General features: G+C 33.2%; 10 protein-coding genes across 13 annotated transcripts in view; 9 read left to right on the forward strand and 1 right to left on the reverse strand.

Moving 5' to 3' along the window:
• Positions 1–1,508: 1,508 nt before the first annotated feature.
• LOC114752155 (heavy metal-associated isoprenylated plant protein 39-like) lies at positions 1,509–13,748 on the reverse strand. Of its 2 annotated transcripts, none has more exons than XM_028940882.1 (3): positions 13,674–13,748; positions 2,449–2,509; positions 1,509–2,170 (listed from the first exon to the last, which is right to left on the reverse strand). In XM_028940882.1, the coding sequence occupies exons 2-3, from the start codon at positions 2,471–2,473 to the stop codon at positions 1,893–1,895; spliced, it is 303 nt and encodes a 100-aa protein (XP_028796715.1). In that variant the 5' UTR covers positions 2,474–2,509; positions 13,674–13,748; the 3' UTR covers positions 1,509–1,892. The 2 variants fall into 2 exon arrangements, with proteins under 2 accessions (XP_028796715.1, XP_028796714.1); XM_028940881.1 differs by lacking the exon at positions 13,674–13,748 and adding an exon at positions 2,651–2,726 and having other exon boundaries at positions 2,449–2,524.
• LOC114752156 (heavy metal-associated isoprenylated plant protein 12-like) lies at positions 10,902–12,088 on the forward strand. Its single transcript, XM_028940883.1, has 3 exons — positions 10,902–10,970; positions 11,469–11,544; positions 11,677–12,088. Exons 1-3 carry the CDS (start codon positions 10,962–10,964, stop codon positions 11,910–11,912), a joined length of 321 nt encoding a protein of 106 aa, XP_028796716.1. The 5' UTR covers positions 10,902–10,961; the 3' UTR covers positions 11,913–12,088.
• On the forward strand, positions 13,678–14,586 carry LOC114752154 (heavy metal-associated isoprenylated plant protein 39-like). The gene is made up of 3 exons (XM_028940879.1): positions 13,678–13,758; positions 13,902–13,977; positions 14,126–14,586. Exons 1-3 carry the CDS (start codon positions 13,753–13,755, stop codon positions 14,422–14,424), a joined length of 381 nt encoding a protein of 126 aa, XP_028796712.1. The 5' UTR covers positions 13,678–13,752; the 3' UTR covers positions 14,425–14,586.
• Positions 14,587–16,776: 2,190 nt separating this feature from the next.
• Positions 16,777–17,628, forward strand: LOC114752153 (heavy metal-associated isoprenylated plant protein 39-like). Its single transcript, XM_028940878.1, has 3 exons — positions 16,777–16,875; positions 17,019–17,094; positions 17,243–17,628. Exons 1-3 carry the CDS (start codon positions 16,870–16,872, stop codon positions 17,542–17,544), a joined length of 384 nt encoding a protein of 127 aa, XP_028796711.1. The 5' UTR covers positions 16,777–16,869; the 3' UTR covers positions 17,545–17,628.
• A 1,379-nt stretch (positions 17,629–19,007) lies between these two features.
• On the forward strand, positions 19,008–20,005 carry LOC114752149 (heavy metal-associated isoprenylated plant protein 12-like). Its single transcript, XM_028940873.1, has 3 exons — positions 19,008–19,108; positions 19,273–19,348; positions 19,476–20,005. Exons 1-3 carry the CDS (start codon positions 19,103–19,105, stop codon positions 19,817–19,819), a joined length of 426 nt encoding a protein of 141 aa, XP_028796706.1. The 5' UTR covers positions 19,008–19,102; the 3' UTR covers positions 19,820–20,005.
• Positions 20,006–29,065: 9,060 nt separating this feature from the next.
• LOC114752165 (heavy metal-associated isoprenylated plant protein 39-like) lies at positions 29,066–29,839 on the forward strand. The gene is made up of 3 exons (XM_028940892.1): positions 29,066–29,191; positions 29,335–29,410; positions 29,559–29,839. The coding sequence occupies exons 1-3, from the start codon at positions 29,186–29,188 to the stop codon at positions 29,837–29,839; spliced, it is 363 nt and encodes a 120-aa protein (XP_028796725.1). The 5' UTR covers positions 29,066–29,185.
• Positions 29,840–37,130: 7,291 nt separating this feature from the next.
• Positions 37,131–42,857, forward strand: LOC114752150 (heavy metal-associated isoprenylated plant protein 12-like). Of its 2 annotated transcripts, XM_028940875.1 has the most exons (4): positions 37,131–37,141; positions 38,327–38,331; positions 42,188–42,264; positions 42,393–42,857. In XM_028940875.1, the coding sequence occupies exons 3-4, from the start codon at positions 42,225–42,227 to the stop codon at positions 42,719–42,721; spliced, it is 369 nt and encodes a 122-aa protein (XP_028796708.1). In that variant the 5' UTR covers positions 37,131–37,141; positions 38,327–38,331; positions 42,188–42,224; the 3' UTR covers positions 42,722–42,857. The 2 variants fall into 2 exon arrangements, with proteins under 2 accessions (XP_028796708.1, XP_028796707.1); XM_028940874.1 differs by lacking the exons at positions 37,131–37,141; positions 38,327–38,331 and adding an exon at positions 41,929–42,021 and having other exon boundaries at positions 42,189–42,264; positions 42,393–42,856.
• LOC114752152 (heavy metal-associated isoprenylated plant protein 39-like) lies at positions 39,831–41,531 on the forward strand. 2 transcript variants are annotated; one of them, XM_028940877.1, is made up of 4 exons: positions 39,831–39,940; positions 40,084–40,159; positions 40,308–40,511; positions 41,413–41,531. In XM_028940877.1, exons 1-4 carry the CDS (start codon positions 39,920–39,922, stop codon positions 41,460–41,462), a joined length of 351 nt encoding a protein of 116 aa, XP_028796710.1. In that variant the 5' UTR covers positions 39,831–39,919; the 3' UTR covers positions 41,463–41,531. The 2 variants fall into 2 exon arrangements, with proteins under 2 accessions (XP_028796710.1, XP_028796709.1); XM_028940876.1 differs by lacking the exon at positions 41,413–41,531 and having other exon boundaries at positions 40,308–40,718.
• Positions 42,858–50,687: 7,830 nt separating the features above from the next.
• LOC114752177 (crocetin glucosyltransferase, chloroplastic-like) lies at positions 50,688–52,376 on the forward strand. Its single transcript, XM_028940903.1, has 2 exons — positions 50,688–51,639; positions 51,868–52,376. Exons 1-2 carry the CDS (start codon positions 50,692–50,694, stop codon positions 52,333–52,335), a joined length of 1,416 nt encoding a protein of 471 aa, XP_028796736.1. The 5' UTR covers positions 50,688–50,691; the 3' UTR covers positions 52,336–52,376.
• Positions 52,377–69,180: 16,804 nt separating this feature from the next.
• Positions 69,181–70,889, forward strand: part of LOC114752147 (UDP-glycosyltransferase 75C1-like) — a 1,758-nt gene continuing 49 nt past the window's right edge. The window contains exon 1 of the mRNA XM_028940872.1: positions 69,181–70,889. This exon is cut by the window's right edge and continues 49 nt beyond it. Within this exon, the coding sequence (XP_028796705.1) occupies positions 69,259–70,743 (1,485 nt within the window). The 5' untranslated portion in view covers positions 69,181–69,258 and the 3' untranslated portion in view covers positions 70,744–70,889.

The following is a 70,889-nucleotide window of genomic DNA, read 5'->3' on the forward strand; positions in this document are numbered from 1 at the left end:
AAATCACATATTTATAAGAAGAGATGGAAGTTCCTGGCAACGCGTGAAAAATGCTGCGGCTGGTAATTGACTAATTCCCTCGGATAATTTGAATGACTGACTCGAGTGGGCCAAACACAATATTCTTTTACAGTATACGAAGGAAATATATGAAAAATTTTATCTTAATTTGTAAAAAAATATTTCTAAAAAGTACTTACAGGATTACCGAAACACCCCTGAAACTAGATAATAAGACTAGTAATCAGTACCAGCGTGTATCGGATAAGTTTGAATGAGGTCCGTTGGAAAAGAATGAGGTCCACAAAACCTATACAAAGGCCTCAAGCCCAAAAAAAAACATCAAGAATAAATCAGGAGATATTTCCGACAACTGGTTTGTTTTTTTGGGCCAAATTTCAAACAACTATTTTGATAAAAGCATCCCAATACATATATACATATATATATATATATATTTGACCTTATTTTAATTTTAACTATTAAAATTTAAAATTGATAGTATTTTTTTAGAAAAATCGGTATAAATCTCCTATTACAAATTTAATTGGCAAATGACGTTATAACTAGTATTAGAGGGGCGTGGTATTAGAAGCCTCAACTTTTTCCCGCAGTTTTTTAAAATCATAATGATTAAGGCACAAAATGATATATATTTATGTTATGAGTAGTTTAAATATCAGGAAAACAAATCGAACCCAAAGCATTTGATGAAAATGTGTTTAAATAGTCTATACTGTACCGGTTTTCATTATAAATCTTTTAGCCGAGTATGTTCTTTCTTAAAACAAAACGAAAGCTAAATCTATTTTACTTGTTACCTATTTTGAAATAAAAAAAATAACTACTTTTTAAGGAGTAATACTACCCCGGTCTTTAATATAAGAGACCCTGATTTTTTGTATTTATTTATTTTTTTTAAAATAGTTATTATAATAATAATAATAGTTCTAATCAATATACTTGATTAGTAAAGATATTTTTTAAAAAAAATACATATTTATTATAAATAATTATTAACTGGCTTTTATATTAATAATCAGAATAATATTAAATTAGTCGTCAAATCGTATATTTGTAAGGAGAGGGGGAAGTCCTTGGCACCGCGTGAAAAATCTACGGCTGGTAATTGACTAATTCCCTCGTATAAGTTGAACGAGTGACTCGAGTTGTCCAAAAACAACGTTCCTCTATACTGTTATTCAATATTTTCAAATCAGTTCATAAACTCATTGATGCTTGCACTTTTATAAAGTTAAACTAGATAAATTATTCATTTTAAAACTTCTAATTACGATTTCACAAGTTCATATTTTGCATTAAGTCCATTATATTTATTATGTTATTTTCTGATCACGTACAACTATGTATACTATTTTTAAAATATCAATATTTGATACTCACGTGTAAAAAAAATTAAGAAATGACTGTGTGTAATTAAAAAACTCAACATAATAAATTTAAACAATTTAACCCAAGTATTTTCCCCCGTAAAATTATCAGAGAGCTTTACAGGAAAGAAAAGAAAATACACTTTCTTCCACAAATTCATGTACATCCAAGACCAGATATGGCCGAGGTCCATTGCTGGATCCTTTTGCATCCTGCCATATTCATTATACAACAAGGCAATAACCAAACATCCCTAACCTAAAAAGAGCATAAGTCACTATTCCCCTGACTTTTCTCATATACCTATTTTACATATCATAAAATTATTTTTAAAATTATGATTTAGTTTTATCAAAACAAACCTCAACCATAATTCATAAAACAAAACAACCTCCCACAGCTGGTTAAAAAAAAAAATCCCACAAAAAGGTAGCCCTTTGCTGAAAGAGCATGCACTCTTTTCTCGTACCCTTTAAATGTCAAGTGAAAGAAAAGGGTGTTTATAAGATGACACAGCCAACAGGATTTTGCTCCACAGGTGTGACATAGCAATAAGGGTAAGGAGGATTATAAGGATACCAGACCCAGGGCACCTCCTCTGGTTTCTTGGGTTCTTCTTTCTTAGGTTCTTCTTTCTTGGGTTCGTCTTTGACTGGTTCTACCGACAATATGTCTGCGTGAGACAACTTCCTCAACTTCCCCGCCACGATCACTGGGTCTATGCCCCCCACCACCGTCATCTTGTTTTCATTCATGTCCACTGATACTGAATCCACCCCTGCGTATTCCATTGATTAACGCTACTCTGTTTTTCCAACTTTGTGTCATAGAATCGTTATATTCCAAGTCATAATTTGCGTTTAATCTCTATTATATGAACTAAAAGATCATTTTAAGTGTGTTTTGATGGAATCTAACATGAATCTCTAAGCAGTTAAAATCATAATTTTGGTTTTGGTTTTATAAATTTGCTGTATCAGTTAAGAACAGAGGACATAGAAGAAGAAGAAGAAGAAGAAGAAGAAGAATATACGTGTGTGTGTGTGTGTGAGATACCTTGAATGCCAGAGACAGTCCTCATGGCTTTCTGTTTCAATTTTTCATCGTGTAATTCCACCTTCAACACTATTTTCTGTCACCCAGCGATTCAAACAAACGTTAGGACTCAGAAGTGCAGAACAGAGACAGAAAGGAAGGTTGATGGGGCATGCAAAAACACAGCAAAAAACTCTCATAATCGGAGATGAATGATTCTAACCTGCATGCTTGATGGAGTGCTGAAGAAGACAGATAAGGAGGAGGAAGATGATTTAGAATTATAAAGTTGGGAAGAAGTGGTGAAATGAGGCTACGATTTGCGCGAGATTTTATAGGAAGTCATGCGCTCATAGCATCACCTTTTTTTCTTTCCGCCAGAATCTCATGTATGATTTATCGGCCACAAAAAGTCTCATATAGCAGCGCTGTACTTAATATAACAACCAATTTATAATTTAATTTACCTCTAACTATAAAATTTTAATCTATTTTATCTTTTATATTTATCTTTTTTTAAGTAGTTTTTGTAATAGTTACATATATAAAAGATTTTATCAAATGATAGTTCTAACTAATACACATAATTAGTAAGGATATTTTAGAAAGACAAAATATATTTATTATAAATAACTAACTTAATTAATTTTTTTAATCTAACTAGTTGTTATATTAAGTACCAAAGGTAGTATGATTTAGATAAAATATTTTGAAAATTTGCTATTAAAATACAACAACAAGCCTTATCCCATTAGGTGGAGTCGGCTACATAAATCGTAGGATACCATTGTGCTTTATTAACAACCAAATCTTTAGATATGTTGTTGATCAGAAAATCTTGTTTATTGACTCTATTGGGTATTTTTCTTAGTCTTCCTCTATCCTTTTTTTATAGGACTTCATACTATCCAATCTACCCTCCTTATTAGCAGGGCTTTCAATAGCCTACTATACACATGATACATCCATCTCAACATCTTCATTTTTGGTGCCCCAATTTTATGCTCGTGTTTTTCTTTTATCACTCAGCATTTACTACCGTACAATATAGTTGGTTTTATAGCAGTCTAATAAAATTTTCTCTTAAGCTTCTCTGGTGCCTTCTTATTGTAAATAACCCCTGTAGCCTTTCTTCATTTTAACCAACCAGCTTATATTTTTTAAAAACATCTCTATCAATTTCACCATTATTATATATAATGGATACTAGATATTTGCACTTTGATACTTGAGGAACGATTTGATATTCTATTTTCACCTCTAAATCACCATTGCCTTGCTTCCTTCAAAATTGCCATGCATATATTATAAAATTTGTAAAAATAAATTTAAATTATTAAAATTTGACCAAAACAGCTCATAACAGTATTAAACAAAATAGAAACATTTTAAGTTATGATCATTTTAATAATAAATTTTCATGATATTAAATACAAATAATTTATTTTAAAAAAGATGGAGAGAAGTTCTAAAAGTTTCTGTTAAAAAAAACTGTAAGAAGAAAAGGAGGTAGCGGAATAATGGTACTAAATTATAACAAAAATAAATAAAATCAAACTATTAATTTTTAGGCATAATAATTGAAAATAATAATAATATATAAAAAGCAGATAGAAAGTCAGGCAAAAAGAGGCGAACAGCACTGAGCGGGGGCTGGAGGGCAGCATCGCAGACCCGGACTGGACGGGTCAACACCTCAATAATGAAAGACTTTTTGGTGCGGATTATTAGACGGGGCGTTGAAGGACTTTGAATTTTCCAACACGGCAACTTAACACACACACATATATATATATATATATATATATATATTTTTTCAAAGCTGTTTGTTTCGTTGTTAGGTTTAGAGTTTTTTTTTTACCAGATGTTAGGTTTAGAGTTTACACTTGGTTTTTTTTGGGTGAAATTAGACTTAATATTTTTTAGTATGATACTCCTCTACTCCTACTCATAAATTACTTTCAACATGTTTCATATGGATTAAGAAAAATTTTAAATTTTATTAATTTTTATTTAAAATTTAATAAATTTTCAGCTTAATTCTTATTTAACATATATTATACTTCATATAAATAAAATCAAAAAAACAGTAAACAAAGGAAAAAATTATAAATTCATACAAAAAATTTCTCTCAGTGTTTTATAAATAAAACTAAAAAGTTTTTTTTTTCCTCTAATAAGATTAGAGGAGCGTATATATCACTTGAACGAGAAAGGCTCGATTTACACTCTTTCTAATATTTTCTTATAAATAATTAGAACGCATGTCCTTTCAGATTCGATTTTTATTTTACTGTTTCTCGTCATCAAATAACCGGCAAAAATGGAGCAGCCACAAGCATCTCCTGCAGCCGCAGTGACTGTAGAAGATTCGAGATGAAGCTCAAAAAACGACTTAAAACCCCCGCCCCCAAGTTCGAATTGCTAGATTTTACTCAGAACAACAAAAATTGCAAAAGACTAGCACGGCAAAAAAGTGCTTAAAAAATTATTTAAATCCAACTAATTAAAATTAAATCTATCCTTACCATGTTTAACAGGAGAATTTCTATGAAATTTATATATAAAGTCACTACACATTACTAAATTCAAAAATTTAGTATGAGTTTAAGAATGAGTTGATGATTTTATAAGCTGAAAATGTAAACACGGTAAACTCGGCAAGTATACTTATAAGTTCAACTCAATTTATAGCTAGCACGAATTTAAGAGCGAGTCAATATGATTTTGTAAGCTAAAATGTAAAAATATTAAACTCAAAGAAATCTCTACGGGATTATTTCTTCGCAAAATTGTGCTTAATTTTATATGTGGCAATTCTGCCAAGATCTCTTCATTGGTTGGGGGAAGAATCCGCACGAATCAGAATTTTTGGGGAACATATCAAGAAAGAATTGGATTTGGTTAGACAATATATAGTTGATAAACAGAGATAAGTTTTCAAGCAAGGTACGGAATATATCGTCAAATATTCAATATGATTCCATAAGAATTCATGCAAAAAGTCAGTATGCATAACTAAATCCAAAATTTTAGTACGAGTTTAAAAACAAGTTGACGATTCTGTAAGTTGAAAATGTAAACGCGATAAACTCGTTAAGTATACTCATAAGTTCAACTGAAATTATAAAAGTAAGTCAACACAATTCTATAAGCTAAAGATGTAAAAATATTAAAATCAAAGAATTAACTCACGAGTGTGATGATAATAAGTGAGACTGTGACGCCACATGGTGGCGTGGGAAAATGCATGCCTTGTAGTGTGAATTGTTGTAATTTTTTCAAGTTTCCATTTTAGAACCATACTCCTCGTATTCTTATTATCTAGCATTTTCTAGTAAAAGGAATGGACAATAATTTTTAACATAAGTTAAGAAATGAGTTGTTAATCATGTTTTTTCAATATAGTTGCTATTTAGAATTTTATGCAAAATGTTCACTATACTTTTTGCACAATGCAAGTCATAATTTAAAATATGAACAATTTTTTTAATTCTTAGATAAAATTAATAATTGAATCACACCTTTTTATTTTTTTCCTTAATTTTAAGTAGGTTATTCTAAATGTCCTGCAATAAAAATTGAGAGCAGTGGCCAATGACTTTTTACCATGCACGTCATTTTACACTGTGTCTAAATATAATAATTTATTTTAATTATCTGAAAAAGACCAGTTCGTGGAAGCCAAGTGGAAGATCACAGGAAAGACACGTTGACAGTCTTCAAGTGCGACGACGTCACTGTAGACTTCGCCAGACCTTGTGTTAGTAATAACCACATGTTCCTAATCCTAATCTTAAACTCAACCTTATATTTAAAGAAATCTTAAGGGAGTTGTTTGATGTTATTGATTAGATGACAAGTTTTCGATCAGATTTTTTTTTTTAATCCCGTCCCTTCTTTGTTCCGTCGTCACTCATACAGCCCGCAAAACTAAAATCCAGACACATGAAATAAAATAATAACTTGAGATTTGACAATTCATTTGAAATCAAAGTTAAGATTAAAAAGTTTTAGAAGGAAAGATAAAAAATATTATGAGAAAATATAATTAAGAATTTTATCCGTTTAGGTTAGATTTATGGTGCCCACCGAGTTACATTATAAATGAGTGATTCGTGTCATCAAAACATATCCAACCCATATTACCAACCTATGTACATGTGTGGTTACTCAAAGTTGAAGATCTAGCCCAGTGAAAAAGAGACCCCACCTGGCACGTTCTAGAAAGCTTAATAAGTAGTTAGACAAGTTTGTATGTGAACACAAAAAAAAAAAAAAAACAATGAGATAAGTTGTTTCTAAATCAAAAATTAAAGGAAGTTTAAGTAAAGTTGACAGCAGCTGCAGGGAGAAGGATGATCGTCGATCGTGCAAAACGTGGAAGGAAAAAGTTTCTTCGCTTTTTGTTCTTTAATGTTCTCTAGTAGTCAGTATAATAGTTATATATGCAAGAGTTTTATTAAAAAATAATTATAGTTAATATACATGATTAATAAAAATATTTTCAGAAAATAAAACATATTTATTATAAATATATAACTTAATTAATTTTTTAATCTATTCAAATTAGTTAACTCGTTGTTATATTAAGGATCGGAGGTAGTATGATTTAGATATAATATTTTGAAAAACTGCTATGAAAATATTTTGTAAAAATAAATTTAAATTATTAATTTGATCAAAACAATTCATAACAGTATTATACAAAATAGAAACATTTTAATTTATAATCATTTTAATAATAAATTTTCAAGATATTAAATCTGAATAATTTATTTTTAAAAAGATGGAGGGAAATTCTGAAAGTTTCTATTAAAAAAATTTTAAGAAGAAAAGGAGGTAGCGGAATAAGGGGATCTATTAAATTATAAAAAACAAACAAAATTAAACTAAGTAAACTTTAGGCATAATAATTTAAAATAATTATGCCAATCAGGGGAAAGGAAGTGAACGGCAATAGTCGGAGCTGGAGACTCGCATCGCGGACCCGGACAGGACTGGTCAACACCTAAGTCAATGAAAGACTTTTCTGTGTAGGTGTAGATTATTAAACGGGTTGTTGAAAGACTTTGAATTTTCTAACACGCCAACTCATGTGTGTGCGCTTGTGTATATATTTTAGTTTTTTCCCAAAACTTTTTGTGCGGTTGTTGGGTTTAAACTTTTGTTTTGGGTGAAATTAGACTTAATATTTTTTTAGTATAGTATATCCTACTTTCGGTTTTTAATATACGACTTTATTTGACTTTATTTTAATCTTAAATATAAGACTCCAATCCACTTTGTTTCTCATATTTATACTTTTTTTTTCCCAAGATAGTTCTCTTAATAATAGTAGTTATAGTCAATATACTTAGTTAGTAAGGATATTTTAGGAAAGACAACACATATTTATTACAAATAACTAACTTAACTTCTTTTTTTAATTTCTTCGAATTAGTCAACTAACTCTTATAATTAGGATCGGAGGTAGTATATCGTTTGAATGAGGAAGATTCGATTTACACTCTTCCTAATATTTTCTTATAAATAATTAAAACGTATGTCTTTTTATTTTTAGTTTTGATATATACATTTTTTCTTAGCATGATAATAGTTTACATTCGATTTTTATTTTACTGTTTCTCGTCATCAAAGAACTGGCGAAAATCGAGAAACCATAAGCATTTCCTGCAGCCACGGTGACTGTAGAAGATTCGAGAAGAAGCTCCAAAAACGACTTAAAAGTTAAAACTCCCGACCCCCGAATTCGTATTGCTAAATTTTACTCAGAACAACAAAAATTGCAAAAGACTAGGACAACAAAAACGTGTTTAAAAAATTATTTTATACGACATTTAGTGAGGTTTGTTCAAATTTTTCAACGTGGATATGACACTTGAGCCATATTTTATTGTCTTTCATATTAAATTTTCTTTTTTCATGATATCCTTATTTATTAGGTATTTTTATCCCCACGTATTAAATTTTAATTATTAAATGACAGAGTTATTTTTTAAAAAATTAATATAAATTTTTTACATATTAAATACAAAAAATCGACTAACTTTTTTTTTAAAGTTTATGAATTGAATAAAAAAATTATAAATAAGATAAGATGAACTATGGAGTAAATGAGATCAAGATTGTTAAACTCATGAATTTAAGTAAACTTGTAATCAAGATGTGAGCTCAGATCATAAACTTGTAAAAATTTATTTTTATTAATAAATTTGTATTGAATTTGGGAGAAAACTTACCTCCAGTTCTTTATATCTTTTATATCCGGTTTTTCAATAAATAACTGCTATTTGCATCTTTTATACACGTCAATGTTAACGGCGTTAGTCTCCGACGCTCTGTACTTGTTCACAAATCGAAGAACCGTGTTTTCACTCTCTCCCTCAGACTAACCAAATCGCCGACAAAATCCCATAATCCTTTTAATTCATCTTCATCTTTTAAGAACTGGAGCGAAACCAAAGAGACCAAGAATGCCATTGATCATGATTCTCTGTTTATTGGCAGTAACAGGACATTCCAATTGAACAAACTCCTCATCAAGAAATAGAAATTGCTGGGGGGTATAAACTCCTAGATGAGTTATTAATTAAATATTAAACTAGTTTTTATCAGAGAATAAAACAGAAAAACCGCAATGATTCCTATTCTCTTGTGGGGGTTTTTCTTTCTTTTATTTTTCTCCTACAGAAACCTAGCTAAAATGAAAAGAACCATACTCCTCACGTTTCCTTCTTCTTCTTCTTCTTTCTTTCTTTCCTTTGGATATTTACAGTAAGTAGTAAGAGAAGACCCTGGGATTTTCATTTTTATCCGTGGCAACTGTGAAAATCATATAGGGAGATGGACGGGAAGGATTGAAACGGTGTTAACGTTGATGTGTATAAAAGATACAGATGGCAATTATTTATTGAAAAACTGGATGTATAGGATATAATGAACTGGAGGTAAGTATTCTCCTTAAATTTATATAATTAAATAATTAAGATATAAAAAACAACAACAATTTTATTTAAATATATTTTAAATCCAACTAATTGAAATTAAATTCGTCAACATTTACAACTTATCATATTTAACAAAGAAATCTCTGTGAAATTCAAATATAAAGTTACTATGCATAATCAAATAAAAAAATTTAGTACAATTTAAGAACGAGTTAATATGATTTTGTAAGCTGAAAACATAAAAGTAGTAAATTAGGTAAATAAATTCAAACCGAGTTTATAGCTAACACGAATTTAAAAATAAATTAACACGATTTTATACGTTGAAAACATAAAAACATTAAATTTAGATATTCAACTTACGAGCTTAACAATAATGAATGAGAATATGAGACAGTGACTCCCACGGAATGAACAATAATTTTTAAGATAAGTTAATAAATGAGTTGTTAATCATGTTTTCAATTATTTGAAAAAGTCTAAAAGAGGGGGAATAGTTCCTTATCACATATACAAAAGAAAAAACAAGACAAAGCACAACGAACGAGTTCGTGGAAGCCAAGCGGAAGATTGTAGTTGGGACAGGTTGACAGTCTTCAAATTCGATGACGTCACTGAAGACTTCGTCAGCCCTTGTATTAGTAACCCAATGTTCGCAGTCATAATCTCGAACGCAACCTTAAAGAAATCTTAAGAGAGTTGTTTGATGTTATTAATCAGATGACAAGTTTTCGATCAGATTTTTTTTTCTTATCCTGTCCCTTATTTGTTCCATCATGCAGCCCCCAAAACTAGAATCAAGACACATGAAATCAATAATAACTTGAGATCCTACAATTCATTTGAAATCAAAGTTAAGATTAAAAAGTTTTAGAACGAAAGATAAAAAATATTTTGAGAAAACATAATTAAGAATTTTAAATTGTCCTTTCTAACATATCTAACCCATATTACCACCCTATATATGTGTGGTTACTCAAAGCTCAAGATCTAGCCAAATTAAACAGAGACAACATCTCGCACGTTCTAGAAAGCTCAATAAGTAGTTAGACAAGTTGATATGAACACACACAAAAAAAAAAAAAGCACAATGAGATAAGGTGTTTCTAAATGAAAGATTAAAGGAAGTTTACCGTAAAGTTGACAGCAGCTGCAGGGAGAAGGATGATCATCGATCGTGCAAAATATGGAAGGAAAAAGTTTCTTTACTTTCTGTTCTTTCGTGTTCTTTGACCTGCTAAAGGAAGTAGAAAGCCTATTTTATTTCCTTTTGTGGTTTTCTTTATTTGACCAGGTAAAAAAAAAAAGAAGAAGAAGAAGGAAAAAGTTTGCGCGTCGTAAAATGTGGGCGGAGTAATTTTACATATTTTGTTGAATGACTATTGAAGAACTGGCCAACTGGGCAAGCGTGGTGTAATAATAAAGCATGCATTGATGTTTAGCTATAAATTGAACTTCCCAGGCTTCACTTCTTCCATCTCAGCCTTCAGCCCTGCAACATCTCCTCAATTCTTCCAATCCGTCCTTCTCTAATCTTCCACACCAATTCTCGCTACTCATCCTTCACTCTTCTCCCCGCAAGAAATGGCCAAGGTTTGGACTGATCACCCTTGCCAGTGCATATATCAATTTCAACTTATTGATTGATATGTCTTAGTGAAATTTGAAGAACAGTTCTCATAGGGGAGACATTTATTGGCAAACGGACCAGTGCAACTCTTATTTAGCTAGCTTTGTGCAACAGTCATTTAGCTCTAACTTTCAAAATGAAACTCAATTGCACGTAGCTACATAGCTGTAGTTATGGATCTTCTTGGCAAAAATTTTTACAAATAAGAACTTTAATTTTCACCATGTTTCCTTGTATTTTTTTCATTTATTATAGATTTATATATCTCTCAGGAAAAATATTGGTCTTCTGTTTCGTTATTAGTTATTACAATTGGCTCGCTTGTGAACTTATATATTTTTTTATTCATATTTTGAATTAGTCTCCATAATTGTCATTTTTCTTTTTGGTTTAATTTGATGAAATATTCCAGAGCTTGGGGTGGTAAGTGGTAACTGATCATCTGCCTTTATTCTAAGCAGAAAATAGTGTTGAAGGTGGCAGTACACGGTGACAAAATCAAGCAGAAAGCCATGAAGGTGGCCTCAGGCATTTCAGGTAATTTCAACTTGTTACACCAAAGCAAAAACAAGGGGACTTTGATATCACTATCATATATTTTTTAAAATGAAAAAAATGAATATTAGTAATGGGCAAAAAGTGAATTAATTAACAATTATATATGAGCAGGGGTGGATTCAGTGGCAATGGAAATGGAGGAGAAGAAGCTGACAATAGTGGGAGAGATAGACGCAGTGATGGCAGTGAAGAAGCTGAGGAAGCTGTGTCGCACAGACATAGTTTCAGTGGGATCCACAAAGGAAGAAGAGGCGCAGAAGAAAGAAGAAGCTGATAGCTACTCCTGTTACCCCCATTATTATCCTCCCACACCCGGCCTATATTGCTGCTATTACCACAATTATTAATACTACTTTCGATCCTAATTATAAGATTTTATTTATAGATTATAAACGAGGTTTTATAATTAAGACGAAAGAATTAGTAACATCCTCCTGCCTCTGTCATCTGTTGAGGAATTTATTTACAATTTTTTTTAAAAAAAAGAAAACAGAGGAATGGTTGGTCCTACGTGGAGAGGAACACCGAGCTCCAACTTTAACGATTGCATGGGGAGCCAACCAGGAACCGACATTTTGGCTTCTTCCTACAAACCTTGCGTCCTTCACTTTATTTTTCTTTTTCTTTTTTCACATACTTAAGTTTCCATATAATTTTCCCCTTATGGCTTTATGATGAGATATATATATCTCTACATGAAATTATAAATTATGTGGGGCTTCATTGGCATTGATTTATTGACATAAACAGCACGCCTGTCTACTCCTTGACATGTATTATTAAAATTATTTTTTTTTTTGCGCAAATAAGTGATTAGATAATTGTAACCTTTAAGGGGTATTCCATCTACATCTCAAATTGAAATCCATGCTTGTATTTTATAAAATTATTACTAAAATATTAATTTTTTAACAGATAAATAAGTAAAATTAAACTATTAAATTTTAATCATGATAATTAAAACATTTAATAAAATAAATTTTTTACAAAATATGAAATCTGAACTAATATCATGATAATTGAAATGAGAAATAAATGGAAATGGGCGGAAAGAAGAGGTGGTTTCCCACTAACAATTAATACTAACATCAGCCAAACCGCGTCATCAAAGTCAGATGCGCCCACCAATTTCACGGTTCTCGAATCACGATCCCTTCTTCGAAACTTCACTTTACCCCCGGGGCCCCCTCCCCCCCCAAACCAAAAAAAGAGAGGGGGGGGGGGTGGGGGAGAAAAAAGTTCATAAGATTGAATATATCGTGTAAAATCAATAATAATAAATTTCGACTGTGAAAAAATACAGAGAGAATGATTAATAACCTTGCGATATGGTGTCTCTAGAAACGTCTCAAGCAGATATTTTTTGTAATTTTTTTGTAATGGAGCCGCAAAGATCAGTGTTTGATAAGATCCCCAGGAAGTGAGTTTTTGCACGCAACTTTTTGCAAGCCGTAAAAGGTCACCCCCACGGCTCCCCCTCCATTAACCCAAATCCCTATCTTTTGAAAATAAATGAAACCATAAGTTGATTTTCTAGCAGATCAGTATATGACGCGATATGCCGCTAGAAAGCCGCTTTCTTTGCCCTTTTTGTCTTTTTTTTCCCACTCCTTTTGCATATGCCACGCGTAGAAATTTTTCTAGTTTTTGAATATACGATTTTTAAAAAAAAAAATCGTGAAGCGTTTATTGAGTTCTTCTAACAAATTCAGGCCAAACAAAGAAGAGACACGATGATCAAATTTGAGAGAAAAACAACTGTCTAATAATTATAAGAGTAATAATATTTAGATGAAAGAAAAATTGTGAAATTTGGACAATTTTTTTAAAATTTTTCACTCAAATATTCTTTGTTAATTACCAGACTAAATGCAATCTAGAAAATATGTAATTTATATACAATATCAAAATTAAAGGCTCAGTTTTCCCATTCAGGATTGGAAAGGAAAAAAACACGCCTTAATTAAATGAAAAAAAGGGGGAAAAACAGAGTTTGCGCGTTGGAGGGTCAATTATTGCTGCCATTTGACTTGGCTTGACTTTCTCTCTCCCTTTGGCTACGTCTTGTATATAAAATCTCCCCTCAAGCTTCGACTGCTGCGTTCCACCTTCAATCATCTCCTTGTCTTTCTCTTCACGTTCTTATCAGCAACGCTTTCTTAGCCCTCCCACATTCCAACAGAAATTATGAAGGTCAGAACTTGACTCTTTCATCATCTATATATAAATGCATGCATCTAACTTCGTTTAACCTCTTCGTTCAATTTTCAGAGAGTTTTGCTTTGTTTGCCTTTCATGTCTGATCAATCATCTTTGCTCGATTCATTATGTGACAGAAAATAGTGTTGAAGGTGGACTTATTCGATGAAAGAATCAAGAAGAAAGCCATGAAGGCAGTCTCTGGCATTGCAGGTACATTCAAATTCAGCAGCTTCTTCATGTTCTTTCCCATCCATGTCCTGTATATTATTAAAAACCTTTCTCGAGCATGCTGGGTTTAGTTCAATTTAAGGTTTCACACGTTAATTGCGCTGGACTAATAATGGCATTAATGTTGCAGGAGTTGAGTCAGTGTCGGCGGACACGAAGGCAAAAACATTGACGGTGATCGGAGACATAGATCCTGTGTGTGTAGTGGGGAAGCTGAGGAAGTTGTCTCCCACAGAGATAGTTTCAGTGGGAGCAGCCAAAGAAGAGAAGAAAAAGGAAGAGCCTAAGAAGGAAGAGAAGAAAAAAGATGAACCAAAAATGGCTGTGCCGGGCTATGATTATTATTATTATTGTCATCCAATAAGACCCTACCCATATTGCTATGTGACTTGTGTTGAGGAAAATCCTAATCCCTGTGTCATTTTGTAATTAAGCACCTTTTGAATTTTCATTTTCAGAGTTTCCACGCAAAATAATGGGTATGGATGCTTGTTAACAGAGTACTGGTGTATTACTATTTCAAGTCTTTGATTTAAGATCCAGATTATTATTATTTTTGTTTTCTGAGTAGAAAGGTAATTGATTAATCAAGAGCATGTACAGGCACATAGAAATGCAGAAGAGGCCGATTACAAAACAGAGTAAAGGAAGCTAACTGCAAACCTAGGGACTAGAAGCGACAAAACTAATGCAACTGGTTACAAAAGAGCTAAACTATTATAAATCATGAGTATTAACTAGTTAGAATTATCATTTTATAAAATTTTTAACATATATAATTATTACAAAGACTATCTAAAAAAATTAAAAAAAAAGAGACAAAATGAATTGGAATTTTATATTTAACATCAAATTGAATGTCAAACTAGTTCTTATGTTAACTATGAAAGGTAGTATGTTACTGGAAAACGTAATCTTTACTCAATTTATTTCATCCCTAGTCCTTACTTCCTCCTTACTTCCTAAACTAACAAGGAACAGATATTTAAAATTAATTTTCCCCAATTATTCTTGAATACTTGAGTTCTTGTCTCTGTGTTTTTTCCCCTGTTATGTCAAGATAATAATACACACACACACGGCACTTCATGTTTATTTTTTGAATGAAAATGATCACTCTCCTTTCGAAACTTTTTTGGTTTGTTAAGAGTAATTTAATTACAATTTTTTTTAAAAAAAAAAAGAGTAATGGTTGGTCCTACGTGGAGAGGAACACCGAGCCCCAACTTTGACGACTGCACGGGGATCCAACCAGGAAGTCAGGAACCGACATTTTGGCTTCTTCCTACAAACCTTTCGTCCTTCACTTTATTTTTTTTTCCCCCCCACATATTTAAGTTTCCATATAATTTCCCCTTATGACTTTATGATGATATATATATATCTATATAAAATTATAAATTATATGGGGCTTTATTGGCATTGATTTTCAACATTTCACGATGAGCCCTGTTGACATGGACAGCATGCCTTTCTACTCCTTGACGTGAATTATTAAAAAAAAAATTTTGGGCAAATAAATGATTGGATAATTGTCACCTTTAAGGGGTATTCCATCTACATCTCAAATTGAAATTCATACTTGTATTTTATAAAATTATTACTAAAATATTAATTTTTTTAACGGATAAATAAGTAAAATTAAACTATTAAATTTGAATTATGATAATTTAAAATATTTAACAAAATATTTTTTTTTTTGAATATGAAATCTGAACTAATATCATGATAATTGAAATGAGAAATAAATCGCAATGGACAGAAAGAAGAGGCCGTTTCCCACTCACAATTAATACTAACATCAGCACAACCGCGTCATCAAAGTCAGATGTGCCCACCAATTTTAGGGTTCATGAAGCGTGCTTGCCTCCTGATCCTTCCTCGAGACTTCACTTTCCCCGGCCCCCACCCGGAAAACAACGCACCCCCCCCCCCCCCCAAAAAAAAATCGACTATGAAAAAATACATAGAGAATGGTTAATAACCTTGCAACACGTGTCTCTCGAAATGTGCCAAGCAGATTTTTTTTTTTTTTTTTGTAATTTTAGATGGCCGTGATAATGGAGCCACAGAGATCAGTGTTTGATTAGATCCCAAGGAAGCGAGTTTTTGCACGCAACTTCTTGCAAGCCCTACAAGGCCACCCCTATGGCGCCCCCTCCATTAATCCAAATCCCAATCTTCCTTCACAATTTTCTCTGGCCGTCCCTACCATGCGTTGAAAATAAATGACACTATAAGTTGATTTTCTAGCTAATCAGTATATGACGCGATATGCCGCTAAAAAGCAGATTTCTTTTCCCTTTTTGGTTTTTTTTTTTAACTCCTTTTGCATAGTACCATGCCTAGAAATTTTTCTAGTTTTTGAATAAGCGAATTTTTTGGCCAAACACAAATGTTCTTCTAAGCAAAGAAGAGACACTATGATCAAATTTGAGAGAGAAACAACTGTCTCATAATTATAAGAGTAATAATATTTAGATGCAAGAAAAATTGTGAAATTTGGACAATTTTTTTAAAAAATTTTCACTCATATTCTCTGTTACCAGACTAAATGCAATCTAGAAAATATGTAATTTGTATACAATATCAAAATTAAAGGCTCCATTTTTCCATTCAGGATTTTAAAGGGAAAAAAACACTCCTTCATAAAATAAGAAAAAACGGGGGAAAAAAACAGTTTGAGCGTTGGAGGGTTAACTATTGCTGCCATTTGACTTGGCTTGACTCTCTCTATCCCTTTGGCTACGTCTCTTTATAAAATGTCCCCTCAAGCTTCAATCGCTTCGTCCCATCTTCAATCATCTCCATCTCTTTCTCTTCAAGTTCTTATCAGCAACGCTTTCTTAGCCCTCCCACATTCCAACAGAAGATATGAAGGTCAGAACTTGACTCTTTCATCATCTATATATACATGCATGCATCTAACTTCATTTAACCTCTTCGTTCAATTTTCTGAGAGTTTTGCTTTGTTTACCTTTCTTGTCTGATCAATTATCTTTCCTTGATTCTTTATGTGACAGAAAATAGTGTTGAAGGTGGAATTATACGATGAAAGAATCAAGAAGAGAGCCATGAAGGCGGTCTCTGGCATTCCAGGTACATTCAAATTCATCAGCTTCTTCATATTCCTTCCCATCCATGTCCTGTATATCATTAAAAACTTTTCTTGAGCATGCTGGGTTTAGTTCAATTTAAGGTTTCAAGCGTTAATTGCGCTGGACTAATAATGGTATTAATGTTGCAGGAGTTGAGTCAGTGTCGGCGGACATGAAGGCAAACACATTGACTTTGATCGGAGACATAGATCCTGTGTGTGCAGTGTGGAAGCTGAGGAAGGTGTCTCCCACAGAGATAGTTTCAGTGGGAGCAGCCAAAGAAGAGAAGAAAAAGGAAGAACCTAAGAAGCCAGAACCCAAGAAGGAAGAGAAAAAAGAAGAACCAAAAGTGGTTGTGCCGTGCTATGAATATTATTATCCAATAAGACCCCACCCATATTGCTATGTGACTTGTGTTGAGGAAATTCCTAATCCCTGTGTCATTTTGTAATTTTGCACCTTTTGAACTTTGATTTCAGAGCCAAAGAAGAGAAGAAAAAGAAGAACCTGAGAACCCAGAACCCAGGAAGGAAGATCCGAAAAAAGAACCAAAAGTGGTTGTGCCGTGCTATGATTAGTATTATCCAATAAACCCCCCCCCCAATGTTGCTATGTGACTTGTGTTGAGGAAAATCCTAATCCCTGCGTCATTTTGTAACTAAGCACCTTTTGAATTTTGATTTTCAGAGTTTCTACGCAAAATAATGAGTGTAGATGCTTGTTAACAGAGTACTGCTGTAGTACTATTTCAAGCCTTTAATATAAGAACTAGACCATTATTATTTTTGCTTTTTGAGTTGAAAGGTAATTGATCAATCAAGAGTATGTAGAGGCGCGGAAGAGGCCGATTACAAAACAGAGTAAAGGAAGCTAACTGCAAACCTAGCGACTAGAAACAACGAAGCTAATGCAACTGGTTACAAAAGAGCCAGACCAGTATAAATAATGTGTATTAGCTGGCTAGAATTATCATTTTATGAAATTTTTAACACCCACAACTATTACAAAGACCATTTTAAAAAAATATGAGAGGCAATATAGATTGAGATTTTATATTTAAAGTCAAATTGAATGCCAAACTAGTTCTTATAATAACTATGAAAAGTAGTGTTTTACTGGGAAAAGTAAGCTTTGCTCAATATATTTCATACTTAGTCCTTACTTCCTCAACTAACAAGATGCTGTTATTTAAAATTAATTTTCCCCAATTATTCTTGAATACTTGAGTTCTTGTCTCTCTGTTTTCCCCCCGGTTATGTTAAGATGATAATATGTGCACACACACGGCACTTCATAACTATGTTTATTTTTTGAATGAAAAATGATCACTCTCCTTGCGAAACTTTTTTTGTTTGTTTGAGTAGCCCTGTTTCCCAAACAAGGCAGTCTCAATCTATCATATTCAGATTATTTAATTATAATTTGTAAATTACAGCTGGGAAAAGAAAAATAGTGATTGATGATTAATGCACGTTGTGGATAGTAAAAAAGAAGTTTGAAAAAGATGATCGTGTTATTCAAAGGGAAAATGACCCATTCCCACTAGCCTCTTCTGTGCGTCATTTGAGGGGCGAAATAACCTCAGAGAATCACCTCGATTTTGGAAGGTAACCATTATTTGCAGCTGAGGTTGTGATTTCTGCATTTAAGCACTCGATTTAGGTTCTAATTTTGCATTATTTTTCCCAAACCACACAAAATGAAATAATATTTTCATTACTTTCCATGTTCTAATCAAATTCAATTAATAGATTTCATCTTCATTCATATTGTTATTTTATTTTTCCACTCCATTTAAAAACAATCTATATATACCAAACTGATCGTACAAAAATAGAGATTCTTGCATCTCTGGCTCCTTTATATGAAATTGCAATTTTTTTCCCCTAATACGGTTTTACTCTATAAATACCTCCGATCTTAGCTTTAGCCTCACATTTTCAATCAAACCACTACCTAGAAGCTGCTTCCGTCCTTCCTTTCTGTTTCCATCTGCAATCTGACGCAAAATGATGGTGAGAGTTTCATCTTTTTCTCCTTCATGTCTTGGAAAAATATCTTGAGACTTCTTCTTCTCGACCCCTTTCACGCATCACTCGCTAAATTCTATTTTATTACTATCAGTAAAATCATCTCCTTTCTTCTAACTTACTTCTCTGTGTTTTACTGCGTGAGACAGAAAGTAGTGCTGTGGGTGGACTTCGATTGTGAGAAAATGAAGTCCAAAGCCATGAAGGCAGTTTCTAAACTTCCAGGTACTGAATCGTAAAACACCACATCAAGAACAGAACTCTATGGATCATAAACTTGGGAATTATAATATACCATGATATATATACATATATGTTGAAGGGTTTGTCGTGATTAATTTAACCTTTGTAGGAGTTGAATCAGTGTCAGTGGACACGAAAGACAAGAAATTGACAGTAACTGGAGACGTGGACCCAGTGTGTGTAGTAGACAAGCTGAAGAAGGTGTGTAATACAGAAATAATATCTGTAGGACCAGCGAAGGAGCCAGAGAAGAAGAAGAAGGAAGATTCCAAGAAAGACGATGATAAGGCAAAGAAGGAAGCAGAAGAAAAGAAAAAACTTGAGTTGGAGGCACAAAGGCTGGCTGAGCTCATGAGTTTGTCAGAGTATTATCACCACCAGATGAGACATCCATATCCATATTACTGTAGAAGCATGGTTGAAGAAGACCCAAATAGCTGTGTCATTTGCTGAATGTTAGATCAAACTCATATCATCAGATCACTTTGAAGATATTGATTCTGAACGAAGGAGATGGCTTTGTTTGGGTTGTGTGTTTCTGTTCAGTTCATGACTTTTTCTCTTGCTTAATTTCTGTTCAGGATGTTTGTAATGAAGTGACTATATTTGATTTTGCCGATCTTGACGGTTTTCTGTTCAGACTTTTTCGTAGTCCAAGTCTTCTCACGAAGTCTTTCTTTTATTGCTATTACATTTGAGCATCTGGACTCGTACCACTGACAGCCCATGGTTTAATTAATAATCTCCATTAAATTTTCAGAAGAAGAATACTGATTGCCACGTGGTTCCAGAAAAGATGCATTGTTGTCAAATTAATGCATGAGTTTGATGGTCAACACTGGCAACTTTGGCTAATACTCGTTGATAAATTTATAATTAAGCAATTAAGAAGCACATGATGGGGTTTGGTACGAAATTATTGATAAACATGGGTCATTAATCTCATTGATAAATTTATAGATATCCATAGAAAATGACAAAAGGGTCTTTAACATTTGAAGTTTGTGCTGAAATTGACCTCCCTATCTGTAAGAGAGTGACATGAGTCTGATGAGTTGGGATCTGCTTAATATAATACTCAAATCATAGGATCAAGTCACAGATTATATTAATAATATTCAATGTATAATTAACAGATAATGAGATCTTGTGTCTTCCAAAGCCTGGGGTTATAATAATATTAAGAAATTGATTATGTCATATACATGAAGCAAGTTGCAACTGGCAGATGCTCCCTTACAGTGCATTGTGTAGTCTTCCCAACGTTCAGTCGGTTCAATGAATGGGTTCCAAAATACCCATTGGTGGACATACCAAAATTATCACCCATTAAAATTGGAGAGCCCAACATTTTATTGTCAAAGTAAACCGTCCAATATGAGACTCATGATGGACTTTATAAGTTGCAAAATCGTTGGATTTTCTTTTTAAGTGAAAAAATTGTTGGCTACTAGCCGTATCAAAAAATTAAAAAAATAAGATTATAAAATTTTAATAAAAAATATAAAACAAAAAAGTAATAAAAATTAATTAAAAACTTTTAGCCCTATTTTATTGATTTTTTAAATTGAGTTTATCAAAAAAAATTTCTCCCCTCTTCTCCTTTTCATTTTACTCATACCAAAACTATCGTCATAGTACAAACTCATACATATTCCCTCTCTTATTTTTACAACTTGAATATATGGAAAGTGTATGTGTAAAAAGACTATGGCTCTGTTTGGTTAGAGAAGAGGGGAGGAGAGGAAATAAGTGTGTTTGGTTGGAAAAAATAAAAAGGAGGGGAGGGAAGAAATTTGTTTTTTAGTGCTCACTTCCCCTTCTCATGCTCCCTTCTAAATTTGGGATTTTTTTTTATGGGAGAAAAATATTATGTCTAATGTTAACTAAATTACCCATACTAGTTTTTCAATATCTCAAGTTTGTCCATCTTATTAAAAATCTTTTTTTCACTTCTTTCTCTTTTTAGTCACTAATAATATTTGGTAATGATAATATAATATTATAATTATATAATATATACATATCATATATATATTAATATATGTATATCAGAACATGTGTGTATTATAATTATATATCATAACGTGTGTGTATTATAATCTCAGATAACATGCATATATATTAATATATACATATCATAATGTGCGTGTTATAATTTTTTTAGTTTTATCATTTTTTTTATCACATGTAAATGACGTAATTGGTTTTTTTAAATTAATAAATTAAAAAATAATAATTTTGATGTAAATATTGTAATAAAAAAATAAATCAGTCTAGATATAGAAATAAAAGTATATTTGTTAATTTATAATTACCTATCCTCCCTTCCTCTTATGAACCAAACAAGAAATCTCTCATCCCTTCTACTCCCCTCCAATCAAACAAAACCATGACCTCCCTCCCCCTCTCTTCCCTTTTCTTTAATTAACCTCCCCTCCCCTCCCCTCTATTGAACCAAACAAAGCCTAAAGGAAGGGTGAGCAACACTGCAACTACACAAACGAGGAATATGGGTCAGTTTGGATTAGCAACTGAAAAAGTAGCTTTTGGAAAAGCAAAGCTAGGTAAAGTGTCCGTTTGGATGAGCTATTGGAAAAAAAGCTTATGGAAAAGTGAAGCTGGTAAAAACTAAATTGAATAAGTTGAATTGTGTTTGGATTAGAGTTTAGAAAAGCTAGTTTACAAAAGTGATATTGGTAAAAAGTTGTTTGGATTATAGTTGAGTAAAAGCAAGTCTGATTATAAAATGATCAAAATGGGTATAAGTGTTAATAAATAATGAAACATGATAAAAAATGATTTGACATAATACAATGAAATTAAAATCATTTATTATGAAGAAGTCAAATTAATGAGTGAATTAAATTTTAAAAACCAAATTAAGAACGATGAACAAGATTATTTACAAAAATATGTTATATTTATTATAATTAACTAATTTACCTAATTTTTCAATATAATCAAATTAGTTAAATAAATCTCATGTCAGAGAGAAGTAAGAGAATATAATAGGAGAAAGAACAACATTAACTTTATTCTAATTGAGACTAAAGAAATTAATTCCAAATGATTTTTAAGTAATTACACACATAGTCCTTAATTTCTTTGTATAGTACAAATTAATGTCTTATTATTCATCATATCTCATACAGAATATACTACTCATGATATCAACGCTATTAATTAGCTCTATCAAAGAAGTCAATTACTTTGCAAGTGAATGATAATGTTTGTGCCTCTCTTTTTTGATAAAAGTAATCGATCACGTTTGTTTGGGCTTTACTTGGAGAGACCAAATCTAACGGTGATATATCTATCAATTCTTATATTCCTTTATTTCCTATATCATTCGGCCAAACATTTTGAATATTCATTGGCATTATATTCCAATTAAGCAATTACCTTTTAGTAACATCTAAAAATCTCCAATAGCTTAAAACCAATGAATTTCAAACTTCATTTAGGAAAACTCTAACCCATCCTTTAATTTATAACTTCATTTAACAATCCCCCCTCTCTCAATGAACCATTCGGACACACATATATACACATATATACACAACGTTACCACCTCATTCTCTTCTACCCTCATAGAGAACGAATCCTATAACCACAAAAACTAAGAGACCGAAGTTAAGGACATGCAAAACAACAACCATTGTAATTTTGAAAACTACAATTTCAGAGTTACAAGTCTCACCATTAACAACATAGACATATACACAACAATTTAAATCTCCCCAACACTGCACACCCAAGCTTTCGGTCATATATACACATTTATGCTCTTCATTTTCTCATTAAGCTAGAGCTATTTCCTTGAACCATTAATCCCTGTTTTAGCCTTCAAAAACAGAGGCAGAAAATCCACATGCAACTAGAAATGTTAAGCTAGATTCCCTCCTTCAAAAATTCAGAGCATCCAGCACCAATCACCGAAACTTTTAACCAAGTTTTGACAGCCAATATCTCTAAACAATTAAGCAACATCCAACAAAAGACTATAGTAACCCAAAACCATAAAATTCGAAACATAAAGCCCTTGTTTCAATGTCACAACAAGTCGGTCCTCAACATGCAGCAATCATTAACAACATGCAAATTCAAGGACAACAACACATTCAAGCACAGGGATCAAACCGGAAAAGCAACATAACAAAATTAAACTGGCCAACCTGTAACAGATCCAACCAACCGAAGGCTGCCAAAGGTAGATCCGACGATGTATTGCACTGGGAAGACAAGATCTTCACGCAAGGCTCAAATGCAGAGGCAGATGACGGCGACCTCGGTTGCAAACAGTGAGAGCAGCTCTGACTTCTGATGAATGAGCAGCATCGACCAGCCCATGCACACCTCACACCCAACAGCTGACCTCACAATGATGACGGGACAGAGCTCACGGTTACTAGTGATGGAGCTTCTCGGAGGTGACCATCGACAAACCTTGTCGAGGTGACCACAGACAGAGCTCACGGTCAAACAGCAAACGACTTGTGATGAACGAGCAGCATCACCAGGCCACGCACACCTCACACCTAACAAATGACCTCACAACGATGACGGGACGGAGCTCACAGTCACCAACGATGGAGCTTCTCGGAGACGACCACTGATGGACCTTGTTGAGGTGAGCACAGACAGAGCAAGCGTGGGGGCTCGGGTTTAAAAAAAATAAAAGTGAGCCTCACTCACAAGGGAATAAAGAAGGCAGATGAAAGAGAAAAGTAAAGGGAATAAATTCCCTATCAGAATGGTCCATAAGCTCTTCCATGTGATCAGAAGCTCCCCCTCCCTAGCTTATCTCAATCGTGGGTTAAAGTGGCTTAAAAATTCATAAGCCCAATTGTTAAAAAGCTCTGCCAAAAGGACCAAAATTTCCACTGAGCTTATGATCACTTATAAGCCACGTTTGAGCCAGCAAATGCTGACCTAAACAGGCACAAAATCTAAATTAGATAATTTGAATTGTGTTTGGATGGTATTCAAAAAAGCTAGTTTGCAAAAGTAAAATTGATAGAATGTTGTTTGGATTCTAGTTGAGTAAAAGTAAGTTAAGTTGTAAAATGATTAAAATAGGTATGAATTTTAATAAATAATGAAATATGATTAAAAGAATAATTTCACATGATACAATAAAATTAAAATAATTTAATATGAAGAAGTCAAATTTAATGAGTGAATTAAATTGTAAAACTTTAGAGAAATTATAAAAATATTTTAAATATAAAGTGAAGCATGAAAAAATAAAAGTATAGTTCTAGGAGCATATTTAAAAATAAAAGTATATTTCTAACTTATTTATTACTTTTAATTAATTTTAACTGATTTTTTGTTATCTACAAATTAGTTATTTGAAACTTATAATAAGAAAAAAAAAAAGAAGTAACAAATTTCTTAACTTTTTCTCTCTCTATGTTTCAAAAGCTATAAGTCATAAATTGTTAATTTTAGCTTATAGCTTATTGTAACTTTTCATATAAAAACTAGATTGTCCAATCACTCAACCAAACAGCATCAAAATTTACAATTGGGCTTTTCGGACTTATAAGCCGCTTATTGGCCCGAAATGCTAAGCCAAACAAGGTCTATGGTAATTAAGGTTGTCTCTTTCCATCGGACGTCAATAAGATTGCGCATTTTGAATTAAAACACATGCCAACTTTTATATATATATATATATATATTAGTTTTTTTTCCAAAACTTTTTGTGCGGTTGTTGGGTTTAAACTTTTCTTTTGAGTGACACTAGACTAATACTTTTTAGTATAGTATATACTACTTCTGATCTTTAATATAAGATTTTGTTTGACTTTTAGTTTGATCTTAAACATAAGATCTTAATCCACTTTGTCTCTCATATTTATATATTTTTTTCTAAGATACTTCTCCTAACAATGATAGTTATAACCAATACACTTAATTAGCGGTGATAATTTAGGAAAAACAATAAATATTTATTACAAATAACTAACTTAACTTCTTTTATTAATCTCCTCAAATTAGTCAATTAACTCTTATAATTAGGACCGGAGATAGTATTAATGTTGCAGGAGTTGAGTAAGTGTCGGCGGACATGAAGGCAAAAACATCCACGTTGATCGGAGACATGGATCCTGTGTGTGCAGTGGGGAAGCCGAGGAAGTTGTCTCCCACAGGGAGAGTTTCAGTGGGAGCAGCCAAAGAAGAGAGGAAAAAGGAAGAACCTAAGAAAGAAGAACCCAAGAAGGAAGATCAGAAAAAGGAAGAACAAAAAGTGGATGTGCCGTGCTATGATTATTATTATTATCCAATAAGACCCCACCGATATTGCTATGTCACTTGTGTTGAGGAACATCCTAATCCCTGTGTCATTTTGTAATTAAGCACCTTTTGAACTTTGATTTTCAGAGTTTCCACGCAAAATAAGGGGTATAGATGCTTGTTAACAGAGTAGAAAGTTAATTTATTAATTAAGAGTACGTAGAGGCACATAGAAATGCGGAAGCGGCCGATTACAAAACAGGGTAAAGGAAGTCAACCACAAGCCTAGCGACTAGAAACGACAAAGCTAATGCAACTGGGCACAGAACAGCGAGACTATTATAAATCATGAGTATTAACCGGTTAGAGTTATCATTTTATAAATTTTTTAACATGTGTAATTATTATAAAGACTACTTAAAAAAATTAAAAAAATATGAGAAACAAACTGGATTGAAATCTTATACTTTAAAGTCAAATTAAATGTCAAACTAACTCTTATATTAACTACTCCTCCGGTCCTTAATATAATATCTATTTAACTAATTTGATTAGATTAAGGAAGTTAGGTAAGTTAGTTAATTATAAAAAATGTGACACGTTTTTTCTAAAATACCATAATCATCTTTCTTAATACCTCATCTTCCTCTTTTACTTGATTATAGTTGAAGGAGTATCCATAAGGGTAATTTAGAGAAAATTGATAAATATGAGAAATAGGTCTTATATTTAGGACAAAAAACAACTCACCAATTGGGTCCTATATTAAGGACCGGAGGAGTATAAAAGGTACTCATCTGGTCCTTAATATAAAACTCATTTAATTAATTTGATTAGATTAAGGAAGTTAGGTAAGTTAGTTAATTATAAGAAATGTGACACATTTTTCCTAAAACAATATAATCATCTTTCTTAATACCTCTTATTTCTGTTCTACTTGATTATGGTCGAGGGAGTATCTATAGGGATAATTAGAGAAAATTGATAAATATGATAAATAGGTTTTATATTTAGAATTAAAACTAACTTAATAATTGGGTCCTATATTAAAAACTGGAGGAAGAATATTTTGTCGGAAAAAGTAAGTTTTACTCGATTCATTTCATCCTTAGTCCTCACTTCCTAAACTAACAAGGTACTGATATTTAAAATTAATTTTCCCCTATTATTCTTGAATACTTGAGTTCTTGTCTCTGTGCTTTTTCCCCTACTATGTTAACACACACACGGCACTTCATAAGTATGTTTATTTTTTGAATGAAAAATGATCACTCTCCTTTGGAAACCTTTTTGTTTGTTTGAGTAATTTAATTACAATTTTTTTTATAAAAAAAAAAAACAGCGCAATGGTTGGTCCTACGTGGAGAGGAACACCGAGCTCCAACTTGGACGATTGCATGGGGAGCCTACCAGGAAACGACATTTTGGCTTCTTCCTACCAACCTTTCGTCCTTCACTCTATTTATTTATTTATTTTTTCACATATTAAGTTTCCATATAATTTTCCCCTTATGACTTTATGATGATATATATATATATATATATGAAATTATAAATTATGTGACGCTTCATTGGCATTGATTTTCAACATTTCACGATGACCCCTGTTGACATAAACAGCATGCCTTTCGACTCCTTGACGTGAATTATTAAATTTTTTTTTGGGGGCAAATAAGTGATTAGATAATTGTCACCTTTAAGGGGCATTCCATCTACATCTCAAATTGAAATTCATACTTGTATTTCATTCAATTATTACTAAAATATTAATTTTTTAACGGATAAATAAGTAAAATTAAACTATTAAATTTGAATTATGATAATTTAAAATATGTAATAAAATAATTTTTTTAATATGAAATCTGAACTAATATCATGATGATTGAAATGAGAAATAAATGGAAATGGACAGAAAGAAGAGGTGGTTTCCCACTCACAATTAATGCTAACATCAGCACAACCGCGTCATCAAAGTCAGAGGTGCCCACCAATTTCCGGGTTCATGAATCATGCTTGCCTCCTCATCCTTCTTCGAAACCTCACTTTCCCCCGTCCCCACCAGGACACAACCCCCCCCTCCCCCAAAAAAACCAAAAGGGGGGGGGTGTTCATAAAATTGAATATATCCTGTAAGATCAATAAAAATAAATTTCGACTATGAAAAAATACAGAGAGAAGGATTAATAGAAGTGCGACACGTGTCTCTAGAAATGTCTCAAGCAGATGGGTTCTGTAATTTCGGATGGCTGTGATAATGGAGCCACAAAGATCAGTGTTTGATTAGATCCCAAGGAAGCGAGTTTTTGCACGCAACTTCTTGCGAGCTCTAAAAGCCAAAAGGTCACCCCCATCGTTCCACCTCCATCAATCCAAATCCCAATCTTCCTTCACAATTTTCTCTGGCCGTCGGTATCATGTGTTGAAAATAAACGGAACTGTAAGTTGATTTTCTAGCAGATCAGTATATGTCGCGATGTGCAGCCCGGAAGCCGCTATTTTTTTTTTGCCCCCTCTTTCTGTTTTTTTACTCCTTTTGCATAATATTGCTTTAAACTTTAATATAAAATCTATTTAACTAATTTGATTATATTAAAAAAGTTAGGTAATTTAGTTAATCATAAGGAATATAACTAGTTTTTTCTAAAACACCATAATTATCTTCTCTTACTTTTCTTCTTGATTATAGTTAAAAGAATATCCATATGGGTAATTTAGAAAAAATTAATAAATATGAGAAATAAGTCTTATATTTAAGATTAAAATCAACTCAACAAATAGTTCATATATTAAGAGTTAGATGAGTACCGTGAAGCGTTTATTGAGTTCTTCTGACAAATTCACTAATTCAGGCCAAAAAAATGTTCTTCCAAACAAAGAAGAGACGCTATGATCAAATTTGAGAGAAAAACAACTGTCTAATGATTATACGAGTAATAATATTTAGATGAAAGAAAAATTGTAAAATTTGGACAATTTTTTGAAAAATTTTCACCAGACTAAATGCAATCTAGAAAATATACAATATCAAAATTAAAGGCTCAATTTTTCCATTCAGGACTTTAAAGGAAAAAAACACACCTTCATTAAATAAAACAAGGTAAAAAACAGAGGCTGCGCGTTGGAGGGTTAATTATTATTATCTCCAGTCCTAATTATAAGAGCTAGTTGATTAATTTGAGGGGATTAAAAAAATAAGCTAAGTTAGTTATTTGTAATAAATATATATTGTTTTTTCTAAAATATCCTTATTAATCAAGTGTGTTGATTAAAACTACTATTATTAGAATGACTATCTTGAAAAAATACATAAATATTAGAAATAAAGTAAATTAGGATCTTATATTTAGGATCAAAATAAAAATCAAACATAATCTTAATATATTAAGGATAGGAGGTAGTACGTGGCTCGACTCTCTCTAGTGTGCGACGTGCCATCCCTGTGGCCGCGTCTTGTGTATAAAATCTCCCCTCAAGCTTCGATCGCTTCGTCCCGCCTTCAATCATCTCCATCTCTTTCTCTTCAACTTCTCATCGGCAACGCTTTCTTAGCCCTCCCACATTCCAACAGAAATTATGAAGGTCAGAACTTGACTCTTTCATCATCTATATATACATGCATGCATCTAACTTCATTTAACCTCTTCGTTCAATTTTCTGAGAGTTTTGCTTTGTTCACCTTTCATGTCTGATCAATTATCTTTGCTTGATTCATTACGTGACAGAAAATAGTGTTGAACGTGGAATTACACGATGAAAGAATCAAGCAGAAAGCCATGAAGGCAGTCTCTGGCATTCCAGGTATATTCAAGTTCATCAGCTTGTTCATCTTCTTTCCCATCCATGTCCTGTATATCATTAAAAACTTTTCTTGAGCATGCAGGGTTTAGTTCAATTTAGGGTCTCAAACGTTAATTGCGCTGGACTAATAATGGTGTTAATATTGCAGGAGTTGAGTCAGTGTCGGCGGACATGAAGGCAAAAACATTGACGGTGATCGGAGACATAGATCCTGTGTGTGCAGTGTGCAAGTTGAGGAAGTTGTCTCACACAGAGATGGTTTCAGTGGGACCAGCCAAAGAAGAGGAAGGACCCAAGAAAGACGATCAGAAAAAAGAACCAGAAGTGGATGTGCCGTGCTGTGATTATTATTATCATCCAATAAGACCCTACCCGTATTGCTATGTGACTTGTGTTGCGGAAAATCCTTATCCCTGTGTCATTTTGTAATTAAGCACCTTTTGCATTTTGATTTTCAGAGTTTCCACTCAAAATAATGGGTATAGATGCTTGTTAGTAGAGTATTGCTGTAATACTACATCAAATCCTTAATATTAAAGCTAGACCATTATTATTATTTTGAGCAGAAAGATAATTCATTAATCAAGAGTATGAACAGACACATAGAAGTCCAGAAAAGGCCGATTACAGGACAGAGTAAAGGAAGCTAACTACAAACCTAGCAGCTAGAAACAACAAAGCTAATGCAACTGGTTACAGAAGAGCCGAACCACTGTTGATAGTGTATTAACTAGTTAGAATTATCATTTGATGAAATTTCTAACGTGTGTAATTATTAAAAAACTACTTTAAAAAAATTAAAAAAAATATGTGAAACAAAGCGGATTGAGATTTTATACTTAGAATTAAATTAAATGTCAAACTAACTTTTATGTTAATAATAAAGGTAAGATTTTACTGGTAAAAGTAATCTTTTACTCAATATATTTCATTCTTAGTCCTTACCGCCTAAACTAACAAGATGCCGATATTTACAATTAATTCATTAATATGTATACACATATGGCACTTCATTAATATGTTTATTTTTTGAATGAAAAATGATCACTTTCCTTTCGCAACTTTTTTTTGTTTATTTGATTAGCCCTGTTTGCCAAAGAAGGCAGTCTCAATCTATCATGTTCAGATTTATTTAATTATAATTTGTAAATTACAGCTGGAGGTGGCTATGGAGCTGGGCAGAGAAAAATAGTATGAAATTCTGTATATACCAAACTGATCATACAAAAAAAGAGATTCTTGCATCTCTGGCTCCTTTATATGAAATTGCAATTCTTTTTTTCCCCCCTAATACAGTTTTACTCTATAAATACCTCCGATCTTAGCTTTAGCCTCCGTTTTCAATCAAACCACTATCCAGGTTTCCATCGGCAATCTGACCCAAAACGATGGTGAGATCTTGTGTCTTCCAAAGCCTTGGCTTATAATAATATTCAGAAAATTTGATTATATCATAAATAAGAAGCAAGTTGAAACTAGCAGACGTTATTTACAGTGCATTGTGGGGTTTTCCCAGCGTTCAGTCGGTTCAATGAATGGGTTCCAAAATACCCATCGGTGGACATACCGTTAAAATCGTAGAGCCCAATATTTTATTGTCAAAGTAAACCGTCCAATATGAGACTCATGATGGACTTTAGATGTTGCACAATTGTTGGGTTTTCTTTTTAAGTGAAAAAATTGTTGGCTACTAGCTCTAGGCGAAATCACACTCTCAGCATATCACATGGCAACTATATAAATATTAAAATTCACTAACTCTCTGTTTGGTACGAGGGAAATAGAGCAAAAAGAAGGAATCGATTCAAAAAATAAAAAAAAAATAAGATTATAAAATTTTAATAACAAATATAAAACAAAAGAGTAATAAAAATTAATTAAAAACTTTTAGCCCTATTTTATTGATTTTTTAAATTGAGTTTATCAAAAAAAATTTCTGGCCTTTCTCTTTTTCATTTTACTCAGACTAAAAGTATCGTCATGGTATAAACTCCTACATATTCCCTTTCTTAATTTTCTCTCTTATTTTTACAACTTGAATATATGGACAGTGTGTGTAAAAAGATTAAGGTTCTGTTTGGTTAGAGGGTTATTGAGAGGAGGGGAGGGGATAAGTGTGTTTGGTTGGGAAAAATGGAAGGAAGGCGAGGGACAAAATTTGGCTTTTAGTGCTCCCCTCCCCTCCCCTCCCCATGCTCCCCTCCAAATATGGGGTTTTTTTTGAATGAGAGAGAAATATTATGTCTAATGTTAACCAAACTACCCATACTAACTTTTCAATATTTCAAATTTGTCCATCTTATTAAAAATATTTTTTTCACTTCTTTCTCTTTTTAGCCATTAATAATATTTGGTAATAATAATATAATATTATAATTATATAATATATATTATATATTAATATATGCATGTCATAACATGTGTATATTATAATTATATATCATAGCGTGTGTATATTATAATCTCAGATAACATGCATATATATTAATATATACATATTATAACCTGCATGTTATAATTTTTTTTAGTTTTATCATTTTTTTATCACATGTAAGTGATGTAATTGGTTTTTTTTAAATTGATAAATTAAGAAATAATAATTTTGATATAAATATTGTAATAAAAAATTCAATCATTTTAAATATAGAGATAAAGTTACATTTGTCAATTTATAATTACCTCTCCTCCCTTCTTCTTATGAACCAAATAAGAAATCTTTCATCCCTTCCCCTCCCCTCCAACCAAACAAAACCATGACCTTCCTCCCTTTCCCTCCCCTCCCCTCGGTTGAACAAAACAAAGCCTAAAGGAAGATTGAGCAACACCGCAACAGTGACTGCACAAACGAAGAATATGGGTCCGTTTGGATCAGCGATTGAAAAAGTAGCTTTTGGAAAAGTAAAATTAGGTAAAATATAAATTGGATAAGTTGAATTGTGTTTAAATTGGGGTTCAGAAAAGCTAGTTTGCAAAAGTGAGATTAATAAAAGGTTGTTTTGATTATAGTTGAATAAAAATAAGTTTGGTTGTAAAATGATTAAAATAGATATGAATTTTAATAAATAATGAAACATGATTAAAAAAATGATTTCACATAATGCAATGAAATTAAAATAATTTAATATGAAGAAGTCAAATTTAATGAGTGAATTAAATTTTAAAACTTTAGAGAAATCATAAAAATATTTCAAATATAAAGTGAAACATGAAAAAATAAAAGTATAGTTCTAGGAGCATATTTAAAAATAAAAATATATTTCTAACTTATTTATTACTTTCAACTAATTTTAACTGATTTTTTATTATCTACAAATAGTTATTTGAGGCTTATAATAAGAACTAAAAGATATAATAAATTTCTTAACTTTTTCTCTCTTCATGTTTCAAAAGTCATAAGTCATAAGCTGTTAATTTTAGCTTATAACTTATTGTAGCTTTTCATACAAAAGCCAGATTGCCTAATCGCTCAACCAAACAGCATCAAGATTTGTAATTAGGCTTTTCAGACTTATAAGCCGTTTATTGGTCCCGAAACGCTGAGCCAAACAGGGTCTATATTAATTAAGGTTGTCTCTTTCCATCGGACGTGAATAAGATTGCGCATTTTGAATTAAAACACATGCCAACTTTTTTTTTAATATATATATTTTAGTTTTTTTCCAAAACTTTTTGTGTGGTTGTTGGGTTTAAACTCTTCTTTTGGGTGACATTAGACTAATACTTTTTAGTATAGTATATACGACTTCTGGTCCTTAATATAAAACCTTGTTTGACTTTTAGTTTGATCCTAAACATAAGATCCCAATCTACTTTGTCTCTCATATTTATACATTTTTTTTAAAATAGTTCTTCTAACAATGGTAGTTATAACCAATACACTTAATTAGCAGAGATATTTTAAAAAAAATAATAAATATTTATTACAAATATCTAACTTAACTTCTTTTATTAATCTCCTTAAATTAGTCAACTAATTCTTAAAATTAGGACCGGAGATAGTATTAATGTTGCAGGAGTTGAGTAAGTGCCGGTGGGCATGAAGGCAAAAACATCGACGTTGATCGGAGACATGGATCCTGTGTGTGCAGTGGGGAAGCCGAGGAAGTGTCTCCCACAGAGAGAGTTTCAGTGGGAGCAGCCAAAGAAGGGAGGAAAAAGGAAGAACTTAGGGAAGAAGAACCCAAGAAGGAAGATCGGAAAAAGGAAGAACAAAAAGTGGCTGTGCCGTGCTATGATTATTATTATTATCCAATAAGACCTCACCGACATTGCTATGCCACTTTTGTTGAAGGAAATCCTAATCCCTGCGTCATTTTGCAGTTAAGCACCTTTTCAACTTTGATTTTCAGAATTTCCACGCAAAATAATGGGCATAGATGCTTGTTAACAGAGTAGAAAGTTAATTGATTAATTAAGAGTATGTAGAGGCACATAGAAATGCGGAAGAGGCCGATTACAAAACAGAGTAAAGGAAGCCAACTACAAACTTAGCGACTAGATACGACAAAGCTAATGCAACTGGTTACAAAAGAGCTAGACTATTATAAATCATCAGTATTAACTAGTTAAAATTATCATTTTATAAAATTTGTAAGACGTGTAATTATTATAAAGACTACTTAAAAAAATAAAAAAAATATGATAAACAAAATGGATTGAGATCTTATATTTAAAGTCAAATTAAATGTCAAATTAGCTTTTATGTTAAATATAAAAAGTACTCTTCCGGTCCTTAATATAAGACCTATTTAACTAATTTGATTAGATTAAGAAAGTTAGGTAAGTTAGTTAATTATAAGAAATGTGACACATTTTTCCTAAAACACCATAATCATTTTTTTTAATATCTCCTCTCTATCTTCTATTCGATTATGGTTGAGGGAATATCCATAGGGGTAATTTAGAGAAAATTGATAAATATAAGAAATAGGTTTTATATGTAGAACCAAAACCAATTTAATAATTAGGTCATATATTAAGAACCGGAAGAATAGTATTTTATCGGGAAAAGTAAGTTTTACTCGATTTATTTCATCCTTAGGCCTCACTTCCTAAACTAACAAGGTACTGATATTTAAAATTAATTTTCCCCAATTATTCTTGAATACTTGAGTTCTTTTCTCTGTGTTTTTTCCCCTGTTATGTCAAGATAATAATACACACACACACGGCACTTCATAAGTATGTTTATTTTTTGAATGAAAAATGATCACTCTCCTTTGGAAACTTTTTTTGTTTGTTTGAGTAATTTAATTACAATTTTTTTTAAAAAAAAAAAAACAGAACAATGGTTGGTCCTACGCGGAGAGGAACACTGAGCTCCAACTTTGACGATTGCATGGGGAGCCAACCAGGAACCGACATTTTGGCTTCTTCCTACAAACCTTTCGTTCTTCACTTTATTTGTTTTTTTTCCATATAATTTCCCCTGATGACTTTATGATGATATAAATATATATCTATATAAAATTATAAATTATGTGGGGCTTCATTGGCATTGATTTTCAACATTTCACGATGAGCCCTGTTGACATAGACAGCATGCCTTTCTACTCCTTGACGTGAATTATTAAAAAAAATTTTTGGGCAAATAAGTGATTGGATAATTGTCACCTTTAAGGGGTGTTCCATCTACATCTCAAATTGAAATTCATGCTTGTATTTTATAAAATTATTACTAAAATATTAAATTTTTAACAGATAAATAAGTCAAATTAAACTATTAAATTTTAATCATGATAATTAAAATATTTAACAAAATATTTTTTTGAATATGAAATCTGAACTAATATCATGATAATTGAAATGAGAAATAAATGGCAATGGACAGAAAGAAGAGGCCGTTTCCCACTTACAATTAATACTAACATCAGCACAACTGCGTCATCAGGGTCAGATGCGTCCACCAATTTCATGGTTCATGAACCATGCTTGCCTCCTGATCCTTCCTGGAGACATCATATTTTGACACATTGTTGTGCATGCAACACTTCGCTCCCGCCAACTGACACGTCGCCCTCTCATATATGTACTCTTCTTTCTTGGATTTGGAGGATGAAAAACAAGTTTAGGTTATTTTAATCTGTTATGTTATACTACTCCTCCGATCCAAAATATGGAAGCCTTCTTATAATCTAATTTACACTACAAAATAGGTCTTATATTTAGGACAAGAGGAGTATCTTTTGTCTTAATTATAAGACCTTATTTGTAATCTATAAACAAAGTTTTATAATTAGAACCGAAAGGTAGTATATAGTTTTATTTCCTTCTAGCAGAATTTCGTTATTACAGTTGGTTGACGTTTGGTCTCTTAAATCTGTACTAATATCAGTCTAATGTTCGTCTCTTCCCCATATTACGATTTCGGTCTGCCATACGTCCAGTGTATATACTATCTCAGAACTAAAATCGGTTCCAGGAAAGCGACTGATCACTGATTTGTTTCTTAGAATGAAGAGGACGTGAGCTGATCCCCGGCCCCCACCCGGAAAACAACCCCCCCCCCCCAAAAAAAAATCGACTATGAAAAAATACATAGAGAATGGTTAATAACCTTGCAACACGTGTCTCTCGAGATGTCCCAAGCAGTTTTTTTTGTTTTTTGTTTGGGTAATTTTAGATGGCTGTGATAATGGAGCCCCAAAGATCAGCGTTCGATTAGATCCCAAGGAAGCGAGTTTTTGCACGCAACTTCTCGCAAGCCCTACAAGGCCACCCCTATGGCTCCCCCTCCATTAATCCAAATCCCAATCTTCCTTCACAATTTTCTGTGGCCGTCCCTATCATGTGTTGAAATAAGTTGATTTTCTAGCAGATCAGTATATGACGCAACATGCCGCTAAAATATGTAATTTGTATACAATATCAAAATTCAAGGCTCAACTTTTCCATTCAGGATTTTAAGGGAAAAAACACGCCTTCATTAAATGAAAAAAAGGGCAAAAAACAGAGTTTGCGCGTTGGAGGGTCAATTATTGCTGCCATTTGACTTGGCTTGACTTTCTCTCTCCCTTTGGCTACGTCTTGTATATAAAATGTCCCCTCAAGCTCCGATTGCTTCGTTCCACCTTCAGTCATCTCCATCTCTTTCTCTTCACGTTCTTATCAGCAACGCTTTCTTAGCCCTCCCACATTCCAACAGAAATTATGAAGGTCAGAACTTGACTCTTACGTTATCTATATATAAATGGACGCATCTAACTTCGTTTAACCTCTTCGTTCAATTTTCAGAGAGTTTTGCTTTGCTTACCTTTCATGTCTGATCACTTATCTTTGCTTGATTCATTATGTGACAGAAAATAGTGTTGAAGGTGGAATTAGACGATGACAGAATCAAGAAGAAAGCCATGACGGCAGTCTCTGGCATTGCAGGTACATTCAAATTCAGCAGCTTCTTCATGTTCTTTCCCATCCATGTCCTGTATATCATTAAAAACTTTTCTTGAGCGTGCTGGGTTTAGTTCAACTTGAGGTGTCACACGTTAATTGCGCTGGACTAATAATGGTATTAATGTTGCAGGAGTTGAGTCAGTGTCGGCGGACATGAAGGCAAAAACATTGACGGTGATCGGAGACATAGATCCTGTGTGTGTAGTGGGGAAGCTGAGGAAGTTGTCTCCCACAGAGATAGTTTCAGTGGGAGCAGCCAAAGAAGAGAAGAAAAAGGAAGAGCCTAAGAAGCCAGAACCCAAGAAGGAAGAGAAGAAAAAGGAAGAACAAATAGTGGTTGTGCCGTGCTATGATTATTATTATTATCCAATAAGACCCCACCAATATTGCTATGTGACTTGTGTTGAGGAACATCCTAATCCCTGTGTCATTTTGTAATTAAGCACCTTTTGAATTTTGGTTTTCAGCGTTCCCACGCAAAATAATGGGTTTAGATGCTTGTTAACAGAGTACTGTTGTAATACTACAAGTCTTTGATATGAGATCTAGATTATTATTATTATTATTATTATTATTTTGAGTAGAAAGGTGATCGATTAATCAAGAGTATGTGCAGGCACATAGAAATGCAGAAGAGGCCGATTACATAACAGAGTAAAGGAAGCTAACTACAAACCTAGTGACTAGAAACGACAAAGCTAATGCAACTGGTTACAAAAGAACTAGACTATTATAAATCATGAGTATTAAGCTATTAACAAGTGTAATTATTACAAAGAATATCTGAAAAAAAAAAAATGGAAAACAAAGTAGATTGGGATTTTATACTTAAGATCAAATTGAATATCGAATCAGCTCTTATGTTAACTATGAAAGGTAGTATTTTACTGGGAAAAGTAATCTTTACTCAATATATTTCATCCTTAGTCCTTACTTCCTCCTTACTTCCTAAACTAACAAGGTACTGATATTTAAAATTGATTTTCCCCAATTATTCTTGAATACTTGAGTTCTTGTCCCTGTGTTTTTTCCTGTTACGTTAAGATGATAATACACGCGCGCACACAGACACGGCACTTCATAAGTATGTTTATTTTTTGAATGGAAAGTGATCACTCTCCTTTCGAAACTTTTCTTTTTTGTTTGAGTAACTTAATTACATTTTTTTTATAAAAAAAAAAAAGAGTAATGGTTGGTCCTACGTGGAGAGGAACACCGAGCTCCACCTTTGACGATTGCATGGGGATCCAACCAGGAACCGACATCTTGGCTTCTTCCGACAAGCCTTTCGTCCTTCACTTTATTTGTTTTTTTTTCTTTTCTTTTCACATATTTAAGTTTCCATATAATTTCCCCTAATGACTTTATGATGATATATATATATATATATATAAAATTATAAATTATGTGGGGCTTCATTGGCATTGATTTTCAACATTTCACTATGAGCCCTGTTGACAAAAACAGCATGCCTTGCTACTCATTGACGTGAATTATTAAACTTTTTTTTTTGGGGCAAATAAGTGATTTGGTAATTGTCACTAGTGGGGGGTATTCCATCTACATCTCAAATTGAAATTCGTACTTGTATTTCATAAAATTATTACTAAAATATTAATTTTTTAACAGATAAATAAGTAAAATTAAACTATTAAATTTGAATTATGATAATTTAAAATATTTAATAAAGTAATTTTTTTTAATATGAAATCTGAAGTAATATCATGATAATTGAAATGAGAAATAAATGGAAATGGACAGAAAGTAGAGGTGGCTTCCCACTTGCAATCAGTACTAACATCAGCACAACCGCGTCATCAAAGTCAGACGTGCCCACCAATTTTAGGGTTCATGAATCATGCTTGCCTCCTGATCCTTCTTCGAAACTTCACTTTCTCCCGCCCCCACCCGGACCCCCTCCTCCCAAAAAAGAAAAAAGAGGCCAGGGTGGGGGAGGGGAGTTCATAAAATTGAATATATCCTGTAAAATCAATAATATATCCTGTAAAATTGATTAATAAACGTGCGACACGTGTCTCTAGAAATGTCTCAAGCGGATATGTTTTGTAATTTCGGATGGCTGTGATAATGGAGCCACAAAGATCAGTGTTTGATTAGATCCCAAGGAAGTGAGTTTATCTGCGAGCCCTAAAGCCAAAAGGTCACCCCAACGCCCCATGGTTCTACCTCGATCCATCCAATCCCAATCGTCCTTCACAATTTTCTCCGGCCGTCCGTGTCATGTGTGAAAATAAATGACACTATAAGTTGATTTTCTAGCAGATCAGTATATGGACGCGATATGCCGCTAAAAAGCAGATTTTTTTTCCCTTTGGTTTTTTTTTTAACTCCTTTGCATAATGCTTTTTCAATCCTTTACATAAGACTTATTTAACTAATTTAATTAGATTAACAAAATTAGATAATTTAGTTAATTATAAGGAATATAAATGTTTTTTTTTAAACACCATATTCATCTTCCTTAATATCCCTCTCACTTTTTTTGATATGATTAGGTTCAGGGAATATCTATAAGGGTAATTTAGAAAAAAAAATAATAAATATGATAAATAGGTCTTATATTTAGGATCAAAATCAATTCAACAATTAATCATATGTTACGGATTGGGAGAGTACCATGCCTAGAGATTTTTCTAGTTTTTTACCAAAAAAAATCATGAAGCGTTTATTGAGTTCTTCTAACAAATTCAGGCCAAACAAAGAAGAGACACGATGATCAAATTTGAGAGAAAAACAACTGTCTAATAATTATAAGAGTAATAATATTTAGATGAAAGAATCTAGAAAATATGTAATTTGTATACAATATCAAAATTAAAGGCTCAATTTTTCCATTCATGATTTTAATTTTTAAAGGTAAAAAACAGGCCTTCATCAAATAAAAAAAAAGTAAAAAAAAAAAAAAAACAGAATCCGCGCGTTGGAGGGTTAATTATTACTTGGCTTGACTCTCTCTAGCGTGCGACGCCCCATCCCTGTGGGTGCGTCTTGTATATAAAATCTCCCCTCAAGCTTCGATTGCTTCATCCCAGCTTCAATCATCTCCTTCTCTTTCTCTTTAAGGTCTCATCAGCAACGCTTTCTTAGCCCTCCCAGATGCCAACAGAAAATGCGAAGGTCAGAACTTGACTCTTTCATGATCTATATATACATGCATGCATCTAACTTCATTTAACCTCTTCGTTCAATTTTCAGAGAGTCTTGCTTTGTTTACCTTTCATGTCTGATCAATTATTTTTGCTTGCTTCATTATGTGACAGAAAATAGTGTTGAAGGTGGAACCACACGATGACAGAATCAAGCAGAAAGCCATGAAGGCAGTCTCTGGCATTCCAGGTATATTCAAATTCTTCAGCTTCTTCATCTGCTTTCCCAGCCATGTCCTGTATATTATTAAAAACTTTTCTTGAGCATGCTGGGTTTAGTTCAATTTGAGGTTTCAAACGTTAATTGCGCTGGACTAATAATGGCATTAATATTGCAGGAGTTGAGTCAGTGTCGGCGGACATGAAGGCAAACACATTGACGGTGATCGGAGACATAGATCCTGTGTGTGCAGTGTGCAAGTTGAGGAGGTTTTCTCACACACAGATAGTTTCAGTGGGACCAGCCAAAGAAGAGAAGAAAAAGGAAGAACCTAAGAAACCAGAACCCAAGAAGGAAGATCCGAAAAAAGAAGAACCAAAAGGTGTTGTGCCGTACTGTGATTGTAATTATTATCCAATAAGACCCTACCCGTATTGCTATGTGACTTGTGTTGAGGAATATCCTAATCCCTGTGTCATTTTGTAATTAAGCACCTTTTGAACTTTGATTTTCAGAGTGGAAAATAATGGGTATAGATGCTTGTTAACATAATAGTATTGTAATATTATTTCAAGTGTTTAATATAAAAGCTAGAAGGTTATATTTTTGTTTTTTTGAGTAGAAAGATAATTGATTAATCAAGAGTATGGACATGCACATAAAAGTGCGGAAGAGCCGGTTACAAAACCGGGTAAAGGAAGCTAACTACAAACCTAACGACTAGAAACAACAAAACTAATGCAACTGGTTACAAAAGAGCCTCATCATTATGAATCATGTGTATTAATTAGCTAGAATTATTATTTTATGAAAATTTTAACACATGCAACTATTACAAATATCACCTTAAAAAATTAAAAAATATGAGAGACAAAATGAATTGGGATTTTGTACTTAAAATCAAATTGAATAACAAATTAGTTCTTATGTTAACAATAAAGATAGTATTTTACTGGGAAAAGTAATCTTTACTCAATATATTTCATCCTTGGTCCTTACGTCCTCCTTACTTCCTAAACTAACAAGATGCTGATATTTAAAATTAATTTTCCCCAATTATTCTGGAATACTTGAGTTATTGTCTCTCTGTTTTTTCCCCTGTTATGCTAAGATGATAATTCACACACACACACGGCACTTCATAAATATGGTTATTTTTTGAATGAAAAATGATCACTTTCCTTTCGAAACTTTTTTTGTCTGTTTGAGTAGCCCCGGTCGCCAAACAAGGCAGTCTCAATCTATCATATTCAGATTATTTAATTATAATTTGTAAATTACAGCTGGAGGTGGCTATGCGGCTGGGCAAAGAAAAATAGTGACTGATGGTTAATTCACGTTGTGGATATTAAAAAAAGTAGTTTGAAAAAGATGATCGTGTTATTCAAAGGGAAAATGACCCATTACCACTAGTATTTTCTGTGTGCCTTCTGAGGGACGAAATAACCTCAGAATCACCTCGGTTTGGGAAAGTAACCATTATCTGCAACTGAGGTTATGATTTATGCATTTAAGCACTCGGTTTAGGTTCTGATTTTGCATTATTTTTACCATACCACACAAAATGAAATAATATTTTCATTACTTCCCATGTTCTAATCAAATTCAATTAATAGATTTCATCTTCATTCATATTGTTATTTTATTTTCCACTCCATTTAAAAACAATCTGTATATACCAAACTGATCATAAAAAAAAAAAAAAAAGAGATTCTTGCATCTCTGGCTCCTTTATATGAAATTGCAATTCCTTTTTTTCCCCCCTAATACAGTTTTACTCTATAAATACCTCCGGTCTTAGCTTTAACCTCACATTTTCAATCAAACCACTATCTAGAAGCTGCTTCCGTCCTTCCTTTCTGTTTCCATCCGGAATCTGACGCAAAATGATGGTGAGAGTTTCATCTTTTTCTCCTTCATGTCTTCAAAAAATATCTTGAGACTTCTTCTTCTTCTCGACCCCTTTCACGCATCACTCGGTGAATTCTATTTTATTACTATCAGTAAAATCATCTCTTTTGTTCTAACGTACATCTCTGTGTTTTGCTGTGTGAGACAGAAAGTAGTGCTGTGGGTGGACTTTCACTGTGAAAAAATGAAGTCCAAAGCCATGAAGGCAGTTTCTAAACTTCCAGGTACTGAATCGTAAAACACCACATCAAGAAGAGGACTCTATGGATCATAAACTTGAGAAATCATAATATATCATGATATATATACATATATATTGAAGGGTTTGTAGTGATGAATTTAACTTTTGCAGGAGTTGAATCAGTGTCAGTGGACACGAAAGACAAGAAATTGACAGTAACTGGAGACGTGGACCCAGTATGCGTAGTAGACAAGCTGAAGAAGGTGTGTAATACAGAAATAATATCTGTAGGACCAGCGAAGGAGCCAGAGAAGAAGAAGAAAGACGATGATAAGGCAAAGAAGGAAGCAGAAGAAAAGAAAAAACTTGAGTTGGAGGCAAAAAGGTTGGCTGAGCTCAGGAGTTTGTCAGAGTATTATCACCACCAGATGAGACATCCATATCCATATTACTGTAGAAGCATGGTTGAAGAAGACCCAAATAGCTGTGTCATTTGCTGAATGTTAGATCAGACTCATATCACCAGATCACTTTGTTTGAGTTGTGTGTTTCTGTTCAGTTCATGACTTTTTCTTTTGCTTAATTTCTGTTCAGGATGTTCGTAATGAAGTGACCATATTTGATTTTGCTGATCTTGATGGTTTTCTGTTCATACTTTCTCGTAGTCCAAGTCTTCTTACAAAGTCTTTCTTTTATTGCTATTATATTTGAGCATCTGGATTCCTACCACTGACAGCCCATGGTTTAATTAATAATCCCCATTAAATTTTCAGAAGAAGAATACTGATTCCCATGTGGTTCCAGAAAACTTTCTGTCAAATCCGAAAGTTTTATATTTTATGGGAAAGGATCCGAGAAGGCTTTATGAATGACATAGACGCATGCAATGGAAGAGAAGAGGGCTCAAGAAAAGATGCATTATTGTTAAATTAGTGGCCATGTTGCATGATTTTGATGGTCAACACTGGCAACTTTGGCTGATATATAATTAATCAATTAAGAAGCACATGAGGGGGTTTGGTGCGAAATTATTGATGAACAGGGGTCAATAATCTCATTGATAAATTTATAGATATCCATAGAAAATGACAAAGGGTCTTTAACATTTGAAGTTTGTGCTCAAATTGACCTCCTTATCTGTAAGAGAGCGACGTGAGTCTGATCAGTTGGGATCTGCTTAATATAATATTCAAATCATTCACAGATTATATTAATAATATTCAACATATAATTAACAGATAATGAGGTCTTGTGTCTTCCAAAGCCTTAGCTTATAATAATATTCAGAAATCGATTATATCATAAATATGAAGCAAGTTGCAGCTAGCAGATGTTACTTACAGTGCACTGTGTAGTTTTCCCAACGTTCAGTCGGTTCAATGAATGGGTTCCAAAATACCCATTGGTGGACATACCTGAAATATCAGCCGTTAAAAATTGGAGAGCCCAACATTTTATTAAGCCACTCCTTCAAAGTACACCGTCCAATATGAGACTCGTGATAGATAGATTTAGATGTTGCAAAATTGTTGGTTTGTTTTTTTTCAAGTGAAAAAATTGTTGTCTACTAGCTGTAGGCGAAATCACACTATCAACATATCACATGGCATCTATATAAATATTAAAATTTACTAACTCTTTGTTTGGTACGAGGAAAATAGAGCAAAAGGAAGGAATGGATTTAAAAAATTAAAAAATTAAGGTTATAAAATTTTAATAAAAAATATAAAACAAAAGAGTAATAAAAATTAATTAAAAACTTTTATCCCTAATTTATTAATTTTTTAAATTGAGTTTATTGAAAAAAATTTCTCCCTTGTTTTCATTTTCATTTTACTCGTACCAAAAGTATCGTCATAGTATAAACTCCTACGTATTCTTATTTGTACAACTTGAATACATGGACAGTGTGTGTGTAAAAAGACTAAAGGAGACGTGAGCAACACCGCAACAGTGAGTGCACAAACGAGGAATATCTTAATTAAGGTTGTCTCTTTCCATCGGACGTGAATAAGATTGCGCATTTTGAATTACAAGCACATGTGCGCAAAATCTTGTCAAGGCTACTTCATGTCTCATCCACGTGTTTGCCCAACTCATCATCATAACTCCAATAATTCATGGTTCTCAAAAGAAATTTTAATTTTTTCAGGTTCTTAATTGGTAATAATATAGCTTATGGGTCTTTAAGTGTCAATTTCCCATCACATATTTGTTCCAGCATGTTTTTCCCATAAAATGAATGGAGTCATTCGGGAGAGAAATATGAGCGCATATATGAGCCAGAACAACATAAGTTTAAGAAATGGTCAGCCCAAAGGAAAAACAGGGTGATCAGATAATCTTGCTTCTCGTTCCAGGCCTTGCTCCATAACGTACTCTTGTTGCCCGGCAAAGGACTGGAGGGGAAGAATCACCAGCGCTCTCTCATAATCGCAGTAATTCCCTTATTTCGGAGAAGACAATGATCTTAACTTGTACTAATCTTTAATATAAGAGCTTGTTTAATTTTTATTTTGATTTTAAATATAAGACCCCAATCCATTTTATTTATCATATTTACCTATTTTTCCCCCTAAAGTGATCTTTCTAATAATAGTAATTCTAACAAATACACTTGATTAGTAAAGACATTTTAGGTAATACAACAGCTATTTATTACAAATAACTAACTTAACTAATTTTTTTATTCTACTCAAATTAGTCAACTAGCTCTTATATTAAAGGTATACATTCTTAATCTGCTGATTCTGCTCCAAATCTTTGTCCTGTTTCTTGTTCCACAGAAAACCAGAGGTGGCAGAAAAGAAACAGGTGAAGAGCCTTCTTTAAGAAGCACCAATTGGAACTCTAGGTGCCTTCCTTCCTTCCTTCTGTGTTGGCCTGTAAGAGAAGTGTACGGACTACGGAGATTGAGAAATAACCATCTTTTTGCCTGTAATATTCCATATTATATAATATATATATATTTTTTAATTAGCAAGCTAATGCTTGCGGGGCGGATCGAAGCCGCAACTTGTTGCACCCAGGGCAACTAACGTGCCACTACACCATAGTGGTGTTGGCATGTTGTGCAATATTTCATTAGCAATTTTTGTACGGCACACAAAGGTTGACGAAGGTACATGTGGTCCTTCGATGAAGACCCTGCAGTGGTTCAATGGAGATGATGATGATGAAGATGCCGTGTCAAAGTTCCAAAAGAAGCGGGCTCAGAAAATAACTCAAAAAGGAAGCCCAAATCACATATGCATGAATTCCCCAGTTCAAAGACCAAGAGGGGCACCAACGAGGTTTGGATCTAACGGAAAGGGCTGGTCTTTTACAACGTGGTGAACCAAGATTCGAATTCTCGCTGGAGGAGGTGTCCATATTTAGTGCCCCACAGTACCTTAACTAGAATTGCTTCCAATAAGAGGATACCTATACTTTAAGGAAAAAAAAAAAAAAAAAGACCAAGGGAGCTTTATTAATGACATAGGGGCATGCCATGGAAGAGAAGAGGGCCCAAGAAAAGATGTATCATTGTTAAATTAGTGGCCAAGTTGCATGATTTTGATGGTCAACACTGGTAACTTTGGCTGATATATAATTAATCAATTAAGAAGCACATGATGGGGTTTAGTGCGAAATTATTGATAAACAGTGGGACTCTAATCTCACTGATAAATTTTTAGATATCCATAGAAAATGACAAAAGGGTCTTTAACATTTGAAGTTTGTGCTCAAATTGACCTCCTTCTCTGTAAGAGAGTGACATGAGTCTGATTAGTTGGGATCTGCTTAATATAATATTCAAATCATTGGATCAAGTCACAGATTTTATTAATAATATTCAACATATAATTAACAGATAATGGGATCTTGTGTCTTCCAAAGCCTTGGCCTATAATAATATTCAAAAACTTGATTATATCATATACATGAAGCAAGTTGCAACTAGCAGATGTTACTTGCACTGCATTGTGTAGTTTTCCCAATGTTCAGTCGGTTCAATGAATAATGGGTTCCAAAATACACATTGGTGGGCATGCCTAAAAAATCAGCCGTTAAAATTGGAGAGCCCAACATTTTATTAAGCCACTCCTTCAAAGTAAACCTTCCAATATGAGACTCATGATAGACTTTAGATATTGCTGCAAAATTGTTGGGTTCTTTTTTTTTTTCCTTTTTAAGTGAAAAAATTGTTGGCGACTAGTTGTAGGCGAAATCACACTATCAACATATCATATACCCTCTGTATAAATATTAAAATTTACTAATAGTATATTCCCTTCCTTATTTTTACAACTTGAATATATTGACAGTGTGTGTGTGTGGGTGTAAAGGACTAAAGGAGACTTCCGGTCAAAAAGAAGGACTAAAGGAGACGTGAGAAACACCGCAACAGTGACCGCACAAACGAGGAATGTGTTGTTTCTTGACTACTCAACTTAATTAAGGTTGTCTGTTTCGATCGGACGTGAAATATAAGATTGCGCATTTTGAATTACACACACAATCTTGTTGAGGCTACTTCATGCCTCGTCGACGTTTTCCGTCCCACGTATCGTTACTCCAATAATTCATGGTTCTCAACAGAAGTTTTAATTTGTTAGGTTCTTAACTGTTAATAATGTACCTTATGGGTCTTTAAGTGTCAATTTCCCATCAAATATTTGTTCCACCACGTTTTTTTCCATAAGATGAGTGGAGTCATTCAGGAGAGAAAAAGAGCACATGTATGAGCCAGAACAACATAAGTTTAAGAAATGGCCAGCGCAAAGAAAAACAGAGTGATGAGATAATCTTGCTTCTAATTCCAGGCCTTGCTTCACGATGTACTCTAGTTTCCCGAACAAAGGACTTTTTTTTTTTTTGGGGGGGGGGGGGTGTTTGGTTCACTTGCTCTATCTCAGAATCGCAGTAATTCCTTTAGTTCGGAGAAGACAATGACCTTGACTTGTGTATATTCTTAATCTGCTCCAAATCTTTGTCCTGTTTCTTGTTCCACAGCAAACCAGAGGTGGCTGAAACAGGTCGGAGGATACCTAGCTGGGTAAGATCACGATTCAAGAGCTTTCTTTAAAGCACTAATTAGAAGAACTCCAGGTGCCTTCCTTGTGAAGTGGCCGGATAATGGAGATTGAGAAATAATCACTTTTTTCCTGTAATATTCTATATTATATAGTACTATCTCTGGTTCTTAATATAAGACCTCGTTTGATTTTTATTTTGGTTTTAAATATAAGATTCCAATCCATTTTGTTTCTCATATTTAGGTTTTTTTTTCCCTAAGGAAGTCCTTCTAATAATGATAATTTTAACCAATGCACTTGATTAGTAAAGATATTTTAAGAAAGAAAATATCTATTCATTACAAATAATTAACTTATATCCTTAATTTTTTCAAATTAATCAATTAATTTTTATAATTAGAATTGGAGGTAGTATTTCATTAGTAATTTTAATGCGGAACCTAAAAGTTGAAGAAGGTACGTGGTCCTGCAATCAAGACCCCAAATTGGTTCGATGGAGATGATGATGAAGATGCCATGTCATGATTCCAAAAGAAGTGGGCTCAGAAAATGACCCAAAAAGGGAGCCCAAATCACATATGCAGGTACAGCCGGAGGAGGAGAGGGAAAACAAGAATATTCGGACCCCTGAAGGCAGTACAATAGGGGCAAAATTGGATATCGGAGGCATGTGGGTGATTTTGGATGATCTCCTCTCTCTGTGGCTCTCGTCTCTTTCCTTTCCTTTTGTATCTTTTTTCTGTTTCTATCAGTTTGTTTATAGTACTATTTGAATGTATTCTTGTATACCGATAGTTATAAGTGGATTGAATATTAAATATATGCTGCTGGTTCCATTGTGTTGAGATATTTTTGAATTTAGATCATTACATGCCAATTTCTGATACAAACCGGAAAGTCGAGCAGGGTCAGTCTCACTTCTGGAATTGATGGTAAAATGGTGCCAACGCAGCTTTGAAACAATAGGAACATTTATGAAGATGAGACTAGAAGGAGCATAACACAACTCTGTGTATGCAAATGAGAAATTAGAATTTACCTCGGAAAATAAAGCTGAGTGCACAATTCATTGTTTCCGCGAGAAATTTCAGCCATCACGTTAAAACTAACAGGGCTATATTTACCTGGGTTCATGGAGAAAGCTAGCTGAGCTCAACAGCTTCACGATGCAGAAATCAAGCAGAAGCTAACTAAATTGGTCGCTCAGACTGAGGAATCTCAGGTAGTGATCCATTAAGAATAAGTAAAAATCCTGAAAGCATTATGCAGTGAAAAAAAAAAGGCAACGAAGAGAATGAATAGAGTATAAGTATATCAAAAAAGCTCAAAGACTATTCTTCTTATCGGAGGGATTAATCCAGAAAACAAAGATATTCCTCCCGCAAAATTTGAGACGCCAACTTTGTTTCATGTGAGCTTCTGCAATGAAATTTGCTTTCGGTAGGTTTTTAGACGTTGGCATAAACCAATAATAAAGAGTCAAAATTTTCAAATGACAAGAATTCCCCAGCTAAAATACTTGCATTGAGTCATGTTGAATCTTTAACTCATTGGTATAATTTAGATGTAAAATAAAACTCTAATTACACCACAAACTAGATCTTATATCTAGATTTGTATGTAGTAAAAATACTACTCATCTAATTCTAAATATAAAACTTATTTTGTAGTATAATTGACACTACAAAATGAATTTTACATTTAAAAATATAATTTATACTATAAAAATAAAAATTTATAATTTACACTAAAAAATAGATTTCATGTTTAAAATTAGTGGGGCATTTTTTTAAGATATCAACCATAGATTAGTTGTTCTATAATGGGAAGCAACTTTTCTTAAAGCTAGGTGAGGCAAAATATATAGAGTCATATGGCATATGAGTATAAATGAAAAAAAGATGGAATTTGTGAGGTGCGTTATGAAGATGATTTCCAAGCTTATCTGTCGTACATAGCAGGTACGCGCAACGGTTCATGCCTCTGTCTCAAGCCATCTCAAGGAGAGTTTGTTGACGCAGCAGTACACTAATTTGCAAAAGAAGTTAATTACTTAAAATAGTTATTACTTCCCCCCTTAATATATAATATTTCCGAATCTAAATATAAGAGTTAGTTAACTAATTTGAGTAGATTAAAAAAATAAATTATATTAGATATTTGTAATAAATAGGTGTTGTCTTTTCTAAAATATCTTTGCTAATCAAGTATATTGGCTAGAACTATTATTATTAGAAGAATTATCTTGGAAAAAAAATGTATAAATATGAGAGACGAAGTGAATTAGAATCTTATATTTAAGATCAAAATAAAAGTCAAATAAGATCTTGTATTAAAAACCGGAGGCACTAGAATCTAATTAGAGAGTAGATGTTAGTTCTATATATGAGATCTATTTTATATATTTATAATTTTTTTCAAATAAACCATATTAATGTTTCCCAATAATAATCACGTGCGATAAGGAGGAAGAAATTCATGAAGATGCTAGAGTATTTTATATAAAAAAATCATATTAACTAATTCAACAAATATTTTTAATTTATTTTATTAAGTTAATTAGATCTTACATTAATAATCAATTATCAGACAAGTATTTTGAACTTTTAATAAAAAATTTAATCATTTTAAAATGCTTTACCCTTTATTAATAAAAGTACTAATATAACATGCGGTGATTACCATATACTGTATTTTTATCTTTTATACGTGGGATTACATAATTCGACATCTCAAAAGTATTTATTTATGTAATTTAAAATGAAAATTTTGTCACACATTTTGTCTTTTATAAATTAAGATTGAAAAGTTGTTTTAAAGAATTTTACTGCAGTTCTAAACATAAATTTGATTTTTTTTTTCCCGTGTATTTGTCAGGCAAAAGGTAAATCCTTTTCCCAATAAATATTAATCCCCCACGAGTTGCCCGAGGGCAACGAGGAATTATGATGTTCACAAACTCGAATCAAACGTGGCGTTCACATGATTATAAAAATAAAAAATAAAAAAATACCATCATTGCATTTCTATCCGAGAAATTTCTCCACCCTGAAATTGAAATCCCCTTTTGCTTCTGAGATTTATTTATTTATCATTTACAATTATAATATATTCTTCTTAAGGAGAACCATAATAAGATCTTAAAAAAAATTGTAAAATAAGTGTTAGAGGTTACCATTTTATACTTTTTTTTTGGCCTAAAAGGTTACCATTTTATACTTTAAAACTTGTTATTATAACAGTTCTGGTTATTATTAAATTTTTTTAATAATTATTTCTTTTTTTTTCAGATTATTATTTCTCCAAAAAGACTTGATAATAATTCTCTGTTCCCCGCACGTCTATGTGTCACTTCGCTGCCACAATTCTACATGCTGTGTGTGGCCTCACATATTTCCACGCCCAAATTACTATCAGTTTCGCGCTCTCCGCCGCCGCCGCTGCCGGACACCATGGCGCAAACGCAACAGCATTTCCTGGTCCTTGGATTTCCTGTGCAAAGCCACCTGAACCCTACTCTTCAGTTCTCCAAGCGACTTATTGGCATGGGAGCGCGAGTGACTCTGCTCATCACCGTCTCCATGTACCGCCGTATCATCCAGAAGCCCATCATCGACGGCCTCACAATAGCCAGCTACTCCGACGGCTACGACGACGGTTTCACCGACTCAACCAGCAACGCTAAAGTAGATCTCTACCTCTCTGAGTTCAAGCGTCTCGGAAAACAAGCTCTCACCAATCTCGTGGCCTCCAAATCGAACGAAGGCCACCCTTTCGCTGCGGTAATATACAGCCTATACCTTTCTTGGGCGGCGGAGGTGGCGCGTTCTCTTCACGTTCCGTCGGCATTCCTGTGGGTTCAACCGGCAACCGTGCTGGACATATACTATTACTACCTGAGGGGTTACACCGACTACATTGACGGCGAAAGTAAAGATCCTGAAGGTGAAATTAAATTGCCGGGATTGCCGCTGATGAAGACGAAGGACCTTCCCTCGTTCTTACTACCTTCAAATATTTACTCTTTTGCCATACCGTTGATGGACGAGCACTTCCGTGAACTCGACCTGGAAGTGAAGCCAAGGGTCCTCGTGAATAGCTTCGAAGCATTGGAATCAGAGGCAATCAGAGCCGTCAGTAAGATGAACATGATCCCTGTCGGGCCGTTGATTCCTTCCGCTTTCTTAGGCGGGAAGGACCCGAGCGACACGTCGTTTGGGCTCGACATCTTTTCTCGTTCAAGTGGTTATGCTGAGTGGCTGGACTCGCAGCCAGAGCGTTCGGTGGTTTATGTGTCGTTTGGAAGCCTTTCGTCGTTGCCTGAGAGACAGATGAGGGAAATCGCGTGTGCTCTTTTAGATTCTGGAAGGCCCTTCTTGTGGGTCATTAGAGATTTTGAAGTTAGATCAGAAGAGAACTGTATAGGAAAAGAAGAGAGAGAAGAGGATGGCGTGAACTGCAGAGAAACTCACAAAAAAGAACAGAAGGCGAACTGTAGAGAAAAAGAAACTCGAAAAGAAGAAGAAGAAGAGAAGCCGCTGATGAATGGAGAAGAAGGAAAAGAGAAGCAGAAAATGAATGAGGGAGGAGAAGAGAAGCCAAAGGTGAGAGGAGGAGGAGGAGAAGAGAAGCAGAAGACGAGTGAAGAAGAAGAAGAAGAAGAAGAAGAGTGGGGATGGAGAAAGGGATTAGAAGAGAAGGGTAGGATAGTAAAATGGTGTAATCAAGTGGAGGTTCTGTCACATAGGGCCGTGGGATGTTTCGTCACACACTGTGGTTGGAATTCGAGCATAGAAAGCTTAGTTTCGGGGGTTCCGATGGTGGCATTTCCTCTGTGGACGGACCAAATGACAAATGCGAAGCTGATAGAAGATGTGTGGAAGACAGGTACGAGGGTGAAGGTGAACGAGGAGGGAGTAGCAGAGAGTGACGAAATTAGGAGGTGTTTGGATGTGGTATTGGGGGAGGGAGCGAAAGCAGTGGAAATGAGAAACGAGGCAGAGAAATGGAAGGATTTAGCAAAAGAGGCCGTGAAGGAAGGAGGGTCTTCCCATCAGAATCTAAGGGCTTTTCTGAATGAATTTGCAGGTTGCTGAGTTATGTGCTGATTTTGAGTGCCGTACTGTGTTAGGGACGATTATTCAAATTAAGTTGTGTGATCCACTTTCGTCATCAAGTTCTTCAATTTCCGACGCTTGACAAATGAATTGCTTCTTTTGTAAGCCAGTGGCCAGTGGACCAGTTCCCTCGTCTCTCCAGCTCTTGTTTCATCATCATCTTGTGTGGTGGCTATATGGCCGACACGTAAACGATAATCATCCAACAGATATATGGGGGAGACATGGGTATATAATGGGGATAAATCAAAAGCATAGCTCACCATCAAAACTTAGCCAGCTTGAGCTCTCCAACACAAAATAGGGATAGTTAATTTAGAAGTGCTTATAGTCTTAACTAATTTTGAATAAGGGCCTTATAACTTTTTTTTCTTTTTATAAGGTTCTCATGAGTTAGAGCTGGTAATACGCGCTAACCCACTGGTTACAGGCTGACCCATGACAGGTCTGAAGGCTTGCGGTTTGGTTTTTTTAGGACCGCTTTCTAGCAAGTTAGGATTTTTCCAACCCAATCCATCAAGATAGATCGACGGGTTAGGCTCACCAACCTGTCAATTTTTTTATTTTTTTATTTTAATAAAATTTACTCAAATTTCTAAATATTTAAAATAAAACATGTAAATATAGAAATTATAAAAATAAAACATAGAATATAAAGTTTAAACTTTCAAATATCTCAAAATATTAAACATGATTGCATAATCCATCCATCCAAAATGATTTAATAAACACCCAAATTAAAACATAAATCCAAATTAACAACGGTACAACATTATAAAGTCACAAATATAATGCCTCAAGTGCTCAATCATGACTCATGACTCCTACACGGTGCGTTCCATTTAAAAGAAAAATTAAAAAAAAAAGTAAAATGGGCTAGCCCGCCAACCCTACCGGTTAGCCCGTCGCAGTTACGGGCTTAACAATTATGAGCTCAAAAGATTTGTTTTAGAATAGTCTCAATTTTTATCCACCCAACCCGCTATTTCTTGGGGGGTTGGCGGGTTGAGCCGCATGTTACCGGCTCTATTATGAGTTTATCTCATTTTTAATTTAGTCTCTGAATATTTTATTCTTTATTTTATAAATTCTATTCTATAAACATAAAATAGTGTATATTATTTAATACTAATTTATAAAAAATAATATTCTAAAAATAATGAATTATTATAATAATTTTATTTTTTTCAGCAAAAAAAATTAGGAATAATTAATTTAGAAATCCTTGTAGTTCTAACCAATTTTGAATCAAGTTCCTATAGCTTTTTTTCTTTTTTATCAGGTTCTTATACTTTCACATGTTTTTAATTAGGTCCATGCATTTATTTTTCTTTTTATCAAGTCCTTATTAATTTATCTTATTTTTAATTAAGTCCCTGAATTTTTTATTCTTTATTTTATAAATTCTATTCTATAAACATAAAACAGTGTATAATATTTAATACTAGTTTATAAACAATAATATTCTAAAAATAATGAATTATTATAATAATTTTATTTTTTTCAGCAAAAATATTAATTATTCTAAAATGTTTTAGTGAATTAATTAATCATATTACTTATTTTTTATTATATAATTATTAATTTAATTATTGATATTTCATACTTCACTCTTAGTCTATTTAATTAGGTTTATATTTAATTAATAAATAAAAATTAAAACTAAATGCACCTGATTAAAAATTTAGTGAAATTATAAGAATTTAATAAAAAGAAAAATAAATGTAAGGATCTAATTAAAAACAGATGAAAGTATAAAGACCTAATAAAAAGAAAAAAAAAACTATAGGGACTTAATTCAAAATTGGTTAAAACTATAAGGACTTACCGATTAATTAACCTAAAAAATTAATTGTTTTGAAAATTTTTAGTGAATTAATTAATTATATTACTTATTTTTTATTATATAATTCTTAATTTAATTATTAATATTTATATTTCAGTCTTGATCTTTTTAATTAAGTTTATATTTAATTAATAAATAAAAATTAAAACTATATGCACCTGATTAAAAATTTATTGAAACTATAAGGACTTAATAAAAAGAAAAATAAATGTAAGGACCTAATTAAAAACAGGTGAAAGTATAAAGATCTGATAAAAAGAAAAAAAAATTATAAGGACTTGATTCAAAATTAGTTGAAATTATAAAGACTTACGGATTAATTAACCCACACAAAATAATACTAGCTGTTTTTTTAATATAAGATACCGTTTGACTTTTATTTTGGTCTTAAATATAAGAACTCAATTCATTTTGTCTTTCATATTTATTCATTTTTTTAAGATAGTCTTTCTAATAATGAGAGTTCTGATCAATAAACTTGATTAGTAAAAATATTTTAGGAAAAATAACACCTATTTATTATAAATAATTAACTTAACTTGTTTATTTAAGTTACTTAAATTAGTCTTTGTGTTGTTTGAAAATAATTGATCTCGCGTCTCCTCTCGCAAGATCCACATATAAGTATTTTTTGATGTAGATGCGGTAAACAGTAAATAAAAATACCCAAATAAACACTATACTTTTAAAAGTATTTTTTGAAATGCCTCATTTAAACTCGTTCACGCCTAAATGAACTTCAAATTCGTAAAGAAATCGTTCTTCTTAAGAACGAGTTTCATCGCATTGGTGACCTGATATTTATTATTTTTTCAATTGCAAAGCGAAATCGATCAAGGCTTGGGCAATTACCCTTTTTGCCGCCTCCTCTGATTCTCATCTAGAGCTGTCAATAAGGGCCAGCTCGGCTTTAAAGGACTAGGGCCTAAAAGGACCGGTCCTTTAAAGCCCACATACTTTAAAATTATTTAATTATCAAAGCCCGGCCCTTGAACATGCGGGCTCAGGGCTTAAAAGGGCTGGCCTTTTTATATTATTTTTTAAAATTTAAATTCTTGTTAATTATTTTAAAATAAAAAATAAAACAACAAAACTTCTAAGATTTTTTATTTAAATTATAAATATGAGTAAAATAAATTAGTGGTGTATAGAAAAAAAAATTAAATGCCAATAAACTATTATCTAAAATTTAAAAAAATCAAAATCTAACAAAACACAAAAAACAGAAAGATAAAACCTAGCAGTTAAAGATTAACAATATCAACATAATTATTATCTTTATCTTCATCTTCATCAGTATCATCAAGATCAGTAATATTTGATTGTTCTTTACTACAAGTGAGCTCTTCTTCAGTGATAAAAATATTAAGGTTTTTGCCTTCATTTACCTTGTCTAAAATAAAACTATGCAGTAATTATAAGTACAAATAAGAGCCTGAACATTTGTTCGAATAAGAAAAGTTTTACACTTTGTTAAGATATGTAAACCGATAGTAAATGAAGATCTACTAGCTATTATGGTGATTAAAATGTTAAGAATATCAGCTATCATTCTTGAAAGAATTGAAAATTGATTTTAATTGTTCTTCCACAAATCTAAGACATCTAATTCTTTTCAATTATCTAGCTTGAGTATTGATTCTTCTAAGTATTTTTCTAATTTAAACTTATTTATAAAAGACTAATCTATAACTTTATAAATATATTGATAATAATAAAAAAAATAGGCGGGCTTAAAAGGACTAGCCCTTGGCCCTAAAGGGTTGGCCCTTTTATTTTTGAACCCTATAGGACTAGCCCTTTTAAACCCAATTTTCTTTTAAACCACCTAAAATACAAACCCGACTCTCCACTTAAAAGGGCTAGCCTAATGGGCTGGATCTGTTTTGACGGCTCTATTCTCGTCTTGCGTGTCCTTCATTGGCAAGAGGAAGGGTGGATGACAGCTGGGCCCACACAAGTTGGAAGCAAAATAAACACTACAATCCACCACTCATCTTCCAATGACCTTTTTTTTTTTTGCTGACAAATTTTCCAATGACCATTTAAAACAATATTAAATGACTGAATTATATGTTTTTGCCCAGATGGTTTAAACATTAGATGCCACATTGGGTACTTACTATAATAACTAATTTACGGATAATATATAATTAGTTAAAATTTATTAAAAATAATAAATAAGTTAAAAATATAGTTTTATTTTTAAATATATTTTTATAATAAATATAAAAATAAGTGAAAAAGAGTATATGAAAAAAATGTGATAAGTCTAGAATCACAAGACTAGAAGGACTTGCAAGACCAGAATTACAATAAGAAGGAAATCATTCCAGCCTTAATCAATTTCATTTTGCAATTGAAAAAAATAATAAACGTCATGTCAGAAATAACGATTTTTTCACAAATTTAAAGTTTATTTGGGCGTGAATAGGTTTAAATGAAGCACGTTGAAAACTAGTTTTAAAAGTATAGTGTTTGAGTACTTTTATTTACTGTTTGCGGCATTTAGTTCAAAAGCCTGCGGAAATGATGCCCTTTTGAATCACGCACGACAAAAGCTTACAGTCTTCTGCACTACTATTAATAATTGATCTCGCCCCTCTCTCTCTCTCTTTTTCTTTTTGGTGACAATCGCCTCTCTCTCCTTTGCTATCAAATCATGTCGCCGATAAATATGTTAGGCCCAAAACCAAAAAAGATGAACTTACGTGTGGTAGTCTTTTTAATGGACAGTATGGAGAGGGATTTGAGACACGCTGAAGGGAAGCTCTGCCCAAACTTTTCCGGTTAGTCTTTCTAAATATTTTGGAGTACCACATAAGACTTTGGCTATTTTAGGGTGAAAACCCCTAAAATGTTCCCAAATAATTTACATGAATTTGGATACAAGTACAATGAATTAAAACTTATCCACTATATATATATTTGTACTATGCAGTGAAAAATAAATGAATCAGAATACAATAACAGAATTTTTTTTTTTTAAATATGGGGATGACAACAATGGCCATAAAAATTACAATTATATAAGAAATTTAAATTGTAGTAATAACTATAATATACCAACAATATATAGAGTCGAATAAATGAATTCTACCGGATGCATGGACATACCTCCGAAGCATTGACAAAAAGCTGGAAATTGAGTTAGAAATAGTGAAAACCTCAAATAGCAGAAACATCGAATCAAAATAATTAATTTCCTCAGAGACGAAATTTAGAAAATAATGCGAGAGGAGGGAGCTTCCTTGGGGTAGTTTTGTAATTTTGTACTCATCTGCGTATCCCATAGTAACTTCCCATCACGCTTGAGATAGAATAATGATTTATTATTGCCTAAGCTTTCCCTCGATAATGGGAGTGGAAAAGTCCCTCTCTCGTGCCAAACACAATTCTAAAAGGGATTCCATAGTTTATTCTATCCTGCAGGATGGAATCAGCATTCTTCCTGCATGTGAAATTCCTTTACCTCTGCCTGAAATAGAATATTACTCATAGTGCACCTTCGAGCCAATTTGACAATAATATGACGAAGACTCATGCATATAATGTTAAATTTGGGAAACCACTATATATATTTATAAATAATTAACTAATTTTTTTTAACTTGCATGAATTTGTTATCTAAATATTCTTACTTCAAAACAGTGGGAGTAAATTAAAATAGTCAATATAATCGGCTGTCGCCTTTAATAATTTCTGGTATATATGTACCGGTATGTTTGACTTAAATCATATTGACTATTTTGACACACGTTTTTTATGTGTGCTTATAATTTGTTTTGTCCTATGAAACAGTTATTACGTCATTGTCTTGTCTTGCTGGAACCATATAACTCCACTCATGCGTCGCCGTCGGCAATTCTCCTCCCACTGTGCCTCTGCCGGTGAGCCGTGTCTCTCTTTCTCTTTGTTTTTTTTTCCCCCAATTATGTGAACAGTATCCTCCTATCAAAATCAATCTCGTTACACGCTAATCCTAATAACATGCTGTGAGGGTTTAGTCCTTTCTGTCAGAGTTGGAAGATTGTCTTATGGACAGCGAAACACAGGACCATACTATTCCGGCGGTCACAAGGACGGTGGTTGAGTTCCAGAGAAAACCATCCCGGACATTTCACTCCTCACATTTTAACCACAGGGGCCGCGAAAATGAAAGGGAAAATGAATTTCTCAAATAGAAGACAATATATGAAACTTGTTTTCTAGATAAAATGAGGGGGGGCTATCTCAACTTGTGCACGACTTTGTGATCTCAACTTGTGGGGCTATCCTTAATTCATCCACACACTGCTCCATCGAATTCTGCTTCTGCACTACACCGATCCGAAATGGAATCAACTGAGAGAGAATAGTATTTGGATTTTGTGAAATATGAAAGAGACAGTGCTCCACCACTTTGATCTGCTTCAGTTGCAACCCCATCGTACGGAAGTTCCAATACTCGCACCGTACCAAAAAAAATCTTCATAGCCTTCGAATAAGCATGTGAGTTTAATTTGGACCACTACTATTTGAAAGATTATATATATAAATTAAAGACTTGTGAATCTCACACAGTATACTGTTTGATAATCATACAACCGGTTAGGCTGCGTGCAATCCTCGATCAGCTTGGAAATGGATGATGGATCACAATGATGATCTGAAGAAGAAAATTCAAAATGTATGGATCGAAATCCTTCGTATCCAGAGACAAAACAAGAAGAGGAATAAGAAGCTTTGGTGGAAATGGAATGATATCTATTTTTGTAGCTTTCAAATTATGTGCTCTTGTTTTTGTTTTGACAATCATCAAACGTATTAAATTAAAGAATGCACGCCTGTGGCAAATTATGTGAACGTCTGTCTTTGCGGGCATTACATTTAATTATTACTCAGCTTTTGTTATCAGGTTTTTGCCGACAAGCAATTGACGAATCAATATCTCTGCTTCTAACTAATCACCTTATGTGGTGGGTATTTCCTCCAAAACAAAAATCATGCAAAAGAGATATGAATCAGACAGGTGTATGATAATAGTAATAATACAAATACAATGGATGAATCACAACCAAGAGCTGGTCGTCAAAACTTGTGGGATAATATAAGCAAGCTTGTGGTCTTTGTTACTCGGTTGTAATACTAATACTTTTCCGGTCTTACATATAAAACCCATTTTATAGTATAATTTATACTACAAAATGAGTTGTATTTAGAACCGGAGGAGTAATATGGGGCAAACGATTTAAGGATATGATTAATTAAGTGCTCACAAGTTTTCTGTCCACTGTGCCACTGCCGTCACTTTTTGAAATGAGGACCCAGGATACTGTAAACAACTTTTGGGAGATGGATCTCTCCTGTGCTCTCTTTAGCTATCATCAGAGAACATGTGGCTGATAAATGCTTAGACACACAGCCTCCCCCCCCCAAAAAAAAAGAAGAAGAAGAAGATGAACCACGTGTTTTAATGAGCATCTGAAGAGGAATTTGAGAGATTCTGGAGATACTGGCGTTTAATTTAAGTGATTTTGTGTCGAAAATACAACTAAAAAAGAAATTTTAATTATGATAATTGTTTTTTGCCTCTAGGGGGAGGGGGTAGGGGAGGTTTCATCCTCATCTTATTTGGTTTGATTAAAAAGGAAGGGAGGGGAGGATATTTAATGATCCCTTGTTTGGTTCAAAGAGGGGAGGGGAGGGATAGTAATAATCAATTTACCATTTTACCCTTACATATTAGTTTATGTTTTTTATTAATATATTATATAAATTAATTTATATCTTAATTTAAATCATATAATTTAATAAAAATTCAGTCTTTTTTTTTTTACCAGCAATAAAAATTCAGTTTTATCATGTTAATATGTGTATTAAAAAATTGGTACAGTAATTTTTTATTCTAATTAATATAATAATATATTTAAAATAATAAAATTAACAATTTTATATGCTCTAAGAAAAATGAAATTTTATTCTCTTTATTCTATCTTTTTTTCCAGATTTAAAATATATTTAATAAATAATATATTTATAAAAAAAATTAATTTTATAATATTATAATTTTTATTTAAATAATTTTTATTTTTAAATAATTTTTATAATATATTTTTAATTATAATAATGTATATATTTTTTATTTTTTACTTAGGATAATATATTTTTTATTTGAAATAAATATTATAATAATATATTTTATAGGTAGAAGTGGAATATTGAAAAAACTATAAAGGTATAATGGTCTAAAAATTTGGCTCCCCTCCAAAAACCCCCAATTTGGAGGGGAGCCAAAATGGGAGAAGGGAGGGAAGGAAAGGGGACATTTAGCTCCTCTCCCCTTCAAAATTTTTAACCAAATGAGGGGAGGGGCTCATTTTCCCTCCCCTCCCTTCCCTCCCCTCCAACCAAACAAACCCTAAATATACTATCTCCGGTCTTTAATATAAAATCTTGTTTGACTTTTATTTTGATCTTAAATATAAGATCCCAATCCACTTTGTTTCTAATATTTATGTTTTTTTTCAAGATTGTCCTTTTAATAATGACAGTTCTAGCCAAAACACTTAATTAGTAAGGATATTTTAGAAAAGACAGCACTTATTTATTACAAATAACTAACTTAACTTATTTCTTTAATCTCTTCAAATTAGTTAACTATAACTTAACTTATTTCTTTAATTTCTTCAAATTAGTTAACTAACTCTTATAATTAGGATAGGAGGCAATATAATAATATATGTTTAACATAACAACAATCTGCATATAGAATCGAATTAATGAAGTCCACGGGCATATGAATATACCTCCATAGCATTGACAAGGCCAAACCTTAACTAACTTTCACGGATTTATGGCTACATGGATGTCATTACTCTTCATGTTGAGTCGCTAAGAGATTTGGGAGTTGGTAAGTAGAGTTGGAAAAACAGGTCAGGACCGACGAGCCTAAACAAATAGGATCAAAATTTTAAAAAATCCTAATTTACTAGACCCGGCTCTTAAGTAGATAGGTTCAGGGCCAGCTCACGGGTTTTAGGCCTGTTTAAAAAAAATTTATTTTTCATATTTCTCATATGTTTTATCAAAAAATAAAAATAAACCAATAAAATTACTAGTAAAATACATGAATATGAATAAAATTAAGTCACAAATATAAAAGATCATCATATCTAAATATCCATCAACATACAAAAAATCTAAAACCTCCATTAGAGATAACAAGTCAATAATATTAACATCCAAAAATTCCATTAGAGGCAGACAAACACTTTTATTGAAAAAAGAAAAAGTCGAGAAACACTATCATCACTATCATCAATTGTAAGAATATCATTCTCTTTTTGCTTTTGTTCAGGATAGTCTACTTTAGTTTTGTCTAACTCTATTTAAATATAGAGTAAAAACTTTGATATAGTCACTGTAAAAAAAGTGTTAACTTATTTATTAAAATTTTATAGTAGTAACATATACACAAATTGATACGTATCTGTTGGTTCAATCATTAAAATTTTTCTTTTAATACGGAGAACATATTTTGTTTATTTTAATATATAACTATTGGTTTAAATAAATACAAATTTGAAATCTGATTTAGGATAAGGAGAATATATTTTTATTTATTTTAATATCATTAAAGACTGAGGTGTGAGCTGAGAGTGAGTGAAAGAATGAAAGTGAAATTTAGAGAGAGTGTGTGTGTAAAATGTAAGGGATTTAAGTTAGGGTCAAGAAAAAAATATAAATGAAGGAAAAAATCACTGTTGGCAGGCTTAAATAGATCTGCCTGTGAACCTACAGGGCCGACCTGTTTATTTTTCAACTCTACAAGGTTGACCCTTTTAAGTCTAAGTTCCTTTTGAAGATCCCAAATTACAAGTCCGGCTCTCAACTTAAACAGTTAGGCCGGCCTGTTTTTCCAGCTCTACTGGTAAGAGGAAAATAGCAGAAAAATGAGAATAATTAATTAATATTGCAGCATCAGAGAAACAAAATATACAAAATAATGCAAGAAAAGGGAGCCTAATTCCTTGGGCGTAGTTTTATCTATAATTTTAACCTAACTTGCCATCAATTTTATTTCAGATAAAATCATCTACATATATTACTAGCTATTGCCTTTGCCAATCACAACTCAACACGTTCTCATGTATGTGTGCTTATAACAGCATGTGTTCGATGAAATAATTCTCATAATACGGCCTTGTTTTGCTGGAACTAAAACTTCAGTGAAACATGGTCACGGTTTCTCTACACGCTGCTGGGTTGACGTGTCTCTTTCTAATTCGTCGGTTGGAAGATTGTCGCTTGCGCAGCAAGACAAATAAAGCACCACGCTATTCCGTACACATGCAAGGAAGCACGCACAGAAGAGCATAGAGGATATGAAAGAGACAATGCCCCCATCCATCACACGAAATCCCAACACAGCATACACCAATGATTTAAAAATCGGACGGACTAGACGGTCAGACTGGTTGAACTGTCAGCCGGACCTGTTAACAACTCGGTTTGGATCGAAAAACTGTTTATATAGTTGAACCGGATTGGACCGGAGTTGATCCGTCATTAAGTTGGAAACTGGAGTTGGATCGAGAACCGGAACGGTTTTCAGAAAATCAGATGGTTTTTTAGTCTGACCAAAAAAGTGCACCTTCAAGCCAATTTGATCATAATATGACGAAGACTCATGCATATAATGTTAAATTTAGGAAACCACTATATATATTAATAAATAATTAACTAATTTTTTTTAACCTGCATGAATTAGTTATCTAAATATTCTTACTTCAAAACAGTGGGAGTAAATTAAAATAGTCAATATAATCGGCTGTCGCCTTTAATAATTTCTGGTATATATGTACTGGTATGTTTGACTTAAATTATATTGACTATTTTAACACACGTTTTTATGTGTTCTTACAATTTGTTTTGTCCTATGAAACAGTTATTACGTCATTGTCTTGTCTTGCTGGAACCATATAACTCCACTCATGCGTCGCCGTGAGCAGTTCTCCTCCCACTGTGCCTCTGCCGGTGAGCCGTGTCTCTTTTTTTCTTTGTTTTTTTTTCCCCCGCAATTATGTGCACAGTATCCTGCTATCAAAATCAATCTTGTTTAATGGTAATCCTAATAACACGCTGTGAGGGCCTAGTCTCTTTTGTTAAGATTGGAAGGTTGTCTTATGGAGTCTCTTCCGTTAGGATTGGAAGGTTGTCTTATAGACAGTGAAACACAGGACCATACTATTCCGGCGGTCACAAGGAGGGTGGTTGAGTTCCAAAGAAAACCATCCCAGACATTTCACTCCTCACATTTTAACCACAGGGGCCGCGAAAATGAAAGGGAAAATGAATTTCTCAAATAGAAGACAATATATGAAACTTGTTTTCTAGGTAAAATGAGGGGCGTGCACGACTTTGTGATCTCAACTTGTGGGGCTATCCTTAATTCATCCACACACTGCTCCATCGTATTCTGCTTCTGCACTACACCGATCCGAAATGGAATCAACTGCGAGACAATAGTACTTGGAATTTGTGAAATACGAAAGAGACACTGCTCCACCACTTTGATCTGCTTTTGTTGCAACCCCATCATACGGAAGTTCCAATACTTGCACTATACCAAAAAAATCTTCATAGCCTTCGATTAAGCATGTGAGTTTAATTTGGACCACTACTATTTGAAAGATTATATATATAAATTAAAGACTTGTGAATCTCACACAGTATAGTGTTTGATAATCATACAACCAATTAAGCTGCGTGCAATCCTCGATCAGCTTGGAAATGGATGATGGATCACAATGATGATCTGAAGAAGAAAATTCAAAATGTATGGATCGAAATCCTTTGTACCCAGAAACAAAAACAAGAAGAGGAACCAATGGAATGATATCTATTTTTGTAGCTTTCAAATTATGTGCTCTTGTTTTTGTTTTGACAATCATCAAACGTATTAAATTAAAGAATGCACGCCTGTGGCAAATTATGTGAGTGTCTGTCTTTTCAGGCATTACATTAATTATTACTCAGCTTTTGTGATCAGGTTTCCGACAAACAATTGACAAATCAATAACTCTGCTTCTATCTAATCACCTTATGTGATGGGTATTTCCTCCAAAACAAAAATCATGCAAAAAAGATATGAACCAGACAGGCGTATGATAAGTAATAATACAAATACAAGGGATGAATCAGAACCAAGAGCTGGTCGTCATAACTTGTGGGATAATATAAGCAAGCTTGTGGTCTTCGTTACTCGGTTGGAATACTAACTAATACTTTTCTGGTCTTATATATAAAACTCATTTTATAATATAATTTATACTACAAAATGGATTTGTATTTAGAATTGGAGGAGTATAGAATACGGTGCAAATGATTTAAGGATATGATTAATTAAGTGTTCACAAGTTTCCTGTCCACTGCCACTGCCATCACCTTTTGAAATGAGGACCCAGGATACTGTAAACAACTTTTGGGAGATGGATCTCTCCTGTGTTCTCTTTAGCTATCATCAGAGAACATATGGCTGATAAATATTTTAGACACAGACCCCCGCCCCCCAAAAAAAAGTGAACTACGTGGTTTAATGAACATCTGAAGAGGAATTTGAGAGATTCTGGAGATACTGGTGTTTAATTTATATTTTAAGTGATTTTGTGTCGAAAATACAACTGAAAAAGAAATTTTAATTATGATAATTGTTTTTTCCCGCCAAATATACTACCTCCGGTCTTTAATATAAGACCTTGTTTGACTTTTATTTTGGTCCAAAATATAATATCCCAATCCACTTTGTTTCTAATAGTTATGCATTTTTTTCAAAGTAGTCCTTCTAATAATTATAGTTCTAGCCAACACACTTGATTAGCAAGGATATTTTAGGAAAGACAACACATATTTATTACAAATAACTAACTTAACTTATTTCTTTAATCTCCTCAAATTAGTCAACTAACTCTTATAATTAGGACCGGAGGTTATATAATACTTCTTCGGTTCTTAATATAAGACCCATTTAACTAATTTGATTATATTAATGAAATTACGTAAGTTAGTTAATTATAATAAATGTGACATGTTTTTTCTAAAATACCATAATCATCTTTCTTAATACCCCATCTCCCTCTTCTACTTGATTGTGGTTGAGGGAGTATTCATAAGGATAATTTAGAAAAAATTAATAAATATGAGAAATGGGTCTTGTATTTAAGACCGAAACTAACTTAACAATTGCGTCTTATATTAAGGACCGGAGGAGTAATATCTTTTTAACATAACAACAATCAGTATATAGAATCGAATTAATGAAGTCCACGGGCATATGAATACACCTCCAAAGCATTGACAAGGCCAAACCTCAACTGACTTCACGGATTTATGGCCACATGCATGTCATTGCTCTTCATGTCGGATCGCTAAGAGATTTGGGAGTTGGCACGTAGAGTTGGAAATACAGGCCAGGACCGGCGAGCCTAAAAAGGTATGGCCGAAATTTTAAAAATATCTTAATTTACTAAGCCCGGCTTTTAAGTAGACAGGTTCAGAGCTAGCCCACAGGTTTTTGGCCTGTTTAAATTTTTTTTCCTTCTATTTTTCATGTTTTTTGTATGTTTTATTAAAAAATAAAAATAAACCAATAAAATTACTAGTAAAAGACATGAATATGAATAAAATCGAGTCACAAATACAAAAGATCGTCATATCTAAATATTCATCAACATACAAAAAATCTAAAATATTCATTAGACATAATAAGTCAATAACATTAACATTTAAAAATTTCATTAAAAGCAAACAAACGCTTTCATTGAAAAAAAAAAGTGGAGAAACACTATCATCAATTGTAAGAACATTTGATTATGCTTCACTAATAAGTAATAATAAGCTTTTCTTAACTGCTAAAAATATCGATGACTTTTTCTCAATACTATTTAGCTATTTTGAAGTCTAATATGTCTTCTTCCGTCTTTTTGAATTGAATTTTCCCCCACCAGTAAGTTTATTTAAAAGTATTAATGTTAAGTTTGTTTTGAAAGTTTGAACTTAGCAACCACTAGGGATTGATTATGTGTTGTCTACTTACTACCTCCGATCATAATTACAAGACAGTCTTATGGGAAGTCTGGAATATCTTAGCACTTTGGATTGATACATAATATGCTTTTAATGAGATAACTATATCATTCTCTTTTTGCTTTTGTTCAGGATAATCTACTTTGGTCTTGTCTAACTTGCTTGCCTAACTCTATTTAAATATAGAGTAAAAATTTTGATATAGTCACTATAAAAAAAGTGTTAACTTATTTATTAAAATTTTATAACATATATACAAATTGATACGTATCTGTTGGTTCAATCATTAAAATTTGTCTTTTAATACGGAGAATTTTTTATTTTATTTTAATATATAACTATTGGTTTAAATAAATACAAATTTGAAATCTGATTTAGGATATGAAGAATATATTTTTATTTATTTTAATATCATTAGAGACTGAGGTGTGAGCTAAGAGTGAGTGAAAGACTGAAAGTGAAATTTAGAGAGGGAGAGTTTGTCAAATGTAAGGGACTTAAGTTAGGGTCAACAAAAAAATATAAATGAAGGAAAAAATCACTGTTGGCAGGCTTAAATGGGTCTGCCTGTGAACCTATAGGGCCAACCCGTTTATTTTTCAACCCTACAAAGTTGGCCCTTTTAAGTCTAAGTTTCTTTTGAAGATCCCAAATTACAAGTTCGGCTCTCAACTTAAACAATTGAGCCGGCCTGTTTTTCCAGCTCTACTGGTAAGAGGAAAATAGCAGAAAAATGAGGATAATTAATTAATATTGCCTCATCAGAGAAACAAAATATACAAAATAATGCAAGAAAAGGAGCCTAATCCTTAGGCGTAGTTTTATCTATAATTTTAACCTAAGTTGCCATCAATTTTATTTCAGATAAAATCATTTACATATATTACTAGCCGTTGCCTTTGCCAATCACAACTCAACACGTTCTTATGTATGTGTGCTCATAACAGCATGTGTTCTATGAAACAATTGTTATATTCCTCCGGTCCTTAATACAGGACCCAATTTTTGAGTTGATTTTAGTCCTAAATATAAGACCCATTTCTCATATTTATCAATTTTCTCTAAATTACCCCTATAGATACTCTCTCAACCATAATTAAGTAGAAGAGGGAGATGGGGTATTAAGAAAGATGATTATGGTGTTTTAGGAAAAATGTGTCACTTTTCTTATAATTAACCAACTTACCTAACTTTCTTAATCTAATCAAATTTGTTAAATAGATCTTATATTAAGGATCGGAAGAGTAATACGGTCTTGTTTTGCTGGAACTAAAACTTCAGTCAAACATGGTCACGGTTTCTCTCCACGCTGCTGGGTTGACGTGTCTCTTTCTAATTCGTCGGTTGGAAGATTGTCGCTTGTGCAGCAAGACAAATAAAGGACCATGCTATTCCGTACACATGTAAGGGAGTGCGTACCGAAGAGAAGAGAGCATATGAAAGAGACAATGCCCCCCATCCATCACACGAAATCCCAACACAGCATATACCTTAGCCTCCCAATGGGCATCTCAGTTTTGGCCCAGTACTTAATGTAGGATTTATTAATTAGAGGGTTAATATTAATCTTATATGTAAAATTTATTTTATATATTTAATAATTTTTTAAAAAAATGAACCTAATTTATATTTTTTCAACAATAATCAAGTAGGAAAAGAAGAAAAGGAATTGAGAAAGATGCTTAGGGTGTTTTAGAAAAAATATGTTATGTTAAATAATTTACCGAACATATTTAATTTATTCAAATTAGTTAATTATGTTTTATATTAAGGACTAAAGAAGTGTATAAATATCTCACACACTACTAGTATTTGATTACCACATAGCCAGCCAGCATGCAATTATTCTTTTATCAACAACAATAACAAGTCTTATTTCACTAAATGTGACTTGATATATGGATCACACGATGTTACTGTACCTTAATCATCAACTATTCCTCTGTCAGCTAGGAAAATTAAATGGCCTTCCATATATTGGGCGTAAGAATTTTTGAGAGACAAATCTGGTCTCACGTTAGTTCCACAAAAAATCTAACAAGTTTTGAGGGGAAAAGAAGCATCGGGCTCCAACGTAGTGCGTCGTCTGAGCCCCACATGTCGTTCTAATAACAACGCGTGAAACATATCAATACAACCGATTGATGATGAAGGGCCTGTGACCCCAAAAAGAAAAAAAATACTACCTCTAATACTACTTTCAGTCTTTAATATAAGAGTTTATTTGATTTTTATTTTGATCATAAATATAAGACCCCAATCCACTTTATTTCTCATATTTATACATTTTTTCCGAAGTAACCCTTTTAATAATAAGAGTTCTAGTCAATACATTTGATTAGCAAGGATATTTTAGAAAAGACAACACCAGGACAAATAACTAACTCAACTTATTTCCTTAATCTCCTCAAATTAGTCAACTGGCTCTTATAATTAGAACCGGAGGTAGTAGTTAATATCAGAGCTGGTTTGAATTTTAATTTGATCTTAAATATAAGATCTAAATTCACTTTGTCTCTCATATTTATCTATTTTTTCAAAGTAATCATTGTAGTAGTTGCACATGTTAAATATTCAATCAAACGGTAGTTTTAGCTAATACATAAATAGTAAAGGTATTTTAGGAAACACAGCATCTAATTATTACAAATAATTATCTCAACAAACTTTATTAATCTAGTCAAATTAATCAATTGATTCTTATATTAAGATTCTGCCGTAATATAACCCATCGTTATGATGAAGGGCCTGTTACATTTTTTGAAAATACAATACTACCCTTGCATTGTTAATTGACTCTTATACTCATTCATTCATGATTATAATTATAATATATATATATATATATATATTTTGTTTGGACCAGATTATTCTTGTTTTCTATATATATTTATATCTAGTGCTCAATTGTGTTCAGATCATCACGTCGGACCTCCAAATTAATCATTCCCAGTTTGAAGCCTTCCCCACGCGCCGCGACTACTGAAACCATGGCGCAACCGCTGCAACACTTCCTGATCGTTGGGTTCCCGGCGCAAAGCCACCTGAACCCTACTCTCCAGTTCGCCAAGCGACTTATTGGCGTCGGTGCGCGCGTGACTCTTCTCACCACCGTCTCCATGCACCGTCGTATCATCCACAAACCCATCATTGACGGCCTCGCTTTCGCTACCTTCTCCGACGGCTACGATGACGGTTTTGCCAACACCCCTGACGACGCCATAGTCTCCGTCTTCATATCTGAAATGAAACGTCGCGGACAACAAGCTGTTGCCAATCTCATCATGGCCTCCAAATCCAATGGAGGTGGAACTACTTTCACGTGCTTAATATACACTATCTTTGTTCCTTGGGCTGCAGAGGCAGCGCGTTCACTTAACGTGACGTCAGCGCTGCTTTGGATTCAACCGGCCGCCGTGCTGGACATATTCTATTACTACCTGAGGGGTTACCGAGACTACATTGACACCCAAAGCGAAGACCCCGAATCAGAGATAAAACTACCGGGATTGCCATTGCTGAAGACGAAGGAGCTTCCCACATTCCTACAACCTTCTAATGTTTACTCTTTTGCCATTCCGTTCATGGACGAGCACTTCACTGAACTGGAGAGGGACGCGAAGCCAAGAGTTCTGGTGAACACTTTCGAAGCGTTGGAATCGGAGGCAATCAGAGCCGTGGATAAGCTGAACATGATCCCCATCGGGCCGTTGATTCCTTCTGCGTTTTTAGACGGGAAGGATCCGAGTGACAAATCGTTTGGGGTTGACATCTTTAGGTGTTCCTCAGGTGGTTACATGGAATGGCTGGACTCGCAGGCAGAGCGTTCGGTGGTGTATGTTGCATTCGGAAGCCTTTCGTTGTTATCTAGGAAGCAGGTGAAGGAAATCGCACGTGCCCTTTCGGATTCTGAAAGGCCATTCTTGTGGGTCATGAAAGATAACGAAACGACAATGGAAGAGAACCGGACAAAAGAAGGAGGAGGGGAACATGTTGGGAGAGTAGAAGAGAAGAAAAAGCAGGAAAAAGAGAAGAATGGGGATAAAGAAGACAAGTGGAGGAAGGAACTGGAAGAGAAGGGTATGATAGTCAACTGGTGTAGCCAAGTGGAGGTTCTGTCACATAGGGCGGTGGGATGTTTCGTGACGCACTGTGGTTGGAATTCGAGCTTAGAAAGCTTAGTTTCGGGGGTTCCCATGGTGGCGTTTCCTCAGTGGACGGACCAGGTGACGAATGCGAAGCTGATAGAAGACGTGTGGAGGACAGGTACGAGGGTGAAGGTGAACGAGGAAGGAGTAGCAGAGAGTGAGGAAATTAGGAGGTGTTTGGATGTGGTGTTGGGGGAGGGAGAGAAAGCAGTGGAAATGAGAAACGAGGCAGAGAAATGGATGGATTTGGCTAGAGAGGCCGTGAAGGAAGGAGGGTCTTCCCATCAGAATCTAAGGGCTTTTCTGAATGATTTAGCACGTTGCTGATGATGAGTTATCTCATGACTTTAATTTTTGTTATTTAGTTTCATCACTTGTTGATCTCTCTGTGAACTTTAGTTTGGGTGTATTTACTATTTCGCGTTGTTAGGCTGTCCGTACTATTTTTTCTGCGTCGAGCTTATGTGCTTCGT

The sequence above is a fragment of the Neltuma alba genome, unplaced genomic scaffold (genome assembly GCF_004799145.2).
Source record: "Neltuma alba isolate B1F8T4 unplaced genomic scaffold, ASM479914v2 tig00007263_pilon, whole genome shotgun sequence".
Taxonomy (NCBI): Eukaryota; Viridiplantae; Streptophyta; class Magnoliopsida; order Fabales; family Fabaceae; genus Neltuma; species Neltuma alba.

Bases quoted from the DNA above. Each gene is read 5' to 3' on its own strand.
- LOC114752155 (XM_028940881.1), bottom strand. The intron at 2,171-2,448 runs GTATCTCACACA...TGGAATACGCAG, and splicing joins GACTGTCTCTGGCATTCAAG to GGGTGGATTCAGTATCAGTG.
- LOC114752156 (XM_028940883.1), top strand. The intron at 11,545-11,676 runs GTAATTTCAACT...ATATATGAGCAG, and splicing joins GGTGGCCTCAGGCATTTCAG to GGGTGGATTCAGTGGCAATG.
- LOC114752154 (XM_028940879.1), top strand. The intron at 13,978-14,125 runs GTACATTCAAAT...TTAATGTTGCAG, and splicing joins GGCAGTCTCTGGCATTGCAG to GAGTTGAGTCAGTGTCGGCG.
- LOC114752153 (XM_028940878.1), top strand. The intron at 17,095-17,242 runs GTACATTCAAAT...TTAATGTTGCAG, and splicing joins GGCGGTCTCTGGCATTCCAG to GAGTTGAGTCAGTGTCGGCG.
- LOC114752149 (XM_028940873.1), top strand. The intron at 19,349-19,475 runs GTACTGAATCGT...TAACCTTTGTAG, and splicing joins GGCAGTTTCTAAACTTCCAG to GAGTTGAATCAGTGTCAGTG.
- LOC114752165 (XM_028940892.1), top strand. The intron at 29,411-29,558 runs GTATATTCAAGT...TTAATATTGCAG, and splicing joins GGCAGTCTCTGGCATTCCAG to GAGTTGAGTCAGTGTCGGCG.
- LOC114752152 (XM_028940876.1), top strand. From the start codon at position 39,920: ATGCCAACAGAAAATGCGAAG. The intron at 39,941-40,083 runs GTCAGAACTTGA...ATTATGTGACAG, and splicing joins TGCCAACAGAAAATGCGAAG to AAAATAGTGTTGAAGGTGGA. The intron at 40,160-40,307 runs GTATATTCAAAT...TTAATATTGCAG, and splicing joins GGCAGTCTCTGGCATTCCAG to GAGTTGAGTCAGTGTCGGCG.
- LOC114752150 (XM_028940874.1), top strand. The intron at 42,265-42,392 runs GTACTGAATCGT...TAACTTTTGCAG, and splicing joins GGCAGTTTCTAAACTTCCAG to GAGTTGAATCAGTGTCAGTG.
- LOC114752177 (XM_028940903.1), top strand. From the start codon at position 50,692: ATGGCGCAAACGCAACAGCATTTCCTGGTCCTTGGATTTCCTGTGCAA. The intron at 51,640-51,867 runs GTTAGATCAGAA...GGAGGAGAAGAG, and splicing joins GGGTCATTAGAGATTTTGAA to AAGCAGAAGACGAGTGAAGA.